Source organism: Lemur catta, chromosome 13 (assembly GCF_020740605.2).
Source record: "Lemur catta isolate mLemCat1 chromosome 13, mLemCat1.pri, whole genome shotgun sequence".
NCBI lineage: Eukaryota > Metazoa > Chordata > Mammalia > Primates > Lemuridae > Lemur > Lemur catta.
This window is the reverse complement of record NC_059140.1, coordinates 8,185,395-8,257,483: the sequence shown is the minus strand read 5'-3', so window position 1 is coordinate 8,257,483 and position 72,089 is coordinate 8,185,395. Positions and strand designations below refer to the sequence as shown.

Genomic DNA, 72,089 nt, shown 5'->3' with positions numbered 1-72,089 from the left:
AAAATTCAAAACAAACCATGATTTATGAAGCCTCTTCAGTTGTATGTAAACAAAGTGGCCCAATAAAGTCAACCAACTTAGTTATGTCAATTATAAAAAGTGAAAAAAAAATAACTAAAGATAAAGTAGCTCCAACAGGATTCTCCAATTAAGAAGAAAAAATAGAATGTACAAATTAACCAAATTTAACCTAATACACTCACTTTGCAATTGCTCACATCTTCAAATTACTTTGTGAGCACCACTTTCATAAAAATCATTCTTATAATCTCTGAGCAGGTTATATAAAGAATGCTTCATGAACTTTTAAAAAAGAAAATTATATATTAGTTATAGCATGAATAAGAGACAATTAAAACCAGAGGATATTCATAGTGAGATTTTGAACCAGAACCCATAAGATTTTAGAAAGATGAATTCAATACAAAGCAAAGAAAATAAACATAGAGAATCTTTGAGTTTTTTACTTTGCTAGTAAATTATCAACACTTTTGAAATTATCTGTTTTGTTCCAATATATTTCCTTTTTCCTCAAAACAGGTACAAACTCACATACACACAATTAATTTCTCTATAATTCTCTTACAACTGAAGTTTATCTTTAGAGTGATATACTTTTATCTTTCACTCCATGTAAATACAAATGTATGTATGTTTATTGCAGACCAGAATGGCCACATGTTCAAAGAAAAATGTAGAATGAAATTTTGCAATAGTCATTCAGGTCTCAGAAATGTATGAATTTTGAATATACTACAATATAATATTTTTTATAGTATTATTTTAATTTAAAAAAACTTTGGGGGTACAAATGTACATATTTTGAGACCACAATCTGGGCATTAAGCATAATCATTGCTACTATGTACCCATTTCTCCACTTTCACATCAGTATTTGCTGTTTTGGGACTTTTTGGTAAAAGCGTTATTCTCGCTGGAGTTAAGTGATATACCATTGTGGTTTTTATTTGCACTTTTTTGGTGATTAGAGATGCTGAACAATTTTTTTTAATGTTTGTTGGATATTTATCTTCTTTTGAAAAATTTGTGTTTGTATCTTTTGCCCACTTTTGAATAAGGTTGTATGATTTTTTCTTGTTGATTTTCTTGAATTCTATACAGATTCTTGTTATCAGCCCTTTGTTGGATGTATAGCATGCAACATTTTCTCCAATTCTATAGGTTGTCTCTTAATTTTAATGATATTTTCCTTGGCTGTGTGGAACCTTTTTAATTTGATCAGGTATCATTTTTTTATTTTTGTTGTTTCTGTGATTGCTTTTGGGGTCTTCCTCATAAATTCTTTGCCTAGGCTTATATCCATAGGAGATTTTCCAAAATTTTCTTCTAAAATTCTTGTGATTTTTGTGCCTTTGGTTTAAGTCTATTATAAATCATGAGTTGACTGACCTCTTTGAGTGATGAGGGGTCAGATCCTGTAGACAACCTACAGAATGGGAAAAAATTTTCGCATACTACACATCAGATAAAAGACTGATAACAAGAATCTATTTAGAACTCAGGAAAATCAGTAAGAAAAAATCAAACAACCCTATCAAAAAGTGGGCAAATGACATGAATAGAAATTTTTCAAAAGAAGATATAAGAATGCCTAACAAACATATGAAAAAATGCTCAACATCCCTAATCATCAGGGAAATGCAAATCAAAACCACAATGAGATATCACTTAACTCCAGTGAGAATGGCCTTTATCAAAAAGTCCCAAAACAATACATGTTGGCGTGGATGCGGAGAGACAGGAACACTCATACACTGCTGGTGGGACTGCAAACTAGTGCAACCCCTGTAGAAAGCATTATGGAGATACCTTAAACAGATACAAGTAGACCTACCATTCGACCCAGCAATCCCATTATTGGGCATCTACCCAAAGGAACAAAAATCATTCTACAAAAAAGACACCTGTACTCAAATGTTTATAGCAGCACAGTTCACAATTGCAAAGATGTGGAAACAACTCAAATGCCCATCAATTCATGAGTGGATTAGTAAATGGTGGTATATATATATATATATATATATATATATATATACACCATGGAGTATTACTCAGCTATAAGAAATAACGGTGATATAGAATCTCTTTTGTTCTCTTAGAGAAAGTTGGAACCCATCCTATTAAGTGAAGTATCCCAAGAATGGAAAAATAAGCACCACATGTACTCACCAGCAAACTGGTTTCCCTGATCATCACCTAAGTGCACATTTGGGAATAACACCAATTGGGTATCGGACAGAGGTGGGGGCTGAGGGGAAGGGATGGGTGTATACCTACATGATGAGTGCGATGCGCATTGTCTGGGGAATGGTCACGCTTGAAGTTCTGACTGGGGGGGTAGGGGGAGGGGATGGGTGCATACCTACGTGATGAGTGCTATGAGCACTGTCTAGGGAATGGACACGCTTGAAGCTCAGACTCAGGGGGATGAGGGGGCATGGGCAATATATATAACCTGGACTCTTGTACCCCCATAATGAGCTGAAATAAAAAAAAAATTAAAATTAAAATTAAAAAAAAAAAGAGAAAAAAGAGAATCATTCTGTAACACAGTCCTAATTAAGGTGTGAATGTCACATCTGTGCTGTCAAGCAATGATTGGATAAAAACTGCTACCAGTAAATTATTCAAATTAGGTACAGAGTTCCAGAAAAATGAGAAAAAAAGTAGCATGGCATGTACTCTCGCCACAGACATGTCAGAAACTCAATTTCCATTTATTTCATGAGGAGAAAAAAAAAACTACCAAGATTGAATTGGGGAGAGAACTGATCAACCCTGGAACAAGATACACTGAAACAGATTAAAATGTAACATATGGTGTGTGTGTGTGTGTGTGTGTGTGTGTGTGTGTGTGTGTGTTTGTGTAGTGTTGTGTGCTTGCCACTGAGGACCAGAAAAGCTGCCTGCTTGAACTAAAGGAAACGCTATGAGTCTAAATGTCTAAATAAAAGTAATGTCCTATGGAGCCCCAGAATCCTCCCCAGCTGGTTGTTCCTTCTCCAACCTCAGGTTTCAGCCTCAGCTCCTTTGAGAGTGGCTGGCCAGCAGAGCCAGCGTGACGGGGATGGGTAGGGGACTCCATGGAGGGTGCCAAGGCCTTTGTTTTGTCAAGGAACACATCCCTACCCATAGCCAGGAGCTGAGTTCTGATTTTGGCTAGGGAGGCAAAGTGGTCACTTCTCACCCCTATGCTTCCTTCTCCATTTGAAGGTGGTCACCACCAGGTGGTGGCCAAAGATCAATATCACCAGGACTGAAACTGGCTGCAATTCCTTTGACTTTGTCTTTTTTTAAATTGACAAATAAAACATTACAGAAAATTTCTATCAAGCTGATTAACATATTCATCACCTCACCAATTTATCTTTTTTTTGTTGCAAGAGCATTAAAATTCCATTTTTGCAATTTTGAAATATGCAACAGATTATTATTAATTGTGATCATGATGCAGTGCAATAGATCACTTATTCCTCTGAATTGAAACTTTGTATTCTTCAATAAACATCTTCCCTTTCTCCATGCCTCCCTTCCTCCTGCCCCAGACTCTTGTAACTACCTTTCTTGTCTCTATTCTCTGTTTCTGCAAGATCTACTTTTTTTTCCACATGTCAGTGGTGAAACTATCTTAATGAAAAGCAAATATTAACCTCCAAATAAAATACAGACTTTCAATAGAAACACAGCTAAGCGCTAACCAGTTCACTCTTTAGACCACTTCCTTCTATATAGTTACTTACAGCTTGTCCTTGTAGTTGCTTTCTGCCTAAAAGTCACATAGACACTGTCACAAAGCACAAACTTCCCTTAACTGTTTCTATAAGATAACATATTCAACGTCAAGTAACTAAAGTTTCCATCTGAGATGTTTTTCAGGTCCCGGATTCCCTTGGGTCTGCTGACACCAGCCAGTCTGAAGACCCCTTCTGGGAACTAACTCAGTGCAAGAATGCGGTATTCATACCTCATGAGTTCATCTTCCGCACCCCCGCGCCAATCAGCAACCTCAGCCTCTCAGCCCCTTACTCACCAAAATTCTTTCAAAAACCCCAGTCCAAGGCCCTTTGGGGAGGCAGATTTGAGGATCTCTCCCATCTCCTTATGTTGGGAGCGGTCTCTGATTACGGGTGAGCACATAGCCAATAGAATCATTGCTGGGAGCCTTGTCAGGGCCCTCTACCAATCACTTCCCGCCACGACTACCTGCAATGGTATATAAGCCCACGGTCCTTCCTGTTCGGGGTCTCTCGCCATGTAACTAGACTAGATGCCTCATTAAACTGCTGTTGGAAGAACTCCAGTTTGTTGCGTCGTCCTTGCAGGCGAGTGCAGCGCGACAAGTGGTGCCGAAACCCGGGAACTTCTCGCACCGGCGGAGACGACCTCTTTGAAGGTGAGTTCAGAACCACAGCAGCTGGGGCGGTTTTATTTTGGACCCCTGCCCTCTTCTGACGCCGGCACCGGGTGCTTGTGACCTACCCCATGGGGAACTCTCCTAGTTGTCACCTGTTGCGGGCCCTGTGGGGTCTTCTGGCCGCCCGGGAGCTTCGTATCCCTGACCGTGTCCTGCGCCATTTTGTGCAGGACGTGGACCGGGTGGCCCCATGGTTTCTCCACTCGGGGTCTTTAACGATTCCGAGTTGGGATAAGCTAGAGCAGGACCTTCGCCGTGCCCGAGAGTCTGGTCCCCTTTGGGAGTGTGTTCTCCCTGTGTGGGCACTGGTGCGCTCCTGTTTAGAGGACGACCGTTGCAGCGGTCTGGTCCGGGAAGGTCAGCAAGTACTCAGTGATTATCAAGATAGTATGTCTGAGAGAGGCAAAGTGGGTCCGGCTCGGCCGGTGCGGCCGAGGGAAAGGCCGAAAAAGAAACGTAAGTCGGCGGGTAAACAGGAACGGCGGGGACGCCCGCCGCCTGAAAGGGACATGGAGGAGGTGGCTCTCAAAATGGCCTCCCTCCACATGTCGGCTTCCTCTTCTTCCTCTTCTTCCTCTCGTCCTTCTTCTTCCTGTTCTTCTTCATCGTCTCGCTCTTCTTCCCGTTCGCGTTCTCGCGAGGCGGAGGAGGGGCTGTCTCCGCAGGAGAAGGCGGAGCTGGAGGAGGCGGCGGCTAGATATGAGGCGGAGCGTAATCGCCCGCCCCCGTACGCTACTGCCCCTCCTTTTCCCGTTGCGGGATCCGCCCCTCTAAATATGGAGGGCGGAACCTCGTTTGTGCCTCCCCGAGCTAGAAAGAAGATACAGAGGGAGTTTGCTTTCCCCGTCTTTGAGGACGCTAATCAACATCGCTTTCATGAACACCTAGATTACAAGCAACTAAAAGCTTTGGCTGAAGCTGTCAAGGCTTATGGGTGCAATGCCGCTTACACCCGTGGCCTACTGGAACGGCTAAGTGCGCATGCCATGACCCCCAGTGATTGGGCTGGTACCGCGCGGGCCTGTCTATCCATGGGGCAATATTTAGATTGGAAATCCATATATCAAGAAGCCTGTATTAATCAAGCTCGGCAGAATGCGCAGCAGGGCCAGCCTGCCTGGGATGCCGATATGCTCTTAGGACAGGGTCGTTGGCAGAATAATCAGCTTAATTTTCCCATTCAGGTCTATGGTCAGATTAATCAATTGGCTATAAGAGCCTGGCAACAACTGCCTAATCGCGGGGAAGTTGCAGGTAATTTAACCAAGGTCATCCAAGGCCCTGCAGAACCGTTTTCTGACTTTGTGGCTCGGATGGTGGAATGCGCTGCAAGGATTTTCGGCGATGCCGACTCGGCTATGCCATTAGTGGAACAGTTGGTTTTCGAGCAGTGCACGAGAGAGTGTCGTCATGCTATTGCCCCTTGGAAGGGAAAGGGCCTCAGTGCATGGTTAAAAGCTTGCAGAGAAATTGGAGGCCCTCCCACCAATGCGGGCTTGGCGGCTGCCATCCTCGCCGCTAAGGACACTTCCGAAGTGACTTGTTTTAAGTGTGGCCAACAAGGACACATTCGGAGACAGTGCAAAAGCCAAAATACCCGCTCTATGGGACCTCCACGCTTTCGGTCGGAGTCCCGGCCTTCCATACTGGAAATCTGCCATCGGTGTGGTAAGGGCCGTCATCGAGCCTCCGAGTGTCGGTCAGTCAAGGACCTTCACGGACGCTGGCTACAGCCTTTAACCTCCACACCTGGTGCTCGTTCTAAAACATTTAACCAGCCAAAAAATGGGAGGAGGGGCCCTCGACCCCAGGGCCCACAAATGTATGGGGTCTTCCAGCAGCCACCGGTCCAACAGCCACTGGTGCCCCCGCAGATGCAGCTGCCGTCCCTGGTGCCCCCAGGGTCCGGAGAGCCACTGCGGGTTCCGCAGGACTGGACCTCTGTGCCACCACCCACTCAGTATTAACCCCCGGGATGGGATGTCAGCCCATCCCTTCTGATTTTCGCGGTCCTCTCCCGTCGGGATCGGTGGGGTTAGTGCTAGGTCGTTCCTCCTCTACACTGCGAGGCTTAGTTATTTACCCAGGAGTTATAGATTCAGATTTCACAGGCACTGTTCAGATTTTAGCCTCGGCCCACAGAGGTGTAGTATCTATCTGCCCTGGTGACAGGATTGCTCAGCTGTTAGTATTACCCAGTCTTCATTCTCATTTTCCCAGTGCTCCCTGTCCTCGGGGGGAGGGGAGCTTTGGTTCCTCGGGGGGTGTAGGGGCATATGTAACCCTTGAGTTGGGAGAGAGACCAACACTTACATTACAAGTTCAGGGCAAGTCCTTTTTAGGTATCTTGGATACCGGGGCAGATTCCAGTGTTATGTCCAGTCGATGGTGGCCATCCTCCTGGCCCACCGTTCCCTCTACACATAGTCTGCAAGGCCTCGGATATGCCTCTGCCCCGGCCATGAGTGCATCCCGTCTCAAATGGTGGGACTCCGAGGGTAATGAGGGTTCATTTCAGCCATATGTTATGCCTATACCTGTCAACCTATGGGGACGGGAAGTGTTAAAGCAAATGTCTTTTCGGTTGACTAATGAGTTCTCTCCACAGAGTCAACAGATGATGCGTGCTATGGGCTGCGTTCCTGGAAAAGGACTGGGCCCCCGGCTACAGGGCCGAGCGGAGCCCACTATACCTGAGCCGCGACCTCCACGACAAGGGCTGGGTTTTTCTTAGGGGTCACTGAGGAGCAAGCTATACCCATACCGTGGCTAACAGCAGAGCCGGTCTGGGTGCCTCAGTGGCCCCTGCCTTCAGTCAAACTTACTGCCGCTCGAGAGTTAGTCTCTGAGCAGCTCCGCATGGGCCATTTGGAGCCATCTCGCTCTCCCTGGAATACACCAATCTTTGTTATCAAAAAGAAATCTGGCAAGTGGCGGCTCTTACACGATCTCCGTGCAATCAATCGCCAGATGCAGCTGATGGGGTCAGTGCAGCGCGGCCTCCCGCTTCTGTCCGCTTTGCCTAAGCATTGGCAACTTCTTATTGTTGATATTAAGGACTGTTTCTTTTCCATTCCGCTACACCCCAATGATCGGGAGCGTTTCGCTTTTACGCTTCCATCCCTTAATCATCAGGAGCCTGATCAGCGATACCAGTGGAGGGTCCTGCCTCAGGGGATGGCTAACAGTCCTACCATGTGTCAGCTGTATGTGGCGGCAGCAGTTTTCCCTGTGAGGCAGGCCTTTCCCTGTGTCCAGATTCTCCATTATATGGATGATCTTTTGCTTTGCCACTCTGACACCTCAGTGATGCACAAAGCCTATGCCGCCTTGTGTGACAGCTTATCTTCTTTTGGCCTAACTTTTGCCCCAGAAAAGGTCCAGGAAGGCGATGTAGGCACCTTCTTGGGGGCTCGTATCGGTCCCTCTTCTATTCGACCCCAAAAGATTGAAATTCGAAAAGATTCTCTGCACACTCTAAATGATTTTCAAAAATTACTTGGCGACATCAATTGGATTCGCCCCTTCTTACATCTCCCAACCTCTGAGCTGTGCCCGCCCTCTGTTTCAAATATTGGAGGGTGACCCTGATATACTGTCCCCCCGTTCGTTCACCTTTGAGGCTCGGCAGGCTCTCGCTAAGGTCGAGGAAGCTCTTCAGCAAGCTCAGTTGGTCCGCATCCAACCGGACCGCCCCTTTTCCTTGTGCCTCTTGCCCTCTCCCGTGGCGCCCACGGCAGTACTCTGGCAGGACGGGCCTTTGCTGTGGATTCATTCACATGCTTCTCCGCGGCGTGCTATAGAACATTATCCTACGCAGGTTGCGGATTTGGCCTTATCTGGGCTTTCGTTGTCCCTTTCCCACTTCGGTATTTACCCTACAGTTATTCATTGCCCATACACCAAGTCCCAGACTCAAGTCCTTTGCTCTTCCTTAGATTCTTGGGCAGTACTCTGTTGTATCTTCCCAGGAGACATAGATAACCATTACCCTAAACATCCCCTTCTTCAGTTTGCACTTTGCAATCAGCTTATCTTTCCTCATCTGACTTCCCCTGAGCCTCTAATTGGGGCTACCATTGTTTATACTGACGGGTCATCCACAGGCACCGGTAGCTATGTAATCAATGATCAGGTGTTTACGGCCCGCTTCGCTTACTCTTCTCCCCAGCACGTTGAATGTGCTATCGTTGAATTGGTTCTCCGAACCGTGCCAGAGCCCCTTAATATAATGTCTGATTCTGCTTATGTTGTTCAGGCTGTCCGTCACTTGGAAACAGCCCATTCTCTTAACTCTCGCAGCATGGTGTTCTCCTTATTCTGTGCTATCCGTGCTGCCATCCATTCGCGCTGGTCCCCATTTTTTATAATGCACATTCGGGCCCATTCCCTTTTGCCGGGCCCCATGGCGCGCGGCAATGCTCTGGCGGATCATGCCACTCACGCTTATTGGGTTGGCTCTCCGTTGGAGGCAGCTCGCCAGTTTCATTCTCTATACCATACTCCTTCACTGACGTTACGTCTCAAATTTGGCCTCTCGCGGACAGCCGCACGCGATATTGTGCTGCAGTGTGCGGCCTGTGCACCTTTTCGTCCAGCACCTCATGTAGGTGTCAATCCTCGTGGTCTTCGGCCACTCCACTTGTGGCAAATGGACGTCACTCATTACTCCTCCTTTGGCACTCTTTCTTATGTCCATGTTTCTGTTGATACCTGCTCTGGCATAATTCATGCCACTCCCTTGACAGGTGAAAAGGTAAGTCATGTCATCACCCATTGCTTAGAGGCTTGGGCTGCCTGGGGTAAACCTCAGGTTATCAAAACTGACAATGGCCCTGCCTATACCTCACAAGCTTTTCGTCAATTCTGCACACGCCTAGGCGTGGAGCACCGCACGGGCCTTCCCTATAACCCCCAGGCCCAGGGTATCATAGAGCGTGCCCATGGCACCTTAAAGGCCTATCTCAAAAAACAAAAGGGGGAGACGGGGACGAGCCCTTTGGGCTTACGTACCCCTAAGCCTGTGCTCTCTCTCACCTTGTTCACTTTAAATTTTCTTTTGCTGGATGATCAGGGGCGCTCTGCTGCGGACCGCCACGCCAACCCCGGTTCCCCTTTATCAGAGCAGGTCTTGTGGAAGGATGTCCTGCTTAACAAATGGAAAGGCCCGTATCCGGTTGTGAGCCGGTCCAGGGGAGCTGTCTGTGTTTTCCCGCAGGACACTCCTGATCCAGTGTGGGTCCCGGCACGCTTAACGCGGCGAGTGCAGCGGTTGGCGGATGTGGAGGATGCAGATGATGGGGCGTCCGCTGCCGGGGATGCTGCTGCTCCTGACCTTTCTGCTGCTGGCCACATCGGTGACGACGGACCGGCGCTGGGCCATCCTGTCGGTGTTCCCGAGACCGATGCCGGTGACCCATGATGCCCAGATCTTCCCCCGGCTGTTCGCTACTAATGCCTCTTTGGGCCTTGCCAATCTTACATGGAACTCCTCCTCAACATTTGAGACGTCGGTCCACGCTATTCAGCAGCGTAATCTGTCTTTCCCCTCCACACCTGTTTGCCTCTGGCCCCCTTTTATCTGGATCACTGCTACTTCCTCTGGTCCTGGTGTTCTCAATTGCTCCACGGCAAACTGCTCCTATGCCCGTTGCTGGAATGCCTCCAGCCAGTCCATGGCAATTGTTGCCCGTATGCCTCGGCATATTCCTTGGCCGGTGGAGGCTCCTAGCTTCTTGACCCTTCTCCGACAGCGAAGAGATTTTGGCGTTACTGCAGCTGTAATTTCTACATTGGCAGTGACTGCCGCACTGGCAGCCGCTACGGCTGCAGCGGTAGGCTCTGTTCAGACAGCACAGACGCTGAACAACCTATCGGCATCTGTGGCTACAGCTCTGGACACACAATCCGCCGTCAATGCGCATCTGAAGGGTGGTATCATGATACTGAACCAACGTGTGGACTTGGTCCAGGAGCAAATAGATGCCTTATGGCAGCTGGCACAGCTGGGCTGCGAATGGCGTTTCACAGGACTATGCATTACCGCGGTACCGTTTGATAATGCTTCCGCCGCGGCCAACAAGTCTCGTCAATTATCTGCTATGTTGACAGGACACTGGTCTAGTCAATTTACCGCCTTGACCCGGCAGTTAACTCCACACGCCCGGACTTGACAGTGACCAATGGTCTCTTTCCTACATTTCAGTCAATAGTCCGAGGACTTCGGGACTGGGCTGGCCTGGGGTCCCTAGGGTTCATGGGGATCCTGGGAGCAGGTTTCGTGATCTGGGGGTTCCTGCGCGTTCGTGCACAGCGCCGCAGGGACCGAGTGGTGGTTACCCAAGCCCTAGCCGCCCTCGAGTGTGGTCCATCCCCTGGCATCTGGCTACAAATGTTACGCTCCGAAGGTCAAGACCGCCTCCCCTCTCGCACAGCGTGATGTGGCCCATGCACTCTGAGGGATTTCCCCATTGCACCAGATTGTGGCGTGTCACCCCCTTACCAGCCGTTGCACCTCCCAGAGTCTCTGCTCATTGCACGGGAGACGGTGGCCTTTGCACCTGCTTCAGGGACTCCACCCCCTGGATCCGGACCTTGAGGTTGGAGTCCCCAAAGCTTGTGTTGCAAAACAAAAGGGGGAGCTGTTGGGAGCGGTCTCTGATTACGGGTGAGCACATAGCCAATAGAATCATTGCTGGGAGCCTTGTCAGGGCCCTCTACCAATCACTTCCCGCCACGACTACCTGCAATGGTATATAAGCCCACGGTCCTTCCTGTTCGGGGTCTCTCGCCATGTAACTAGACTAGATGCCTCATTAAACTGCTGTTGGAAGAACTCCAGTTTGTTGCGTCGTCCTTGCAGGCGAGTGCGGCGCGACATCCTTAGTTGGTGTCCATCCAATTATTAAACTCTTTCTCTGCAACAACTGCTGTTTTGGTGTATTGGTTTGTTACTGCACAAAGGGCAAGAACCTGTTGGGTCTGTAAGAGTGAGATTATATATTTGTCTTTCTATGCCTGGCTTATTTCACTTATATACTTTACTTCTATCCAGGTTTTCACAAATGACAGAATTCTATTTAAGTCTTAATAGTATTCCATTGTGTATGTAAACCACATTTTCTTTATCCATTTATCTGTTGATGGATACTTAGGTTGCTTCCATATCTTGGCTATTGTGAATAATGTTGAAATGAACTTGGAAGTGCAAATATCTCTTCAACATAATTATTTACATTTCTCAGGATATATACCCAAAAGTGAAATTGTGATAGCATAAGGTACTTTTATATATTTTTAATTTTTTGAAGAAATCCCATACCATTTTCCAGAATGGTTGTACTACTTCAGATTCCCACCAACAGTATACAGGCGTTCTCTTTTGTCCACATTCTTGCCAACACTTGTGTTTTGGATGAGTCATTCTAACAAGCCTGAGGTTATATCATTGACACTGTTGTCCTTTTATCTCAATTAAATAATCAGGATTTTGTATTTAAGCCCTGTAAATGGCCTCAAACTCTCTGGTTAAAAACCATTTCTCATGTATTAGTAAAATTTCAAGCTACCTAATCAGAACTGACAGAGCCCAGTGTGAGATGACACGGAGTGGGGAGAGCAGTGAGCAAGCTGTAGCCATAGCACAGGCAGAGAAGGAGAAGGGCTGTAATGATATAGAGCTGATGGTGAAACTGAAGTGACAGAGAGGGACTGGATGGACTTAGGAAACGAAGCAAGATGAATTCCTCTTCCTAAATTCACAGAGAGTCAGTTGTGCAGCCTGGGAACAGGTGTCTTTTCTCCAGATGTAGAAGCAAGGCCACTTCTTCATCTGGATGTTGCAGTCTCTTACGCAGAGATACAATCTCACTCCAGTAAGACCACTTAGTAGCTGCACCCCCAACCTCCAAGGAGGGGGAGAAGCTAAAGTTTAAGTTGATTACCCATAGCCAATGATTTAATCAATCATGCCTACCTAATGAGACTTCCATAAATACCAGAAAGGACCGAATTCCTAGAGTTTCTGGAAAGCTGGATACGTGGAGGTTCCTGGAAGGTGGGGCACTCACACCAAGAGTGAGCACTGGAGCTTCAGGTACAAAGAGCGTCAGAATGGAATTGAATTATAGAATACCCAGCTGGCGTCTGCTGTAGAATTGGCCATCGATGGGGAGAAATCCTTACACATTTTGGTAACCAAAGGTCACAGAAGCATACTGTAATTGTTGAGTAAGGGAAAAGAAAAACTTTGTATTTTTTCTTATATCTATCTCTCTGAGCTAACAAAGTAAAACATAAAATGTGTGTGTGTGTGTATGTTAATGACAATAAAAGTTGTTCAAGAGTTGTAAAGGTGGTATATACAAAGGATAAGTAAAACGGTTTTCATAAATTCATCCCAAGAAATGTGGAGAAATAGTACACACACACACACACACACACACACACACACACACACACTGGAATACATATACCTTGTTCCATTCATACCCAGGCCATTGTGTTTGTGAATATCTTCCTGGACAATTCTAACATCCTTTAAAACTATTTGACAAACTTAAGGTTATTGATTTGAAATCCTTCTTCCTTTTTTTAATGTAGGCATTTACTACTATAGATCGCCCTCTCACCATTATTCTTGCTGCATCCCATTTTTTTTATGAGGAAATGTTTTTATTCATCTCAAAATATTTTCTAATTTTCTTCATGATTTTTTTCTTTGACACATTGGTTACTTAGGATTTCATGCTTAATGTTTGCATATTATTGAGTTCATCAAATTTCTAGCTGTCTTTAATTTTTTTTTTTTTTTTTGAGACAGAGTTGCCTGGGCTAGAGTGCCAAAGTGTCAGCCTAGCTCACAGCAACCTCAAACTCCTGGGCTCAAGCAATCCTCATGCCTCAGCCTCCCAAGTAGCTGGAACTACAGGCATGTGCCACCATGTCCGGCTAATTTTTTCTATATATTTTTTGTTGTCCACTAATTTCTTTCTATTATTTTTTTAGTAGAGATATGGTCTTGCTCTTGCTCAGGGTCGTCTCAAACTCCTGGGCTCAAACAATTCTCCAGCCTCAGCCTTCCAGAGTGGTAGGATTACAGGTGTGAGCCACGGCACCTGGCCTGTTTTTAATTTTTAAATTCCTTTTATTGTGTTCAGAGAATCTTCTTTGCATTTGTAAAATTATTTTAATTTTATTATCGTTTTTATAAGGACTAGAATATAGTCTATCCTGGAAAACGTTCCATGTGTACTTAAGAATATATATTCTGTTCTTTTGGGATGGAGCATACTGCACATGTCTGTTAGATTTTGTTAGTATGCAGATTAGTTCAAGCCTTTTATTTCCTTGTTGATCTTCTGACCTTTTTTCTATCCATTATTAAAAGTGCAATATTTAAGTCTCCAACTCTGATTGTTGAAGGATTTATTTTTCCCTTCAGATTTGTCAGTTTTGGGCCCATGTATATTTTGCTCTTTTGTTAGGTGAATTTATATTTTTAATTGTTACATATTAACATATTATACATAGCATATATGTGAGTTTCTGATAGGCTTTAAGCCATTTTATTTAGATCCAGCTGCACTAAGAGTGAAAAGTAAATTTAGAACCATCACCCCATAATACCTCCCCTGACAAATCACACTATTATGTACCATGGAACTCAATTAAAAAGCTATAACTTGATTCAGTGTAAAATTTAATCTTGGCTTTAACTGCTTCTTTATTTTTTGATGCAAAAATATGAAACAAACACAACGGAGTATTTCAGTGCTGTAGCTTTATGCAAATAACTTCATCTGTCTTTCTTACACATGCTATGGAGTTTTTCCTGATATACAAACTGATTCAGGTTCAATTTACTCTTTTTCTCTGTACTGAAAGCTTCAGAAATACAGTTTTAAATGCCAAGACAATTTAGTTTAACCCTTCAAAATTTAAAAAAATGTAATCATTTCCCCTACCTACTCTTTCTTACTTTGCCCACATTCTTGGTTCTGATTCTCTGTGCAATGTTGGTATATAAGGTAGGTGATGCATAATTTGTGCAAAATAACTCCAGCCAAGCTAAGGCTTCAGAAACTATACATCAAAAAGCAGTGAGGTATTTTGTCAGAATATATCATCATTTTATCTCAGCATATCTGTTTAAACAGCCCAATTATGCCGGGAGTTTGCAACTCTCCCAACAAATCAGGTCCCAGGCAGGAACACTGCAAGAGATTGGAAATAAAGGAGACAGAGACAAAGCATAGATTAAAGTGATGGGGAAATCAGGGGTCCTCCAGCACTCCAATGAGCCAGGAGGCCAGGAGTGAAGTCCCACATCAGTATTTATTCTTTCAGCTAACAACTATTATCAGTCACCGGTTTACATGTACATATCATAAGGTTCAAGGTATCTCAAAGAATCACAAGATCCCTACTCTAGTCTTCAAATGGTTACAAAATTTTTCAAGATTAAAATCACTTGCCCCAAAGTAACAATAAACTAACTAAGCATACACAAGTTAAAGATAAAATCCTGAGTCAGCAGTAAAGCATATAATCTAAATGGGAACAAAGAGATCAGTACTTCTTTCTACTTTATCTAGTGCGGGCAGTTAGCTACGCTCCCCGCAAAAGGGGTTTTGTCTTTCTTTGGATCAGGTCTCTAAGTTGACCACGCCAGTTTGCAGGGATTTAGCTACGCTCCCAGCAAAGAGGTTTTTTCTTCCGATCGGGTATCTCAGGCAGGGGTCATCGCAAACGATGAAAAAATAGTAGGAAACAGAAATAATAATAATAATACACAGAGCCAAAGATATACTTTATAAAGTAAAGGTTTATGAAAATAGATAAAAGCAGGGTATCCGGATGGGGATATTTCCTCCTGCTAGAAATATCTCCAAAACTGAATATCCACACAGGTATTATATAGGGTAGGTACAGGCTCCCGTTGCCCAGGGCAACGGAATTCGCATACTAACAGCCAGTTTGCTTTAGGGTCAAAGTCTTCTAAAAGGCTACTACAGATCCTTTAACTAACTCTAACTAGGGGAAAAATGAGTTGTAAAATCTTCTTGGGGCAAACTTCTAAGTTTTCTGATAAGGCTATTACTTTAGCAAAAAATAGAGACATCTTGGCTCCAGTGATTGTGTTCTTGGAGACAGAGATGATTTCAGAAGTCAACATGAGCTGTGCTTTGTGTTAATTACTTTAACCGCATGGCTCCTTTTGGGCCAGGCTTGGGCATTAGTATATCTCTCTGATCAGCTCTCATCTCTGGGGGTCCTTGCCAGCTCCTGCAACCCATGGCTCTAGGAAGAGGCCTGCCTTGTCTTTCAAAACAGGTGAGAACCATAGGCCCAGTTTACAGCTGTCTCTTTGAAGTGTAGCTTTTACTGACCAAGGAGATGCCCTCCTGAGATGAGGCAGCTTTTGAACTAACACATTTCTTTTTTCTTTAAGGCAAAGCCTTATGTGACTTCTGAAATCAAATCTTGTCTCCAGAAATACAGGGGGCATTTCTATAACTCACTATTCTTAGGCTTAACATCTCCCCCTTTTTTATTTCTTGAAAAAAGTTGATGGAGTTGGACAGGCATCACAGCGAGGCATTGGTCTCCGGATTCTTGTCTTCTTCGGAGTTTTCTCCAGACTATAAATAAACACAAGCAAAGGATTAAAATAATGCCAAAGGTTACAATAGTGGAACTCCCATAGATCTTAAGATGATAAAGTGGATCAGCTGACTCTAAACCAGAAGAGATGTCATTAATAATGTCAGCTTCTGAGAGCAATTTAAGTTTGTGACTGAAGGTACTTAATATTTCTTGTTGTAAGTTTCCAATCTCTTCAGTCAGATTTCCTTGATTAAGTAGATGTTTTTTGATGTTTTCCCAAGGAAACCGAGTTTGATTATATATATGAGGTGTAACACAAAATTGAGTGATATTCCAATTGCAACGGAGTCTAAGTTGTTTTTGTGGACTTATAACCTGGTCTCCCAACAAGGTGACTGGTTGTTGTAAGTCAGCCACTTGAGTAGCTAATTTAGTGTCAATTTGATTTTGGGTAGACCATAATTGATTTGAATCATGGTGCCAATTTTGAACAAATTCAGTGGTCTGAACAGTCTGATGCAGAGCCACATCTGCAGTGGTCACAGAAGCAGTGACAGCGATGATTCCCAAAATAGCTGCTATTAAGAGACCAATAAATCTTTTTGTACGTTTAAGAACGTGGTTAAGTAGTTTGTCGAAAAGGAACATTGCTAGTGTTTCTTGCCAGACTCTATTCATTTTAACAGGTAACCGCAGTCCTGTTCTGGCTTTGAGAATATAAAGTGTTTTCTTATAAGGATTGAACTTTATAGAATTGTTAATACAGGTATAATAAGAACAGTTGTTATAGGTCACTAGGAAAGAAGGTTCGTCATAAACAGCATGTTCAATCATAAATAAGTAAGGCAGTCTAACACAAACTTGAATATAATGAGTAGAATTTAAATTAAAAGTCCATTCTCGGCTATTGTTTGTATCTAAAGTGTGTGTGCTAATCCAGGCCTGCAAAGGGTGCAAAGCAGCTGATATTTTCCACAATTGATCATGAATAGGGCCACCTAAAATATGAGGAGCTGGAGAGCTCATACCATCATTGAGCCATGTAATATGACTTTTAAGGTCAGTGTCTTTTACAGACATCGAGGTGGCAGTTTTATTCCAATGAAGCTTTTTAAAATTGTGAGAGGAGGCAGGATGTCCATAGGGACTCCAGTCTAGGACAACACCATAAGATGTGGACCCAGCAAGAATGCGCCCCGTGTGAGCTCTACAATTTTCCCATTGTACCCAGGTTTTAGGGTCAGAAATTATTACTTTTTTACAAATGGGTACATCTGTGGGTGCAATTTTAGAATGCCCAAAAGTGATGTGTCTGGTTGCCAGACACTCTTACCGCCATGCTCACCACGCAGATCATGGCAAGAAAAACATTTACAGACGTTTTAGGTACAGATGTCCGGTTCAATATCCTGTCTGCTTCTTCGTATGTTCTCTTTAGCTGTCCCCACGTCATGATCTGTGTCTGACGTGTCTTCTGCTTTTTCCCCTTGAGTTTCCACTCTGGGTTTGATTCTTCTGCTTGGAATTCAGACTGTTTGTCCGTCATCTGTCAAAACACAAGCAAAATCTCGACCCCACACCTTCACCCATCCTTCTTTCCATATATTTTCTACATCATCTTTCCACCAGATAGGCTGGTGAGGGAAAGAGTCTGATTGTCGACTCCCATTCCAATGCTTTTCTATTGCTGTTAATTTATCTTCCTTTCAAATATTCAAAAAATTTAAGGTAAATAAGGCTTGATTTATTCTATCTTTGGGAGACTGTCTACCTCCCCCTTTTTGTTTTAATAACATGTTCTTTAAAATTTAATGTGTACATTCTATAATACCTTGTCCTTGAGGATTATAAGGAATGCCAGTAATGTGCTTGATGTCCCATTTAATACAAAAAGCTGCAAAAGAATGACTAGTGTAAGCAGGGCCATTGTCAGTTTTAATGGTGGCTGGGACTCCCATGTAGACAAAACAGGAATGTAAATGTGAGAGTACATGTTTAACAGTTTCTCTAGAGGATGGAGTAGCCATAATAAGACCGGAATAAGTATCTACAGTAACATGTACAACACCTAACTTGTCAAATCAGGAATATGTGTAATATCCATTTGCCATAATTCATTTGGTGAGAGACCTCAAGGATTAACTCTTGCAGAAAATTTAGGCTGATTGATTAATTGACAAATGGGACAATGAGAAATAATATGTTTGGCTTGATTATTGGTTATGTGAAATTTTTTAATTAAACCTTTAGTATTAATATGAGTCAGTTGATGAAATTTAGTTGCTTCTTGAACAGAACCAACGAGCAATTGATGTATTTTTTCATTGCCAGCCACTAATGGGCCTGGAAGGTTAGTATGAGATCTGATATGGGTAATAAAAAGTGGAAACCGGCGATTTCGTATAATCAATTGAAGTTGCTGAAATAGTTTGGAAATTTTATCAGTTTTTGTAATAGTAACTGTTTTTAAGGCTAGAACTGTTTGTACAACATATTGTGAACCAGAAACAATATTTAAGGGTGAAGTAATATCTAGTAAAAGCTGAGTAACAGCCTGCAATTCTACTTTTTGTGCTGAAGTGTAAGGGGTGGTCCATACCTTAGTTAAAGGACCAGAATAACCTGCCTGACCATTGCTACTGCCATCAGTAAAAAAGGTAGGAGCATGAGGTATAGGCATGGACTTTACTATCTTAGACAATATCCGTTGAGTCAATTTTAAAAATTGGAGCAACTTATTTTTTGGATAGTGATTATCAATAATTCCTATAAAATCAGATATACCTGATTGCCAATCTAGGTTTTGCTGATAAGCCATTTGAATTTGAGAATTAGTAAGAGGAACAATGATTTTTTCAGGATCTAGGCCACTTAGATGTTTTAATCTTTGAAGACCTTTAAATATAATTTGACCGATTTTGTCCAAATATGTCGAAAGACGTTTTTGTTGTTTATGTGGGAGAAAAATCCATTCAATTATACCCTCTTCTTGAATTAAGGTAGCAGAGGGAGAATGTTCTGATGGATAAACAACTAAATCTACTCCCTTTTTAAGATTTACTCTAGAAAGTTGAGCTTTGTGAATATGAGATTGAATCCATGCCAATTCCTCCTGAGCTGCCTGAGTTAGTTGGCGAGGACTGTTAAGATCAGAGTCATCCTTTAGTATAGCAAACAAATTATTTAAAGCATAAGCAGGAATCCCTAACATAGGTCTAGGCCAATTTATGTCTCCTAACAACTTTTGAAAATCATTTAAAGTTTGCAATTTGTCAATACGTAACTGGACCTTTTGAGGAATTATTTTGTTTCTATCAATGAGAGACCCCAGATAAGTAAAGGGGTAGTCATGTTGGAGTTTATCTTCAGCAATTATTAAACCAAATTGACGCAAAATTTGTCTGGCCTGTTGGTACAGTTGTTCTAATTTTTGTTTTGATGAACATGCAAATAAAATATCATCCATATAATGAATGATATAACTATGAGGAAAACAGTTTCTTAATATATCTAAAGGCTGATTGATAAAATGTTGGCACAGGGTTGGGCTGTTAAGCATGCCCTGAGGCAAGACTTTCCATTGGTATCGCTTAGTCGGCTGTTGGTTGTTTAATGCAGGTATGGTAAAGGCAAATTTCTCTCTATCAGATATTTGTAAAGGAATTGTAAAAAAGCAGTCTTTTAGATCTACTATTATAATATGCCAATCTTTAGGGATCATAGTCGGAGAGGGAAGTCCTGGCTGTAGTGTTCCCATTGGCTGTATAATTGCATTGATTTTTCTTAGATCAGTTAACATTCGCCATTTGCCAGATTTCTTTTTAATAACAAATACAGGAGAATTCCACGGACTGGTGGATTCCTCTATATGTCCTGCTTGTAATTGTTCTTCTACTGATATTTGAAGAGCACCCAATTTTTCTTGGTTTAGCGGCCACTGCTCTGTCCATATAGGCTTTTGTGATATCCAATTTAAAGCCAGAGCATAATGGTGCTTTTCAGTAGCAGTGGCCGCTATCCAAAATTTGGATAGCCTAAACCATGCCGAGAAGTATGTGCCTTTGGTGCCTCGAAAGTTTTAGCCCCTTGGCTCCTTCTACCCAAACCAAAACAAGGGTTATAATTTATATTTAGCATAATTTGTTTAGCAGGAGCAGATATATTAGGTATATTGATGTATGCTCCCCATTGCTGTAACAAATCTCTTCCCCACAAATTAATAGCGATGTTAGCCACATAAGGTTTTAAAGTGGCTGTCTGTTTATCAGGGCCTGAACAATTTAAAATTTGTTGACTTTGAAATATATCAGTCATTGTTCCTATTCTGGTAAGAACAGTAGGAACTTGTTGTAAAGGCCAAGCCTTTGGCCAAAAACTTTTAGAAATAATTGTAATATCAGCTCCAGTATCTACAAGTCCAACAAAAGGTTTGCCATTTAACTTAATTTTTAATTGAGGTCTCTGGTCATTAATAAAAGTTTGCCAATATACTTTAGTTCCAGTACTCCCAAAACCTCCTTGCCTTAGAACATCAGATTTTCTAATCTGTATATAAGGTAATAATAGAAGTTGTGCAATACGGTCTCCAGCCTGAATAAGATAATCAAAATTGGAACTCATCATAACTGAAATTTCTCCTGAGTAATCTGAGTCAACTATACCCAAATGCACTGAAATTCCTTTTAATGTAAGAGAGTTCTGGTTATGGATAAAAGCTCTGGAAAGTTGTTTACAAATTCTTTTTTAAATGTCCTTTATGGCCATAATTGAGACATTTTACGACAGTTTTTTGCTTTTCAGGAATGCTTTTCTCACCGCTAGCCTCAGCTAACATTTGTATTTTAAAAGCCTCTGACTTAAATTTTGGCAAAATTTTTTTTTTAAAAATTTTTTGATCGGTGGATGTAAAGGCCGATAACACTTTGAATTAACATTATTAAAAGCCAATATATGTAACATCAAATTTTTTAAGTCAGGCAGACTAACCGTTTTTTGCACAATATCTTGCAATCTAGCAATAAAATCTACATAAGTTTCATTAACATTTTCTTTAATTTTGCAAAACAAAGCATAGACTGTTTAAGAGAAACTATCTTTTCTTATGCTCTAATACAGCACTCTTGAATTTGAGTAATAACCTGACCATGTTTTCTAAGATTTTAGTTTGCTCTTTAAAAGTTTCTCTAACAGCCTCTCTCAAGGGCAGATCGTCCTTCTGGGAATCATTTGCATTAGAAAGTAGTGGTTCCCAAGCTTAAAGCGGCTGACTTGGGCCGTATAGAGAGCTCTTGCTTAAAGTGAAAGTTCACCTTTAGGATTTTTTTTTCTTTTTTCTTCTTTTTTTCTCTTTTTTTTTTTCTTTTTTAACTAAGCTTATTTTAGGACGGATATCGTCCGTCTCGCTAAAAGAGAATTCTGAGTTAGAATGAAATGGCTGTAGAGCTTGAGAAATCAAAGAGCAGAATTTTTAAATATATAGAGGAATCATTTTTCCTTTATGGAGCGCTTTATGTAATGTTTTCAGCGCCAGTTGCTTTTACTGCAGCTTGAACTCACCCGGAGGTGGGAACCAATAACAGTGCTTGGAAATTAAATGTAACAATTCCTCGAGATTTTACTTTTTGGCAACTAATTTACCACTCTTTAATAAGCTCTCAACAATTCCATATACTCAGAAAAGATAGTCTTCCTCATTATTTTAATCCAGACAGAATAATAATTTACTTTGCCCTGGAGATGTTCACTTACCTCTCTTCAGGTAAGACACGCGCGCGACTTTCAGTCCACTCCAGGTCCCTTGCAATGCAATTCGGGAATTCCTTCGCTCGAGCAAAGCCTTTTGCCTTTAAGACCCTATCAGAACATCCTGCGGACTACGCCAGTTTGCGGGGAGTTAGCTACGCTCCCAGCAAAGAGGTTTTTTTCTTCCGATCGGGTATCTCAGGCAGGGGTCATCGCAAACGATGAAAAAATAGTAGGAAACAGAAATAATAATAATAATACACAGAGCCAAAGATATACTTTATAAAGTAAAGGTTTATGAAAATAGATAAAAGCAGGGTATCCAGATGGGGATATTTCCTCCTACTAGAAATATCTCCAAAACTGAATATCCACACAGGTACTATATAGGGTAGGTACAGGCTCCCGTTGCCCAGGGCAACGGAATTCGCATACTAACAGCCAGTTTGCTTTAGGGTCAAAGTCTTCTAAAAGGCTACTACAGATCTTTAACTAACTCTAACTAGGGGAACAATGAGTTGTAAAATCTTCTTGGGGCAAACTTCTAAGTTTTCTGATAAGGCTATTACTTTAGCAAAAAACAGAGACATCTTGGCTCCGGTGATTGTGTTCTTGGAGACAGAGATGATTTCAGAAGTCAACATGAGCTGTGCTTTGTGTTAATTACTTTAACCGCATGGCTCCTTTTGGGCCAGGCTTGGGCATTAGCATATCTCTCTGATCAGCTCTCATCTCTGGGGGTCCTTGCCAGCTCCTGCAACCCATGGCTCTAGGAAGAGGCCTGCCTTGTCTTTCAAAACAGGTGAGAACCATAGGCCCAGTTTACAGCTGTCTCTTTGAAGTGCAGCTTTTACTGACCAAGGAGATGCCCTCCTGAGATGAGGCAGCTTTTGAACTAACACATTTCTTTTTTCTTTAAGGCAAAGCCTTATGTGACTTCTGAAATCAAATCTTGTCTCCAGAAATACAGGGGGCATTTCTATAACTCACTATTCTTAGGCTCAACAATCTAGTTCCTTATTAACGGAGACATAAAGTCAGGAGACAGATAGGAACATTGCTTCAGGTTTAGAATAGCAAACTGCTCTTATCTGCTGGACTGACATCCTTTGATCATTCTCTCCGCCTTTGGACCCTAAGCCTGGATCCGTTTGCAGACATCCAGGCTGTGGCCCTCAGGCTTCGAGGAGGGGTCCATTTGCAGACATCCCTGATCAGTGGAATGTCCCCCTCAAGGTCGAGCAGCTTTTGCTCAGTGAACTGACATGTCCACAGGTTGCTCTTTGGCAAAGTCCTGTCGCACTCCTGGGGTTCTCATGTCTTGACCCTAACCCTCAACCCAATTAGCTAAGTGATCCTGTGAAATATGTGTTCACAGAAAAGTCATTCCCTAAGCTAAGAGATACAGATAATAAAAGTTAATAAAAACAGCAGAAAAGATACAATATTTTCTGTTATTTGTTTTCTATAGTCAACAGCTTTAGTAAAATAAATTTAGAAACTTACAAAAAAAATTCAAAAAGAGTACTATCTGAAAAGAGTTTGGTAAAGAACATTCCAGGCATGATTGCTATTATTTTGAATATAATATCCAGTTATTTTCTACAAGTTATATTGGCCCACTGTCACACAACTTACTGATACATGGAAAAATGGCAACTGTCATGGTTTACACATATTTTACAGGATGTCTATTACTTCTTAAAACCCGACAGAATGAAATCCTAACAGATATGGAGTTTGATTTCTGAACACTTTTCCAGTAAGATTTGTAAGGGTGGAGGAAAAACAAAAGGGTTTTGTGGATTTTTTTTTTTTTTTTTTTTTGGTATTCATTAAATCTTCAAAGGGTGTCCTAGCTAGATCTCCAGCCTGCTAGGGTGCAATAATGAAAGCATTGGGGGGTTTTGTTTGTTTGTTCAGAGTAAAGGAAATCATTTAACAACAGAATTGATATGGCATGAATGTTTCAAGCATGCCTTCACTTTGAAAGCCTAGAATACTTAAGAATTCTAAAGATAGGTATATCGCTACTGGAACAGAATTTCTTTAAACATTCCAAAGACTGTAGGACATTTTGACTAGTACTTTTTCCTAAAACTAAAGTTTAATAAAGTAACTGACTTAAAAACTATAACAAGAGGACAAATATTTAGCCAGAGATGTAAGTTCCTCCGGAAAAAGAATATTTGCCTTATCTCGTTGAAATTTTTCTGTGGGTATCTTAATGATTTCAGATAGAATTTAAAATTCGTTTTAAAAATAGAGACAAACAAAAGATTAGTTAGACAAAAACTAATAAAAGTGTGCTTAAATTTACTGACAGAATCACGGGTACATCATACAATAATTAGACTCTACCAGTTTTAAGTAAATAAAAATGTAATTACAAAGCCAGTTTCTTCCCTTAGGGAAACAAAGAGCCACTTTTGACAAATTGTTCCTCACAGTGTTCATAGCCCCACCCCTAACCGCCTACCAGGAAGCGCGTGTCCCGGAGCCCCTGTGAGCGGGAGCGAGTGGTCACTGGCCTCCCACACCCGCGGGCCCACCCGTCACCCCTGCGGGTCCCCAGCCAGAGGGACGCGGCGGGAGCCGGGGCCGCCGGCAGCCAGGTCTGGGCAGGCGCGGGGCAGAGGGACCGGGACATCGGGCGAGCTCGGATCCGGAGCGGTCCCTGCGGCGGCCACGGCCGTGGCGCTGGCTTCCCGCTCTAGAAAGTTTTTGGCCACCGCTGCCCGGGAGGCTCCGCAGCAGCCGCGGAGAGACCGCGGCGGGGAGGCGGCGGCGGCTTCCGCCCCTGCAGCCCAGGTGACCGGCTGCCTTCCTCCTGCTACCCACCCCACCCCACCCCCCACCAAGCAGATTCCGCAGCGCTCCCTCCTCCCGCGGGTGCCCGGGCCGGCGTGGGGTGCGGCACCGCCTCGGAGCCCCGGGACACGGAGCTGCGCGTCCTGCGGAGAGCCGCTTGCGAGGAAGGACCCAGTGGCACAAGGGAAGGGCCGGGAAACTGCGGGCAGAGGCGTCGGAGACCCGAACAGGCGCCTGGTGGGGAGGAGTCGCCGGGTGTGAGCGGCACCGTGGGGCCAGTGCCGGCGTTCCTGTTCCTCTCCCTCCGCAAAGATCGCAGCCAGAGCCAGCGCAGCGATTTGTGCGGCATCTGGCGCTGGGCTACCGCCTAAGAAGGAGCGCACAGCTGGGAAACCAGCCTGGGAGTGGCGTCCACAGCCCCGCCCTGCCAGCTTGGGCCAAAGCCAGAGGGTGGGCTTTCGAGGGTGGGTGTGCGTGCGTCAGCTGAAGCCCGGCCCCTGTCCCCCCTCCCAGAGGCTGGCAAGACGGGGTGACACCCTCTGGTGCCGCCATTGCCTTCACCCTGCTCTCATGACCTGGTGGGCCCAGGGGTCTGCCCCGGGGATGCACGTGCAAGGCCAGGCGGAGGTGAGAGGGCGCATTTCCCAGGGGTGTGGGGCCCGCTGGCGGTCAAGGTCCAGCCAGACAGGGAGTTCTTCTGGGAGGGGCCGTGGGGCCCGGGGAGGGTCTGCTGGGCTCACACTGCACAGGCGCCGCTGTCCCCGAGGTGCTGCCCCTGCGCCCCAGCCAAACCAGGCGAGCGCTCCGTGGCCACCCTCAGGCACACGCACTGCCAGGCTCCAGGCCGCCAGGCAGAGAAGAGTGGCCTGGAGGGCAGCTGCCAGGAGCCCGCTCCTCCCGGGGGACAGCAAGCTCCCAGCCTGGGGGAGGGGGCCGCAGGCACCTCCATCCCCACCTGGCAGCAGCGCGCTGGGAGGCCATGGCAGGCGAGCGAGGGGGCTGGGGGAGAGCGGGCGGCCCCGCGGGCCTGAGAGATTTACGCGGGAATGAGCGGGGAGTGGAGCCGCCTCTGGTGAGGTTGGGGGTCTGCCCGGGCCTCCGGGCTCCAGGCTGCCGGCTGCCCGCCCCGGCTCTGGGTGCCTTCCTGGAACCTCAGTTTCCTCACCTGTCTGAGAGGCCCTATAATGTCAGGGTTGTATCAATAATTAGACTGATAATCCCGTAAGCCCTCTGCCTGCCTGGCCTCCAGGTATCTCTCCCCTCTCTCCCTTTTTTTCTTCTTCTGACTTTGTTAAGAAACGGATGAAAGTCTCCAAGTGCAGCAACAGGTGGGGAGGCAGGAAGGCTGCTGGACTTTCGCCCTTGGCTTCAGGGGCCCTTCCTGGTGCCCCTCTCTTCTTAGGCTCTTTGAAACCTCATATCTGACTACACATCCTGTACCCTAGAGAGCTGCAAAGAATTTCGTGCTTGTGGAAAACCAGCATGCTTTGTTCCCTAACCCCAGGCCCCGATCTCTCCCCAAAACCCTAATCCCTTGGGTTGGCCAGCTTCAGACACAAGTCTGAATTTGCTGCTTGTTCTCTGGGGTTGACCCAAGGCCCTTAGGATGGAGCATTGCTCCTCCTCCATCCCACCCCTGTGCCTCAACTCTAGTGACCCAGAACTGGGAGCAAAGTTCCCCAGGCAGGACACGTGGTCCTCCCCAGCACCCTAGCCTTGCCATGGCCTGAGGGACATCGGTCCCCAGGAAAGAGACCCAGTGCAGGGAATGTCTTTCTCCCCCGTACTCTCACATGCTGCAGCTATTTAACCTGGTGTTGTGGGCTTTCTGGGCCCCCGGGCCTTCAGGCTGGGATTTTTGCCTTGTGCCACAGTGGGGGAAACTGAGGCACAGGGACAGTACTAAATGGCACAATCAGAAAGGCTCTGTGATTAGGAAATGCTTCCCAGGCCCAGTAAGACCCCTCCAGGACGCAGCACTCCTTGGGCTCCCCCAGTGAGCTGTTCTTGGCATGAGGCACCTGGTTGGGGTCAGCCCTCGTGGGGTGGGGGTGGAATGTTGGCGGGAGCAGATGCTGTGGGTCCCAAAGGGGGAAAAGGGACATTTTCCCTTCACTTGCACCCTCTCCTGCATTGCTGGTCTCCATCCTTAGGAGGTGAGGGAGACGGGAGGACAAGGCTAAAGACACAGGTGAGACCAGATTCCAGCCACTCAGGGATGGCTGGGGTGGGGCCTGCTTCCCACCCACCACACTCTGCCCTCAACAGCCACCAAGGCCTGGAGGATGACCTCCCTGGGATCACACAGTATACCCTCAGGGCAGAGGAAGTTCTGTGCCATTGTGAGGTAGAGGTGTCTCTGGATGCCTGGGCCTGGACTCTGGGTGGCAGGCTGGGGCCTCCCCATGCTGCAGATGGGGAGACTGAGGCACAGAACTCTGGGGGGGTCCCAGGAACAGTGAGGAGGCCAGGGCTAGCCTGTGGGGACTTTGTGATGGCCCTGGATGTGATGGCCACCACAGGTGAGTACAACAGGGCACGAGGGCTCAGGTGGCTTCTGTGAGACAGATGGACCAAGGGGTTAAGGACACCTGCAGGTGACTGCCCCAGCCCAGTGGGAGGGTACGTAGCTGTGGGACTGTAAAGGGGGAGCTGGCAGCTCCTTTTCTGGCAGATGGACTGTGGGTGTGAGAGAGCAGCCAGGGGACAATGCCTGGGAGTTTGGCCTGTGACAATGGCAGGTGGACTTTGCCCAGCCATGGGGGAGCCAGTCAGGGAGGTGGGGCTTCTGGTTTTGGAGGAACTGAGATATGTGCTCATGCACATTAGGGCCATCATGGGATATACGGGGGGGGACAGTTACAACTTGGGGACCGATGCCGTGTAGACTGAGCCCCTGTGCCCTCTGGGGTGAGCAGGCAAGGGGATGGGGAGGAACCAGCCAGGGAGGTGGAGCTGCGGGAACCAGGGGAGCAGACCCGAGGGGAGGATAGAAATGTTCCAGCTCAGCTGCCCCCTTGGCCCTGCCTCCAACCACAGACTCTGATGCCCTCTGCCTGGGTTTCTGCTTGCCCCTGCCCTCCTGGTGGCCTCAGGCAAGTGTTTAATGTTCCTGCCCTGGGTGGGGTCAGGCTGTGAGTGTCACTGGGGATTTGCCTTCTAGAAGGCACCGTCTGGCAGTGGGCAGTGTTGAGCCCTTGTGATCGCCCAGTCCTGGGAAACAGCCCCTGCCACAGCCTGCTGGGCTCTCTCTGTCCCTCTCTTTGGGCTCTCCCAGGAGGCCGGGAGCTCAGAGCTCTAAGAAGTGCCTTTTCTCAGCATCTGTCCACGCTGCTCCCACCTGTGCCTCGGCATCGCCCCTGAGAGATGAGTGTGTCCCTATGGGTGGCCGTCAGCAAGGTCACCATGGGGAGAGGGAGCTTCCGTCCTCTCTCCTGAGTCTCCAGTACTTGTTTCCTGGGAGGTGACAGTCCAGCCCCCCCAAAAGTCCAGCAGGAAGGCAGCCCCCACCACAGCCCCCAGGAAGGAGAAAAACCAGTTGGGCTGTGAGGGGGTGGTTGTGTCAGCTCTGGAAACCTGGATGGGGAGGAGGTGGGATCTCCAGAACGTCATCCTCATACCCGCCAGGCCCTGAGCTCTGCAGAGGGTGGTGTATGTCTCAGATTCTGCCTGTGAGGCTCCTGGCTCTGCAGGTAGCTGTGTTTCCCCCCTGCTAAAGTGCTCCCAAGGCCTGTCCTGTCTCATCCACCCAGCTGGGCAGCCTGCTGGGTCCTGGTCCTCCGCCTGCAGGGCTTGCCCCAGTGTGCATCCCTGGGTGGATGGGGGCTCCTCTGGGAGACACCTTTATCCCCTGAAGGCCCCCAGGCTAGGGTGGGGCACCCTGGACCTCTCAGCAAGAGCAGAAGGGAGGGGACACATGGCCCAGCTCTGAGGAGGCCTGGGGTGGGGGGTGGGATATGGTGTTGAGGCTTCTGTGAGCTTGATCCAGCCCCAGCAGGAGTCTTTGAAAGGCCAACACTCTTCCTACAGAAGAGGGGAAACAGAATGAGGGTGGGCAGGGGCAGCTTTGGAAGGGGATATCGGGTCAGATGGGCTTCTGCTTCTACCTGTTAATCACCTTCATGTGCACGTCTGCAGGCAGGGCCCTGACTGGACTCAGCCCCAGTGGATGGACAAGAAGCTGCTGGCCATGCTGCCACCCACACCATTTGCTTCTGCTGCCCTGTCACCAGCAACTCCACTCCCGTCACCTCCTGGCTGAAGAACTACAGGAGTTCCCTGGAGAGCATTAGTAGCATCACATCAGGGTATCAAGGTGGGCCTGGTTGCAGGGGCAGGGTCTTTGTCCCTGGGAGGAGGTGGTGGTAGGGGCTGGGGCAGCGCCTGTGGTTCAGTCCTCCCACCTGAGCATCCACCCACAGCTGTGGCACCAGCAGTGGAGCCTGGTTGTGGAGAACATGGAGCTGGATAATAATGGAAAAAAGAAAAAAGGAATTGGCAGGGCATATGAAATTTCTGGCAATGGTGCCTCGAGTAGCAGAGAACTGAGGCCCCTCAACCCAGACCCAGGCTGGTGAGCAATAGAGCTGGGGGCCCAGTGCAGCTCAGTCCAGGGCTCTCTCCTCCCAAACCTCAGGGTCCTGGTTTCTGACCTGCTTGCCCCAGGCTCACTCACACCCACATGCTGCTCGATGTGCCATCCAGCATTAGTAGCTCAGGGAGGAATATGCCCAGGACAGGGATGACGCCCTGTGCCGTCAGAGTGGTAGTGGTAGTGAGCACCTGCTCTCAGGTGCCCATGCAAGGCCTGTCCCTGACACCTCCTCAACCTCAGCCTCCTGTGCCCCTACCCAGAGAGGCAGCTGAGTGTCCTTTCTCTGCCCCCAAACACTTGCCCCCATCTCCCAGCCTCCAGTTTACCTTAATGACTAGATCCTGCTTAGTGCATTGTGCATTTTTAGAAGGTCTTTAAAAAATTCTGGAGCTTTTTCTGTGGAGAGGGAAAAGAAGAAAGGATAAATTAGAAAATAATGGGGCAGTGTGTAAGTTTAATTTCCTTTTATTTGAGAACTGAAAGGATCCAGATTTCCTGAATGAGAGTTTCCATTGTGTTCCCCTGAGCCCTAAGGGCTCTGTAGGACTGGGGAGGCAGCTCTGTGGAGGGAGAATCTGCCAATGATGTTCTGCTTCTGTTACTGTCTTATTTACCTGGTGGCTCCTATGTGATGCTGATGCAATCATTTTGAACGTGACTCTGATGAAGTTGATGTTAAGCCTAACAACAGGTAGCAGTGTAGGTCTCAGGACTACTTCATAGCTGTTGGACATGGTCTCTAGCATAAATTTTTGTCAGAGCCAAAGAGGACATGTTGGGAATCTTAAGCACATATTATTTGATGACTTTTTTCTAGCTTTTAGAATCAATACAGAACATTGTGCTTGTTGTACCAGTTAGTTTCAGTTTTTTATTAATTATGGACATTATATGCAGAGAAGATACATCCACATATATCTTCATCACATATGGCTTTTCTTCCATTTTTTATTGTGATATAGTTGACATACAGCCAATTGTACAAATTTAAAATGTACAGTTTAATACGTTTGACACAATTTGAAATGTAAACACCTATGAAACCAGCCATCACTATGATCAAGACAATAACTATATCCATCACCTTCCAGAGTTTTCTAATGTCCCTCATAATCTCCACCTCTCAGTCCTCCCTCACTGCCCTGCCCTGACAATCACTGACCTGCTTTCTATAGTTACAGATTAGTGTGTCTTTTAAAATAATTTTATAAAATAGAAATAGTATATAGTATATACTCTGTTTGGTCTTATTTCTTTCACTTATCGATAGTATTTTGACATTAATCTGTGTTTTTTCATGCTTTAAAAGTTGATTTTTTTTATTGCTGAGTTGTGTTACATTACATAAATATAATACATTTTATCTATTTACCTGTTAGTGGACATTTGGATTATATCTAGTTTGAGGATATTAAAAATAACTACCTTCTAGATGTTTTATATTTTTAGGTTCCACATTTATAGCTAATGCATTTTGAGTTCATTTCTCTATGTGGTGTGTGGTATGGATTCAAGTTCATTTTATTTGCAAATGTTTATCTAGTTGTTCCAGCACCATGTGTTGAAAATCCAATCCTTCCTCAAATTATTTACCTTTTCACCTTTGTCAAAAATCAGGTCCCCATATATGTGCTGGTTTATTTGTGGATTCTCTATTAGGTTTCATTTGCCAATTTGCTTATCTTTATACCAATATCATACCATCTTGGTTTATTTAGATTTATATTAAATCTTGAAAACATGTAGGCTTAGCCTTTGTTTTCTCTCTACTAGGGTTTCCATAAAACAGTACTATAGACTGGGTGGCCTAAAGAGCAGAAATTTATTTTCTCAAAGTTCTGGAAGCAGAAAGTCCAACATGAGGTGTTTGCAGGTTTGGTTTCTCCTGAGTCCTCTCTCCTTGGCGTTTAGATGGACCCTTCCTGCTGCCTCTTTACGTGGCCTTTATCTGTGCACACGTGTCTGTGTCTCTTCCTCTTCTCATAGGATCAGAGGAACTGGTCCTATTGAATTAGGAAACCAACATTATGACCTCATTTAACCTTAATTACATTTTGCAAATATTGAGTCTTCCAATACTACATTTGTTTCTTACACAAATTGACTTTCAAAGATATTTAATATGAGTGATGCCTAAATCTTCCTCTAGCCCAGACCAACAAGTTCATAGTTTTTTACTTGCACAGATCAAAAAACTTGATTAATCCTGGACTATTATCTTCACCTCACATTCTACACCAAACTTAACAGCAAGTATTTCAGATATACACAGCATGTGACCACTTCTCACTACTTCCACTGGGTCCACCCTGGTCTGGGCCACCCTATCCTCCATGGTGATGCCTGCATCAGCCTCCTCACTGGGCTCCTGCTGGTTTCTCTTCTCTAAATTTTCTTTACTTCCCACTTACTAATGCCATTATCCCAAGTCTGAGAAACATTTTCATCAATTTAACTGAGGTAAACTTGGTGTGCCCACAATATGAGACAGAGGAAGAGGCAATAACTGCACTTCACATGAGAGAGACAAATGTGGTTATCTGGTCATGTGTAGGCCAGCTTGCCCAAGTGACTACTGTGCACACTTTTAATCCTACAGTTCCTGGGGTTCAGTGTGACATAATTGAGCTCCTTTAGCGGAAGGCTCAGCCTCCTGACAAGGTCTAAGTGTTAAATATTCTTTGTACATTCTGTTCTGAGATCTGATCAAAATGATGAGTCACATTTTTTTCTAACACTTTCTTTTCATAATTTCCTCCATTAGGTAGTGTCTTCTCTTTCTCATCAACCTGTAAATAAAAATAGAAATTTCAGGACCACACTCCCCAACTCCTTATGCAAAAAGGGCAGGTAAAGGCCTCAGGCCCCTGTGAAGGACTGCCCCCACAGATCATTCATAAGGAAGTTTGCTGGTCTCTCATAAGCAAGGACATGCACATTGTAACTTTGGGTCTGTAGGCCGTCTGGCTCCTAAAAGTGAAGTCTGTCCAATTCCACATTAATAATGAATTATGAGTTTATCTTCCCAGGTGAAGAACAGACAAGACAAGATCAAACGCATAATTGATGCTTCCTTCCCTCCCCTTTTCTCTTCCAGGACTCACCTTATCTTATGTAAAATGTAGATTTTCCTGAATCTCACAGAATGTAGCCATTTTGCCTCACTGCTGAACACCCTCCTCTTTCTTTTCTTTCTGTATCTCTTATTCCTCTTAAATACTGAAGTTCCCAAATTCCTCATCACAAAAATAGCCACAGGTGTTTCTGTGGCTTGTGTTTTTCCTGGGCACATCCTAAAACGTTGGCTTAATAAACCTCCATTGATTGAGACCTTTGTCTCAGTCACTTATTTTGGCTTGTCTACCTTAAATGTCCTTTACCATATGGTAAGAGAACATTGGCTATCAATTCCTAGAATATAATCTGCTTCTTCCTGTATTTTCAAATGTGAGGCTGGTGTCTCTGAAGGAGTCTCACTCCATAAGTGGCTTTCTCTCTCTCTTTGTCCCTCTCTTTCTCTCTCTCTCTCTCTCTCATCTCTATCTCTATCTCTGTCTCCTTCTTTTTGGTTTTTACTCAAATGCCATGTCCAATGGAGCCAAAATTTTTGTTAGACACTGCATTCTCTTCCTCATGCTCTGAAAACTGAGCAAAGTTTTTATCTACACTTTACATTAATACATTCTTTTCAGCACTGAATCTTTTTTTATTATTTTGTGGTTGTTTTCTGAATAAAGTGCTTTGGAACATCTGTCTATTCATTTGACATTTTAATCAGTAATCATATTCTATGGCCTTTAATTTCCAATGAATATATTCAATTTTGGAATCCCTAGCTAAATATTGTATGTAAAAAATTAAGATGGATTATGCAAAATCTTTGGTGGTTGCAGGCCCCTAGAATTGCAATCACAAACATTACTGAAAATGAGTTTTTATTTGATCTAAAGAAAATAGTAAATTTAGTTAGATATGATAGCAGTAGTGGCATTGGATTTTTTGATTCATTAGAAATAGACACTGAAACACCTACAAACTAAATAATGTGGTCTGTTATATTTGCTTTAAAATGCCACTAGGATAGCTGGAGTTGATCATTGAAAATGATGAGAAAATAAAAATTTTTGAAGCTTTTTGGTTGGTACTATTTGTGATAGGTTTTTATTACATAATTATCTCTACTATTGTGTAAGATGTTTGTATTTCTGTCACAATTTTATACAAAGCATGTAAACATTTCAATAAAAATGCCTAGCATACTGCACATCAGCCCCATTCCATAAGAAAGAAAGGCAATCATCTTCCTGCACGTTGTGGTGATGGATTTTGAGGATCATCATCAGATCTGGATGGGACAAATTCAGGTGAATGAGTAGAAGACAGTGTAGCATTAGAATTAGGAAGAGAGCACTGTAAATGTTCCTGCAAGTATGGACAGTGGTGTTGCCAAAAATCTTTGTGCAAGATTGTCTCTGTGGGTGTTACTAAGAATGTCATTCTTACTTAATGACACCATTACATTTTCCTAACTATCCATGAGTTAGAGCTGTGTGTCTTCTATAAGTTAATGTGGAATGGCCCCTTGCCTAAGAGCACATGCTCTACAGTCACCAGACCATGAGGTTGTCCCTTGTGTGATGTGCCAGACCCAAGCCCATGTGCTGAAGTGATGCCCAGGCACAGACCAGAGAGCAACTGGGCCTTTACCAGCCACTGCTCATGGGCTCCATGTACCTTGTTCCCTAGGCCAGCCCTGAGCTGTCACTTTGTACAGGCCACAGGAGAAGGAGCTGGTGCTGTGTCCACCAGTGCTCTTGCTGGAGGCTCAAGTCCTGGCCACTGGCTTGATATGTGGGGGCCACTAATCCCTGGAGGCCATAGATGTGCTATCAGATTTCAGTCACCTTTCGGAATCCTACATCTTAACACTAACATTCCCCATAACAGAAATCATATGTTTTAAGTGTGTATTCCACGTTTTGTAATGTATTTGCAGAGTTCTGTGACCACAATCTTGGGGTTCCCTCATCTTGGGGCCCCATCATCCTCTGTTCAGTGTATGATTTCTGGAAGAGGGATAGGTCCCCTGCAAGCAGCAGGTGAAAGCAGTGGTCTACCTGTGGACACTTCCTGCTTACAGCCCCCGTTCTCTTTTGGGGCACCATCTCTCCCACTCTTGGGCCTGAAGAGAGATGATACTAGGGACAGGGTGTTACCTTTCCTCTGACAAAAAAGCATGGTTCAGGCCCTTCACCTCTCTGAGGTCACAGGAGTCAGAGCCCTCAGAGTTGCCCTTCAATGTGGCAGCCACTGGCCATGTGGGGCTACCGATCACCTGGAATCTGGCTGGTCTGCACTGAGATGTGCTAAATACTTAAAACATAAAATGAGTTTCAAAGGAACAGTACCAAAAAACAGTACCCCCCCAAAAAAACTTCATTAATAATTTAATATTGATCAAATATAAAAACAATATTTTGGATATAGTGGGTTAAATAAACTATTACAATCAATTTTACTTGTTTCTTTTTTTTAATGTGGCTACTAGAAAATTTTAAATGACACACGTGCCCCACATATTATTTCTATTGGACCTTGCTGCCGTAGAGGAGTGCCTCCATTTTCAAGGCTCAGGCTCCTCCTCAAAAGACCAGAGGCCAAGAAGGTTAGAAAATCTCAAAGTGTAAATTAATTGTTATTATGTTATTTCCATTTGTGAATAACATATATTTGTTGTATGTGTGCATATATAATAAATATAAAATTCATAAAAATATAATTAATACTCAATGTTAAATACAAATGTCCCCCGGGCCAGCGCATGTCCCAGACCGGGGCAATGGCCTAAGGAGAGCTACAGGCAGAAACCTGTTATTCTGGCCTGAGTCAGCCCCGGTCTGATCCTGTTTCCTGTCACTCATGGCCAGAGGGGTGGGGCCCAGAGCCTTATCCAATCAGGGGTGCTGAGGTGAGGACCGTCCAATCAGGTGCACAGCCAGAAAGAAGGAGGCGGCTTCCGGCATCTGGCGCGGCCTTTGTTTCCTGCGCGGGGCGAGGAGCGGAGGTAGCCTCTCCGCTGTTCCATCTGCAGGGCTGTCCGGGTGTCTCTGCCACAGCCTCAGTCCCCCTGTGACCTGCAGGTACTGGGAGATCCATAGAGAGCACACTGGGACACCCCAGCAGCTGGGAAATGGTGAGTGTGCCGGTGGGATGTCCTGTGCGAGGGGAGGGGGCCGGTCGGAGCCGCCGGAAGCGGCTGTGGTGAACCCGGGCCTCCCCGCGTCGGCTCGGAAGTCTGGAGACTGAAGTTGGCCGCTGGCGCGCCTTGGCCCTCGGTTCCCTCTGGCCACGGTGTGGGGCAGCGTGGGCGGCTGGGACCCTGGGCATCCTGTACTGTCCCTTCACGTTTACTTTGGCCGCATCTGGGATCCCTGTCTGTGCAGCTCTGCGCCACAGCCCAGCGTCTCCCCCAGATGGTGCGGGGAGACGGGAGGGTCTTCAGGGGAGAATCTCCACTCGGTGTGCGGGGTTTATGCCTCGGAGGCGTTGAAGTCCGTGAGGTCCCCGTACCTCCTCTCTCCTATTAAAAATTAATCTGAGGGGGTGTGAAAACTTAAAAATGAGCAAATAGCAATTTGTGAATCTAGAAGCCCTCAACCGTGGTTTGTGGTTTTGGGACCCTGAAAGGGCTTGAAGGAAAGACTCTTTATGAGGCAGCAAACTACATTCAGTAATTGATTGGATACAGCTATGTAGTGGCCTTATTTGGACTACCCAGGTGGCTGTGTTCTGGTTATGCACTCAGCTTTACTGGCAGTTTGTGATTGGTTAAACCTGCGTTTTGTTCTCCTCTAAGTTGTAATTTAGAGGAAATGCATTCGAGTTAGAATTGTGTTTCCTTAGGTAGAAACCCAGGACACTAGAGCCACTTCTGTTTAATTTCTCCCTATTTAATTATTTTAACACCTCCCATGGGGAGTGGTTTTCCCTGCATTTTCCAAAGGCATGGCAAGCAGGTTCTCGAGTCCAAGACTCATATCAAGTTTGCCCAGTCTTCCTGTCCTGGGGGTCTGTTGAAAATCCTAAATTTTGAGTGCCTTTCTCACACTCCCAAATGCCTATTACTGCTTTCCACTTTATAACATTAACAACTGTTTTTCCTTTATTTGTTTTTAAAAGACAGTATTTTAATTGTTGATTATTTTTTCACGGAGTGGTGATGATCTCTTAAGATATTTGTGTTCTGTTTCTAAACACCTCACATGAGAGGAAAGCAGAGAATAATCACCTGATGCTCCCCTATAAAAAAATCTTTGTGATTCTCTTCCTTTTATCTTCCCTAGGCACACACACCTTACTAGACTACCTTTATGTTGAAGTTACCCCTTGGAAACTTTACAGGGTGATGTGTCCTCAGCCATCCTTCTGTCTTTTCCTGGTGCTGCTTTTACGACTGTCTGGGGATGACCCAAAGGCTCATAGCAGTCATGTCTCCTGGAGTGTCTAGTGAATGTCAGCCCTGGTTTATCTCCTCCCAGAGGACAGCCTGAGGTGTGTGGGTGGAACTTCTTGGGGGAACAGCTGTGTGCCCTGGTGCTGAGAGGAGTCTCCTGTTGTCCCCTTCATTTGAAAAGCTAACCCCGTGGGACATTAAGGTTTTCTTTCCCCAACCCGAGCTTCCATTCCATGTAGACGCACTGGTGCTCACCCAATAGGATGCTGGTATTGAGGAGAAGGGGCAGAAATGACTGCTGCCCTCTGGATTCTTTCAGACTTTTGAAGGGAGAAAAAACAAAACTGTGTCAAAGGACAAGGAAAACCCACCCAAGTGAGGCAGTGCAAGAACCTGCAAAGCAATTTCCACTTTCGGCACACAGAGGCACAGAGCAGGGTCTCCTAGAATGGTGGTCACTGCGTCCTTCAGTGAGGAGGATGGGGGTGGGAGGATTTCCCAATTGATAGGACGGTCTGACTTGTCGCTGGAGTCACACATGTCTGTACTGCAGTCAGCACCATCCCTCCCTGGACTTGTCATCTTAAGATTTGTTCATTAACTGCAAAATATATTTTATCAGTGAAGCCTGAAAGATAATATATTTCCAATGAGGCAAGAAAGGGGTGGCTTTCAGGGAAAAAAATCTAGTCGTTTGTTCCATTTGTTAATAATTCTTATTTACTGTTTTTCTTCCCCAGAGTAAATGTTGTAAGGTTTTGTGGTCTGCTCTGTTTTGAGGTGATTTCAAACAGAATCCCAGGGCTTAGCTTTGGTAATGCTACCAGGGAGAAGAAATAGGAAAAATGTCTCTACCATTATTGCTGCAGAAAAATGAATTCATTTCCAGAAGAAATTATGGCATATAAATTGGGGAATTGTAAATACTCACCAAAACATCAGTTTTTCTGTTATTCAGGGTGGGGAATTTTTGACAGTGGACAACTCTGTTCTGTTTCCTGTGATCTGGATGTCAGAGTTTATAGCTAAATTTTTTGTGACAGAACTTGGAATTACTAGAAGTGTGCACATATAATTCGTTGTTTGCTAAATGTTTGTTGTAATGGAAATAATTAAATGACGTGTTTACAGTTTGAAAGGGATGGATATTTTTGGATTTCCTATTGAGATCTGAAATGTAAGTGCCTTACAATTTTCTTCCCTTCTGTAAATATAAACACTGAGTTTGAGTGATTTTGCTGGATTCTTCAAACACTGGCTCTTTCTCATTTAAAACTATGTAAAAAACCTTAACTGGGCAGCAGAGACCTGGGCTCGGAGACTTGAAGCAAAGGTCAATGCTGATCTAGCAAAAGGAGATCATTGAAGGCCCAGATAGTTCTTCCTGGGGAGCCTCCCCTCCAGGTGCCCCAGTCTGTTTACAACAACCAAGAAAGGAGCCCTTTATACTGAGAGAAGCTACAGAGCCCTAGAAACCTGGGCATTCTCAGGCAGATGTGGTCAGGATTGGGATGGAAGCAGGGGTGTGATGCCCTTTCTGAGGGTGTAATTGTTTTTTTCCTGGGCTGTTTTTAGACATTATCTAATAAAATGAATTTTAATTTAGGTTAAATGTAACCTTATTATAAAGAAGTTTTGCAAAATGGTAAAAGCACCAACTATAAGATCTGCCAACATCTCAAAGTTTAGGCAGACAAGGGCTTTTTTTCATAGGGAAGAACAAAGAATAGAAAGAAGGCAAAGAGGAAGAGCAGGGTGGAGTATGTTCAAATCAGATCCTAGGTAAGAGAATATCTCACCCTGAAGTCAGCCTGTTCTTGGGAGGGTCATAAAGGGGGCTTGTGTATGTTGGCTGAGGCTGAGGGCGGGCCAAAGTACAGCAGCCAGGGAGAAGGGGAGAAACTGAAGGAAAGTTTTGTAAACAGTATTTTGTTCTCATCACTGAAAATAAAAGTTTTCAGCAAATTGTTGATAAGGTAAAAATGAAAATTTTTAGAGGCTGTTTGGCTTTAGGATAGGTGAAAAAAACCATCATCTAAGTCATAATGGGAAGGATCTTTGTATACCATTGGCTGCTCTTGCAGAACATAAAAGATGTGGGATTTCTTTACTCAAACCTATTTACCAGGACATTCATCCCACCTTCCCCCGCCACATTTCCTTGTCCTATACATCTCTTTCACTTGGCTAGTCCTGGGTATTTTCCTTTGTAATAAAACAGTAAATAAAATGTTTTGCTGAGTTCTGTGAGTGATTCTTTCAAATTATTGAACTTGAGGAGGCATATGGAAGCCCCATATGGAAGCAGTTGCTCAGAAGTATAGATGGGCCCCAGGGTTTGCTGCTGGTATCTGCAGTCTTGGCAGTATTATGGGACTGTGCCCTAAACTTAAAAAATCTAGTGGCTCCCTGTTGGGTCTGGCACCAGCTGTAGTGCCTTACAGTACACCGTGGCTGGGCTGCTGGCGCAGACAGGGCAGCTGCCCAGGTCCAGCCTCACGCCACCTGGCTCCTGGGCACTGCCACCCCCTGCACCCTGTTGCCCCTGAACCTGGCCCTGCTTCTGTACAGGCCAGACATCTGGCTGCTGCACACAGCCTTGGGGAAGTGCCACAGCTGCCAGGACCCTAGCAGAATCAATGAGACTGTAGATCACCCAATTAACTTACCCACTCTACTGCTAATGAAACTTGAGTTGTTTCAAATTTATTTTTTGTTGCTGTTAACAGTTTCATTCTTGTTTTTGTCCCCAAATGTTCACACTATCTAAATTCATTGACATAATGGAACAAACTGAGGCACAAAATATAATTTTAAAGAGTTTACTTGAACCAGCGTGAGAATTGTTGCCCAGAAAACTCAGACCAAAGTAACCTTGGGTCTGAATTCTGTTTGGTCTTTGTCATAAGCAGATTTTAAAAGGCTGAAAGGGAGGCAAGAAGTAAGCCAATAGGAAGTTGTTTGTCAGAAATTTTCCTCCAGCCTGAGCAAGAGTGAGACCCCGTCTCTACTAAAAATAGAAAGAAATTATCTGGCCAACTAAAAATATATATACAAAAAAAAAATTAGCCGGGCATGGTGGCTCATGCCTGTAGTCCCAGCTACTCGGGAGGCTGAGGCAGTAGGATCGCTTAAGCCCAGGAGTCTGAGGTTGCTGTGAGCTAGGCTGATGCCACGGCACTCACTCTAGCCCGGGCAACAGAGTGAGACTCTGTCTCAAAAAAAAACAACAACAAAAAAAAAAAAGAAATTTTCCTCACAGAAATAACATTGATTAGTGACTGGCTGTACATTGTTGAGCTGTAAGGTATGAGTTGTGGTGTTTAGCATGTGACATTGTTAGTTACCTTATCACTACTTGTGGTGTCAGTGTGGAGTCCACATGGCAGGTTTGTGGTATGATTTCTTAGTTCAAGGATCAAGGTGGGGAGTGGGACATAACTGCTGCCCTATCATTTTGCCTCTCTGGGCCTGATAATTTAAAGGAGGCTTGCATTGCTCAAATACTTTATTTTTTTTCTAATTTCTCCTTTTTGATCACAATCTTTCTTTTTAAAAGCATTGATCAAAGTCTGACTGTCAAGATGTTCCTTGTTGCCAGGGATCTCATTCTCATATAATCCTGTCTGACATTGAGCCAAGGGGAAGAGGAAACATTTTAATGAGGAATTTTAAGAGCACTCAAAAGCCAAATTGGGATTGTCTCACAGAGCGGTAAAAATGAGACTTCAGTCAAGTCATTGATTTTCATAACTACTGTTGCTTGTGTTAATTTTTCTAGCCCTAGCAATACTATGATTTTACTTTTCTTGGAAGAAGTAAAAGAACAATACATAGCATTAATAAGTTGAATGCTACACATATAATATAAATAAGCATAAAAAGGAATTTGTATGCGAGAGCAATAACAAAACACCTATTCCATTAGGGAGCCACCTAAAAAGCATCATGACAAAAATTCAATCCAGGTTCTTTTTTAGAGACTTGTAGCCAGGTGACTTCTTTTCTAATTTTTTCTAGATGAAATTCTACTTCATGGTAACTATTTATGTAGAGACAATAAAAGGTGTTTGCCACCACACATACACCTCCTTGGTCAGGTAATATATAATCTAAAGTAGTGTGATTGCCTAGTACATCCTAAGCCAGTGAATCAATAGCTTTTTGTTGAGCTGTGATGGTAACTATAGTTGCATTAGCAATTTTTTCTAAGGTCATAGAAAGATTTCTAATCATGTATTGATGAGAAGTGACACCCACTAAGGCAAAAGTATCTTCCCAAAGAAAGGCATGGGGCTGTCTTCTTTTTGCCTAGGAAGATAATTAGCCTTTTTTCCCCAATGGAATCTCCATCTAAAATAGATTGAGAGAAAATTTTGTGGGAACTAGTAGAGTGTTACGTTTCTTCAGAGCTGTCTGTCTATAGTTAGAGGACTGACAAAATGTCTGAAGAGACATTGCTCTTTAATTCACCAGCACAGGGATTGTTCAACAATACCAGATATGATTCCATCAGTGTTGGCTGAAATCTTTTATTTGCTCGTGTTTCCAATAAAGAAATTACCCATGTTGGAGGCCATAATCTTTGATGTTTGTATCACCAGGGAGCACCCAGTTCAAAAAATCTTTAATTTAAAATTCTTAGTGAGAAGCTTTTTATAAGGCCTTGGGAATAACGAAGCATACCTTTAAAGAGAGCTAGTTGCAGGCTATTTTATCCAGGTGCATAGACCTTCCTGCTATTATTTTAAAGGGAGAAAGCTGATGTTTCTCAAGGAGGGTAAAACATAAAATAAACAGTACTAACAGAAGAGCCTTAGGCCAGGGAATGTTAAAAGTTTCTGTAAACTTTTCTAGTTGATTTTCTATTACTCCATTTGTATATTCCACCAATCCAGAAAACTGAGAGTGATGCACAGAATGGAAATGCTAAAAAATTGGCCGTAGTTTACAAATAGAGAAATTATTTTACCAGTGAAAGGGGATTTTCAGTCTCTGTGAAGATGACAATAAAATCTCAAAGAAGAAATAGGACAAGACTTAAAATGATCACAATTGATGAACAAATTTGGTCATTTTATTTTTGTCAGTTTACTCAAAGGTGAACCAAAGCCTTTCTATTATCTGTTATTGGTACTTCATGAAAATCTTGTTTAAAAAATAAAACCAAATTTTATCCTCATATTACTGTACTATTTTTAAATGTAGTTTAAATAAAACTTGATAAACAGATTTACTCAACCTCAATCGGCTCTCACCACACAGAATAAGATTTCTACCTCTTGTGAATTTTTCCCATTCTCTTTCTCCAGTCTTCTATATTCATTTTATCTCATTTTTCTTTTATCCTTTTAATTTAATGCTACTTTTAAATAAACTGTAAACTAGGCAAACTTACTTTTTTAGAAAAAAACAATCTTTATGTCTTTTTTAATAACCATTTTCACCACAAAACACATGTTATTTTCTTTATACATTTGGTATGTAGAATTTTTTCTCTCCTTATCTGTAGGTTTAGTTTCCATATGTTAGTGAGATTTTTAACTCTTTGTAATCTTAATTTGTAGTGAAGTCCTCAGAAATAAGCAGTATTTTTGAAACAGGGTTTCTTTCTGTCATCTGAACTGTGGCGTAATCATTGCTCACTGCAACCTCAAACTCCTGGGCTCAAGTGATCCTCCAGGCTCCGCCTCCTGAGTGGCTAGGGTGACAGGTGCATGCCATCATGCTTGGTTAATTTTTGTTATTATTATTTTGTAGAGACAGAGTCTGGCTCTGTTGTCCAGGCTGTTCTCATACTCCTGTGCTTAAGCAATCCTCCAGCCTCAGCCTCCAAAATGTGTAGCATTATAAGTGTAAGCCACCACACCTCGTTGAAATATGCAATTTTAACTGTTAGTTGCATACTAATACTTTATGAATTCTTTCTTTCTTTTCTTTTTTCCTTTCTTTTCTTTCTTTTACGGGGTCTCACTCTGTCACCCAGGTTAGAGTGCAGTGGCATGATCACAGCTCACTGCAACCTCAAATTCCTGGGCTCAAGCAATCCTCCCAGTTCAGCCTGTGGAATAGCTGGGATTACAGGTGTATGCAACCATGCCCAACTAATTTTCTTAAAGAGACAAGCTGTCACCATTTTGGTTTTCTCTTTTAAACAAGATTTTCATGAAGTATTAATAAGAGATAATAAAAAATTTTGGTTAACCGTGAAAAAAATAAAATGACCAAATTTGTTCAATTGTGTCTTTGACCGTGATCATTGTAAGTCTTGTCCTATTTCTTCTTTGATATTTTATTCTCATCTTCACAGAGATTGAAAATCCCCTGTCATTGGTATGTGAGTGAAGGAAAAAAAGGTTTAGAGACTTATACTGATAGATAAACCAACTGGCTTCAAAAATTTCAAGTGACCATGAGAAAAACAGTGATGAAGCAGTCATGGTTTCTACTGTCTAGAAACTTTCAGTCTAGAGCAAATGGATAAATCATTGAATTCAGCATCATGTAGTCAGTATGAAGTGGAGATATACAGGGAACTTTGGCTCCGTTTGAACCACTTTCCAATGTTGTTTTTCTGACTTCTGATGTCACCATACATGGAAAGAAGAATTGTTATTTCTATTGTTGTACTTTGTTTGGAATAAATATTTAGCATTTGATGAATTGTCCTAGAAAATTCTGATGGTCTATGTTAAATTACTTGTTATGTTATGAAATAGGCAAGAGTGTACCTTAAATAATTAAAAACATACAAACGCTGGAAGTAGAATTTATGTTGACCAAGTCTAGAAAAGACAAAAAAATAAAATAAACCAGCAACACAGAGATCAGAGCCTTAGGCCTGCTCCCTGCCACAGCCATGCCCAGATCCACGCTCTTCTAAGCCTTGTCCAGGTCTGTCCCCACCCTGGAATCTCCCCTCACAGAACTGATGAGAGGAGATCAGAGTTTGGGGTGGCTGCTCCTGCCATCTCTCCAGAGCTGGAACTCATAATTTCCCTAAAGCCAAAAGTGGATAAATGGCTGCAAAGGATTGGATATTTTGCTGCTTTAATTTTTATCTTTTTAAAAAAAATCTGTGCTTCTAGAGACATTTAAACCACCAACTTGTTTTCCATTCCATCAGATCTGGTAGAGGTTCCATAGGTTACAAAAAAGTAAATATAAACACAACAATGAAAATCCCTCCATATTACTTTTCCACAGTTCCTTTCCATGTATCTCTCATCCATTTATATCTTTTACTCTGTATAATTTTTATTTCATCAGTGACAAAGAAACAAATTAAAAATCTGTGCTCAACATCTAGATCCTGGTATGAATTATGGGACAATTAGTACCTGACTCCCAGGGTATCATATGGATTAACTCCCACAATTTGAGGTTCCCAGCACAGTGCACTGTAGCATACTTGAGAGCACAAAGTACGCCATCAGTGAAAATTGCATTAATGCATGTGCACATGTTGTTTTCCAAATGACTTCCTCAGATACAGTTGCCTTTCCAGCCTCTAATCTTCATACGGCCAGCAGAAAATGTTGTTTCATGATGGTGATTTGTGGTCCTCTCTTTGACCAGAAGTATTTATGTTGTGATAAGAGTGTCAAGTGTAGGGGACTCTGTACTGTGCCTGCTGTCTCTAGCTGAGTGCCACAGATATCAGGTCTGGGGAAGCAACGTCAGCCTTCACAAGGGAACTTATTTATGAAGCCAATCCATGGATTCATTTTACACCTGTAGAATCATATTAATGAGGCTGGTGCCTGGATACCACATGCTTTCTATGCACATTGAAGTCTGGGAGGCAATGCTCAGCAAAGTGGCTCTTAGTCCAGGCTTCCAGTTATAACCCCATGACCAGTTTGAAGACATACCATCACCTGTGCCCTCCCTGCAGCTTCTGTTCATTGGTCTGGGTGGGTGGGAAAATCATGTGGTTTTAATGAAGTGCCTCAGGTGATTCTAAGGTTAGGCCAGAGTCAAGCATGTGGGCTTCCAGATCTGTTCATTCGAGCCTTTTTCCCCAAAGGGAGGTCACAGTGCCTGTTCTGATTGGGTTTGGTGGGGGTGGGTCAATATGGCCCATATTCCCATTGCTGCAGCAGAAATTGCTGGTGCCTATGGCAGGGGAGGGCACCTGAGGCCAGGAAAGGAGAAACTCACATTTTCATCTTTATGTAGGAGCTCAGTTGTTCCTGAATCTCTACTGTGACAAAGTACAGATGAATGTGGCCTTTTCTGTACTTCATGTTTCTTTTGCCTGTAGGTATCATGGTAGCAAATAAAGAGATTTTTCTGATGCCTTAAAATACATATTCTCAAGATGCACCTGTGATTTGTCCAGATAATCTCACCAGGGAAGGAATCCTAGAGAAGCAGGAAGAGGAAGAAATGGCTGGGTCTCAGGTAAGAGCCTCCCAGGTCAGGGGCTGTGTCCACTTTTACTCCTAGAGTGTCATGTATTTAGGGCTTGCAAACTCTTTTTTCTCTAATTCTGAGGATTCTGCCTCACAGCATTGTCTCAAATTTTTTTTTTCCCTTCTTATGATTTTCAGGGGGCTCTTTATTTTTTTTGTTTTTATTTTGTTTTTTGAGACAGAGTCTTACTCTGTTGCTCGGGCTAGAGTGCCATGGCATCAGCCTAGCTCACAGCAACCTCAAACTCCTGGGCTCACGCAATCCTACTGCCTCAGCCTCCCGAGTAGCTGGGACTACAGGCGTGTGCCACCATGCCCAGCTAATTTTTCTATATATATTTTTAGTTGTCTGGTTAATTTCTTTCTATATTTTTAGTAGAGACGGGGTCTCGCTCTTGCTCAGGCTGGTCTCGAACTCCTGACCTCGAGCGATCCTCCCGCCTCGGCCTCCCAGAGTGGTAGGATTACAGGCGTGAGCCACCGTGCCCAGCCCAGGGGGCTTTTTAAAATCCTTATTTTCTACATACCAGAGCCTTCTCTCCATTCTCTCCATCCAGGCTTTTTACATACTAAGAACATTTCTCACCATGAAATTATGACCTGCAGTGTTGAAAGTGTTCCCTTTTGACAGATCAACATGGGAAAGTGCAGATACCCAAGATTTCTAAGTATAGGGTTGGGTACTCAGATATCAGTAAAGAAGGAAAATATGTGCTGTTGAGGTTCTATCCTGATGCCCCATCATCTCAATGCCAAATACAATTTAAAAATGCACACTGATGGCTGGGCATGGTGCTGCAAGCCTGTAATCCTAGCACTTAGGGAGGCCAAGGCAAGAAGATTTGTTGAGGTCAGGAGTTTGATACCAGCCTGAGCGAGAGTGAGAAATTAGCTGAGTGATCTCTGACAGAGTCCTCCAGTATAAAGTTAATTATTTTTCTTATTTATCATTAATATATATCTTGGGGAATTTTACTGGCTGATGTACATAAATCATCACATTTAATCTGGAAGTTTCCCTTTCCTCTTAGTTTCTGTTTGCTTGTAGCTTGATTTGGGAAATGAAGCTTCTTTGTTTATTTGTCAGACAAACTAGGACAAAATTCAGGCTCTTCCACTTACTGGATGTTTGACAAAATATTCTTTTTGGGCTAGAAGAGGTTGCATTGCTGACCAGTTTGTTACAAATGCAGAAACTCAATTCCCACTCCAGATCTCCTGAGTGAGAATCTGTATTTTAACAGGATCTCCAGTTCTCTGTACTACACATTAAAATTGTAGAAGTATCCTTGTAACTCTTGATCACTTTTCCATATGAGAAACATATAAAGCTTATAATAATGTATTGTGCACTTGACTTTTGCTAAAAGTGTAGATTCAAGTGTTCTCAACTCTCACACAAAGGTAAGTATATAAAATGATGGATATGTTAATAGCTTTATTGTGGTAATAATTTCAATATATATCAAAACAATATGTTGTAAATTATAAGCATACACAATTTTTATTTACCAAGTATATGCCAAAAAACTTGAAAAAATTAATAAAAATTTTAAAAAGCTTATTGTATATGATATATATAGACCGCTCAAAAATATGCCTGTCAATGCCCTTAATTTTATACGTTATCATACAGAAAAGTACAGTATCTACACTTGTCTATCTTTTTGCCATCCTCTGTCCTCCAAGTTAGAGAATACATTATTATTAGTAGTAGTATTGTTATTATTAGGTAATTAATAACATTAGGTAATTATAGTCACTCGTGCATGTCAGAGCCAGTTCTCTTCACTCTCCCATTTCACATTTAGTCAAATTAAGAACAGCTGCTTGGTAATAGCTATAAGAATAGCTACATGGCTACTTGGTAAATATGCATTTTTTTCCAGGGCCTGTTGACATTCAAGGATGTGGTTATAGAGTTCTCTCGGGAGGAGTGGGCATGCCTGGACCCTGCTCAACGGAATTTGTATAGGGACGTGATATTAGAGAACTACAGAAACCTGGTCTCCCTGGGTGAGGATAACTTCAATACAGAATTTCTGTTACACACTAAAGATTTTATATCCTTCCTTTGTAGAATGTTTTCTGGAGTTTCTGCTTGGCAGGAATGAGTTTTAGATCCCTGCTTCCAAGGAAATCTTGGGGGTTCGTTGGTATAGAAAAGAAAATCTTCAGGATGTCATCTTGACATGAAACTGCCCTATCTTGAACTGATCTGTATTCTTCACTCTAGATTAGTGACAATTCAATTTGGTGGCTTAAAACATTGTTGCCCAGACCTTAAAATCCAGTTTTACCACCAATGTTTGATTCAGTGGTACTGGATATTGGAGCTAAGGACCCATAAATTTAAAATGCCTCGTAAATATTCTAATGGTTCTGTCAAGAAACAGTATTTTGAGTTTAATTTTCTAGAAACTTCTGTAAAGTTTTGTCCTCTCTACTGAGCACGATAGTAGATTGGTAATTGGAGAATCCTAGCAAGAGTTATCTTACTTTGTTTTTAATAGGTCTTGCTGCCTCTAAGCCGGATCTTATCATTTGTCTGGAGCAAAGGCAAGAGCCCTGGAATGTAAACAGACCTGAGAGAGTAGCCAAACACCCAGGTAGGTGGGAATGAATGAAGCAGATGAGAGTCCCAAAGGTCTCGGAAGAAGCCAGACCTTAAAATATGGTTTGGGAAACTCTGCTCCAGTGGAAATGGTTTCTGAGAAGCCTGGATTTCTTTCTCTTACTCTCATGTAGGGGCATCTTCTGTCCCATGCTCTGAAATTCTCTAAGGACTCTATTTCTACTCAGTGATCTTTCTTCAATGTTGCAGAGAGAGCCAAAGTTCATGGCTTATAAGGGACTGCATGATCTGAGTGCTCTTCCTTTGCTTTTGGGCACAGGAAAATATCTGTGCATATTTTTGAGGAACTCTATTTTAAACCATTTTTATGTTCCCTTTTAGCATCATGTCTGAAATGTGTCAGTAGTGGTGATATTGATATTTGCTTCTGAAATCCCGGGAAAATCACAGACAAGTGTACATTTTCCGCTTTATGATTTCCTATCATATGGAGGTTTCCATTATTTTGCAGAAATGTATACTCAGTAATTTCATCAGAACAATATGACTCTCTCTAAATATTAAAAAACTAACATTATTTTACTCCAAAATTTTTTAGTGTGAACTGAGATTTATAATTTAAATTATATATTTTCATATTCCTCACCTGTAATATAGTTGATTGTACCTACTCCCTAAATTTCTAAAATATACTATTTTTAGGGCTTATAGTACATTGCTGAACATATATAAAACTCCTAGTTGTGACCTTATGTTTTTAATAATTCATTTTATAAGTTTCTCTTGTTTACTATGAAGCTTACCCTGACTGTATCATTCATATATATACAACTGTGTGTGTGTGTGTGTGTGTGTGTGTATCTGTGTATGAGAGAGAGAGAGAGTTGTCTGGAAAATGTCCAGCCATATAACCATTCTTGTTATAGTAACAAAGGCTGGATACTTTCCAGACAGCCTCTCTCTCTCTCTCTCTCTCTCTCTCTCTCTTTTTCTCCATATATATATGCACACACACATTACATATTAATTTTTATGAATATTTGTATGTAGTGTAATGATTCGATATGTATAAATTGTGAAATGAATAATATAATCAAGTTGATGAACACATCTGTCACCTCACATAGGCTTATTTTGCAGTGAGAACACTTAAGGTCTACTGTCTTAGCAAATTTTAGAGAACAAAATAATATTATTATCTATTGGCATGAAGATATATATTAAATCCTCAAAACTACTCATCTTATAACTGAAAGTCTGTACCCTTTGGACAACATTTCCAATTTTTTCCACCTCCAGCCTCTGGCAACAGCCTTCGTGCTCACTGCTTCTATGGGTTCAACCTTTTTAGAGTTCCCATATAAGTGAGAACATGAAGTATTTGCCTTTGTGTACCTAGTTTATTTCACTTAGCATAATGTCCTCCCGGTTTATCATGTTGTGTAAGTGGCAGGATTTTATTTTTTTATGGGTGAACAATATGGTATTGTGTATGTATACCATATTTCCTTTATCCATTCAGCGTCCACAGACATTTAGGTTGTTTTCATGTCTTGGCAATTGTGAATCGTACTGTAATTATATAGGGGTGCAGATACTTCTTTGAGATTATGACTTTATTTCTTTGGTTATACACAGATGTAGAATTGGTGGATTTTATGATTCTATTTTTTTAACAATTTTTAAAAAGCCTTCATACTGGTTTTCATAATGACTCTACCAGTTTACAACTCAACAGCAGTTTACCGTATTTCTTTTTCTTCATGCCCTTGTAAACACTTGTTATCTCTCTTCTTTTTGATATCAATTATCCTAAGAGGTGTGAGGTAATATCAGTGTTTTAATTTGCATTTGCCTGATGATTGGTGATGTTGAACATCATTTTACATAAGTGTTGGCTATTTTTGTGTACTTTGTGTATTTAGTGTTTTCCCTATTTTTCAGTTGTGTTATTATTATCATTATTGGTTTTGTCTTTAATTTGTGTAAGTTTCTTACATTAATATATCATGGGTATTAAGCTTTTATCAGATATATGGTTTGCAAATGTTTTCTTCTATCTTGTAACTTTCCTTATTGCTTTCTTTGTTGTATAGAAGCTTTTTGGTTTGATGCAGTCTAACTTATTTATATTTGCTTTTCCTGCTGTACTTTCTGTGTCACATTCCAAAAAATCATTACCAAGACCAATATCAGGAAGATATTTCATATGTTTTCTTTTATGATTTTTAAGGATTCATGTATTTCATTTGTATTTATTTTATTGTGAGTTACTTTTTAGGTATGATGTTAGAAAAATGGTGTAATTTCATTCTTTTGCTGGTGGGTATCAAGTTTTTCTAGCATCTAGTATTAAAAAGATCATGCTTTCTGTATTGTGGATTCTTGCCCTGTCAAAGATTCATTGACCTTATATGCTTGGGTTTATTTCTAGGCTTTCTCTTCAATTCCATTGGTTCTTGTGTCTGTTTTTAATGCACTTAGCATCCTGTTTTTGTAACCATATTCTTGAAAAGTAGTTTAACATCTGAAAGCATGCTGTCCCCAGCTTTGTTTTTCTTCCTCAATATTACTTTGACTACCCGAAGTCTCTTCTAGGTTCATATAAATTTTGAATTGTTTTTGTTTCTATTATTTTGAAAAATGCCATTGGAATTTTTATAGAAATCACATTAAGTCTATAGGTTGGTTTGGATAATATGGTACTTTAATATTAATTCTTTCAATACATAAACATGGTATGTTTGTATGTTTCTTTGTGTCTTTTTCATCAATTTCATTTTTTTCAGCATAAAGATCTTTCATCTTTTTGGTTTTGTGCCTAAGACATTTATTATTTTGATTATATTATAGATAAGATTGTTTTCTTTCTTTTTTATCAGATTGTTGTTAGGGTATGGAAGCATAACTCATGTTTCTAGGTTAATTTCTTATTCTGCTAATTTACTGAGGTCATTTATTTAAACAGTGTATTGGTGTAACATTCATGTTTCTCTATGTATGAGATTATGTCTAGATCTATGGTGACTTTTTTATTTCTTTTCAATTTGCTTGTTGTTTTATGCTCCTGGCAAATTGTTGTGCCTAGAACTTCCAGTATTATGGTAAAATAGAAGCATTGAAAGTAGGCAGAATATGGCCTTGCCTTGGTATCTGCAATTTTTATAAACTGGTTTCAGCAGGTAAAGATCTTTTCTTGTTGGTTCCCTAGGCTGATGGGACCCCTTCTGTGTTTGCAGTGGACGGGAGTTGTAGCTTGGTCACAAGGCCGCTGCAGGTCTGTAGTGGGGTCTAGCTTTGGTGAGCTTGTTACCAGGGGCTTGGGTGGTTGTTAAATCCTGTCTTATTTTGGGGCAGACTGAATTGCCTTCATGATTTTGATCTGTAGGGCAGGTACTTGCAGTTAGGTCGGCATAGGGTGGGCCTGATATCAGGTTATGGATCCACGAGTGTGACTCCCACTGAGTATGTGGGAGGGTATCCTCAGGTCACTGTGTGTGTCTCTTGGTGGGCAAGGCTAGCCAAGGACTTGTGGCTAAGAGGGCTGATATTGAGTCACAGAACTGCTTCAGAGACCACAGTAAGGACCAAAGTCTGCAGGCTGCCTTTATGGCCATGAATGGGCATCCTACCTCAGGTCTTTGGATGGGCAGGACCACTCCCATACTGTGGCTGGGAGGAGTTGGAGACGAAGAGTAGCTTCAGAATTCTCAGACCACATTTGGCATGCCAATTTCTGGTCTGTAGGCAAGAACAGGGGTTCTCAACTTTGCCCTCTAGGTGAGGGCCTGCTTTCTCAGATCCAACTTTCCTGGTTTTGGGGTTTAGCAGGGATTCACAGCACTCTCCCTGGCTCCCAAATGTGTCATAATGCACTTTTGCCAATGGATGTCTGCCAAATTTTAGATGCTGAAGGCAGATATACAAGTGAGGGATTTTTTATGATTCCATCTTGCTGATGTCACTGTCCCTATATGTTTTCACTTTCTGAATTGTTTTGTTTCAAATTTGTCTGTAATATGAATTTAAACATTCAAAACAATATGTGTGAATTTTATGTTATGGGAGAAGTAAATTAGATAATTAGTAAGCACCCCAAATTTAGTAAAATGTCCACTTGTAAGTTTAAATTTAATGAAGGTATAAAGGAATCATTAAGATATTCCTCCACTTTCCTCAACCTGTATCTAAATGATAAGATGACTTATTCCCAAATATTTATTTTACATATCATTGATGCTCATTATGCTTAACAAAATTCGTATTTTTTTTTTCATTTAGAAAAGTAAATCATGCACTTTGAGAATTAAAAAAAAGCTTTTTTTTTGTCTCTAAGGGCTGGATTACAACCTTTTTATTTTGTGTAGGAATAGCATTAATATATCAGTAACATAATAAAACTTTATCTTTTGTATCTTTTAAATGGTTATTCAATTAAAATGTTTTCATTAGAGCCTTGTATTAATAATTTCAGTGCATTTTCAATAAAATTTTATCTCCATATCTCCAGTGATTCAAAATTTCCGCTCCATATGGGTGCATAGTCACAGTTGAACATTGGAGTTATTTAGAACAAAGTTTTTTCACTGGTACATCAATGTTGCTTATAGAATTTTATGAGTGTTTCTTTTATTCTTGTTTTGCAATACTGTATTACTATATTTCTTTTGGGGGGTAGGTTCTTTAACATTAGGTTATTGTATTTTTTGTTTTACCTATTATAATTTTGAATAAAAATTTCCAAGTTTATATACACTTTAAGTCAATGTGGGGTTTAATTAAAATGTGAATCAGGCATAGGACTATCAATTTATGTATGTGTTTGGTGATCTCTATAAATATGACTACAACTTTGTTCATGGCTTATCTAGTATATTTCTTTGGCTTATTGACAATGTTTTATCTTGTCTAGGTGAGTAGTCATGAAAATATTTTTAATTTCACCATGTGTTTGCTGATGAATATGTATTTTATTTGCTTGAGATTTTTGCTTGAGATTGTTTTGAAGGTATTTTTTGGAAAACTTTATAACTGTATCTCCTTTAATTATCATTTTAAAAAAATTAATTATGATAAAAATGCATAATCCAAAATTTACCATCTTAAATATTTTTAATTGTAAAGCTCAGTAGTGTTAAGTATATTCACATTGTTATGCAAAAGACCTCTAGATCTTTTACGTCTTATGAAACTAAAATTTAATACCCATTAAAGAACAAGTGCCCATTTCACCCTATTTCTAGCTCTGGACAAAAACACTATTCTAACACCATTCTACTATCTGCTTTTATGAGTTTGGCTACTTTAGATATCTCACATGAGTGGATTCATATGCTGTCTGTCACTTTGTTACTGGCTTATTTCAGTTGACATGATATTCTCAAAGTTTGTCCTTGTCGTAACCTGTGACTAGATTTTCACTTTTTTAAGGTGAATAATATTCCATTTTGTGCATATGCCACATTTTCTTTAACTTTCATCAGTTGAAGGGCATCTGGGTTGCCACTAACTTTTTGCTTTTGTGAATAATGCCACAATGAACATGGGTGTAGAAATACCAATTCCAGGTCTTGTGTTGCATACTTTGGATACATACCCATAAGTGGGAATGCTGGCTCATTTGACAATTTCATTTTTACTGTTTTGAGGAGCCTCCCTACTGATTTTCATAGTATGTGCATAATTTTTCCCCTCAAAGGTACCGATTTCTCCACATCCTCAACAGCTTTATTTTTTTGTTTGCTTGTTTTATTGTGGCCAATTTACTATGTGTGAGGTAATATCTTTCTGTGATTTTTTTTTTTGTTTTTCTAAAGGTTAATAAGTTTGAGCATCCTTTCAAATTCTTGTTGCCCAGTTTTATATTTTCTTTGGAGAAATGTGGGTTCAATCCTTTGTCTGTTTTTTAATCAAGTTATTCACTATCTGTTGTTTTTATGTTTAAGAGTTATTTATATATTCTGAATATTAATTCATCAAAATGTGATTTGAAAATATTTTCACCCATTTCTTACAGTGCATTTTAACTACACTAAATGTTTCTTTTGATGTGCAGAAGTTCTAGAGTTTGATGTAATCCCAGTTTTATGTTATTTTCTTGGTTGCTTGTTCACTTGGATGTCAAATTCAGGAAAACAATGCAAAACCAATATCATGATCTTTCCCCTATAGCTTCTTCAAAGAGTTTTATAGTTATATTTCTTATGTTTAAGTATTTAAGACATTTTTATATGGTACGTGGGAAACGTTCAGCTTTTTTCCGTATAAATGTCTAGTTTTCAACACCATTTGTTGAAATTGCTCTACTTTCCCATTGTGTGGTCATGGCAATCTTGTGAGAGATAATTTGATCATATATTCATAGGGTTTATTTTGGGGCTGTCTATTCTGTTCCATTTTCTGTTTATCTGTCTTTCTTTCAGTACCACATTTTTATTTCTGCAGATTTGTTTTGAAATTAGGAAGTATAGTTCTTCTTTGTTCTTTTCTTAATGGGTTTTGGCTATTCATAGTCCCTGAAAAGTATTTTAGGATTTTTTTTTTAATATTTCTTTAAAAAAAAATTGCCATTGAGAAATTTTGAGGAATGTGAGCCAAAGCTTACATGTTCATTTCTTGCATTTCTTGTCTTTGGTGACATCCTTGGCTTGAGATTCTTTGCTGCAGTCCTTAACTAGTAAACAACTGCAACCAAGCTGTTTATGGAGTTTCTCTTCTTTCTCAATTTTACAGAGGCCTACCAGTTCTGCTAGTTTCTTGTTGTCATCCTTAATTAGGTTGATTTGGTGTTCTGAACAAAGGGATTTCACCAACTTGACATACATAGGTTCAGTATAGTTAGATACAAGCATCATTTGTGTCAAGCACACAAAGATAGGCTTGACATTTGTCTAAGCCTTTGGCAGGTTATTGAATTTGACATGCAAGCAAAGCCATCACAGACAGAAAGATCATTTTGTTCTTGTTCATGTTCTTTTAAGATTAAAGCTAAGTTGTTTATTTAAGATTTTTCCTTTTTTTCTTTCTTTTTTTTGAGACAGAGTCTTTTTCTGTTGCCCAGGCTAGAGTGCCGTGGCCTCAGCCTAGCTCACAGCCACCTCAAACTCCTGGGCTCAAGCAATCCTTCTGCCTCAGCCTCCCCAGTAGCTGGGACTACAAGCATATGCCACCCTGCCTGGCTAATTTTTTCTATATATTTTTAGTTGTCCAGCCAATTTCTTTCTATTTTCAGTAGAGATGGGGTCTCACTCTTGCTCAGGCTGGTGTCAAACTCCTGAGCTCAAACGATCCACCCGCCTTGGCCTCCCAGAGTACTAGGAGTACAGGGGTGAGCCACTGCACCCGGCCCCCTTTTTTCTTAATGTAGGAGTATATCACCGTAAACTTCTGTCTTAGAACTTCTTTTGTTGCATCCAAGAAGTTCTGGTTTGTTGTGTATCCAATTTCATTTGTCTCAAGGTATTTTTTATATTCTTCTTGGTTTCTTCTTTCACCCATTTGTCGTTCAGGGACATGTTGTTTAATATCCGCATATATGAGTTTTCTGAATGTTTTCCTGTTATTAATTTTCTACTTTATACCACTGTGATCAGAAAAATGATATAATTTTGATTTTATTAAATTTGAAAAGACTTTTTTTGGCCTAACATGTGATCTGTTTTGGGGAATCTTCCATGTGTGTCGAGTTGATTGTATATTCTCATATTGTTAGATGGAATGTTGTATGTATGCCTGTTAGATTTATTTGGTGTTGAAGATCCTATTGTTGTATTATTTCTGTCTATTTCTTCCTATAGTTCTGTTATTGTTAACTGTATATATTTAGGTCATGCAGTGTTGGGTGCATAAGTATTTTTAATTCTTAATATCCTTCTGACAAATTAACCTCTTTATTATATATTAAATTCCTTTAATTCTTGTTACATATCTTACTTGGAAAATTTTGTCTAATATATGTCTGTTTTGTCTAATATAAGTATAATTACCCCTGCACTCTTTTGTTTATGATTATCATAAAATATTTTTTCATCCTTTCACTTTTACCCTGTGTTTGTTCTTAAAACAAAAATGAGACTCTTGTAAGCAGCAATAGTTGGAGTTTTTCTTCATTCAGTCATTCTGTGTTTGTTTTATTCAATTTTCTGCTGTTGTAACAGAATAAAATACTGAGTAAATTATAATGAATAAAAGTTTATTTGGCTCATGATTCTGGAGGCAGGGAAGGCCAAGAACATGGCACTGGCATCTGGTGAATGAATATCTGTTTGTTGTGATTATAATATGAATGAAGACATATGAGGGAGAGTTGGTTATGCCAGTGAGACCTCCCTTTTGTAATAAACCCACTATCAATCTTCTATGATAAGGCCATTAATCCATTCATGAGGGCACAGTCCTCATGGTCTAATCACTCCTTAAAGGTCCTGCCCCTTTATTCCATAACAATGACAATTAAATTCTAACTTAAAATTTGGAAGCAATATATAGTCAAGGGCAGTGTCATTTTATTGGATAATTTAATCTATTTATATAATTATTGATAGGCAAGTACTTACTGTTGTGATTTTGTTGTTTTATGTCCATTTTAGGGTTTCTTTCTTTCTTCTTCTTCTGTACTGCCTTCTGTTTTGTTGACTTTTGTTTTGTTGTAATATTCTTTGATTACTTTCTCTTTTTATTTTGTGTTATCTACTATAATATATTTTTCCTAGTGGTTATTATGAGACTTTCATTTTAAAAAGTCTTATAACAGTCTAGGTTAAGGTAACAATTTCTATGCATAAAAAAAATCAACAACTTTCTTCCTGTCCACACATTTTATGCTACCTATGTTATACTTTACAACTTATTATATTGTATATCCATTAAGAAATTATTGTAACTGCACTCATTTTAATAATTTTGTAGCTTTTATACTAGAGTTGAAAGTGATTTATTTACCATTAGAGTATTGGAATATTGTCAGTTTCATTATGTTTTTAGTATTTCCAGTGAGATATTTATCTTTATATTGTCAGTTATTATTCCATCATTTTGACTTGAAGAATTCCCTTTAGCATTTTTTGGTTAGGCAGATCTAGTGGTGATGAATTACCTCAAGTTACAATGTTTTTCAAGATTCACATTCAGGTCAAAGCTGGTTGTTTTACATCCAGGGTCACAGATAATGTGCTTCTCCCTGAATATCCCTGGTTGGATGGAATTTTGTTCCAGACTGTGGATGAGAGATAAGGAAGTTGGGTTTGAGACTGATTTAGGGGTGACACATAAGACGAAGGTCATCAGGCTTCTCACCTCAGACACTGGTGGGTATGAATCTTTCTGGGTATCTCGTCAGATGGTGCAAATGGCAAGACCAAAACAAAATGTACTGTAGCTAGGTCTACAGTGGGATGTAGCTACTTTTTGTTCTGTAGATGGGACTTTGTTCAGCAAGCCTGTCATATGGGCAGGGTCCTGTTGTCTCAAAGTGGTCTTACTTTGTCTTGGGATCCACCAGGACATCACAAACTCAGACCTTGATCCTAAAGCTCCAGGAAAAGCAGTTTTGTTTGGGTATGCCTGCCACATTATACTATAAAAGATACAGCATGGGGGCCTTCTAGTCTATCATCTTGCTTATGTTCCTTTCCAGTATAGTTCATTTTTTGAAATGTTGTATTTCAAATTTGTCATTGGTATTTTGGTAGAAAAATTGCATTAAATCTGTAGATTGCTTTGAATAGTATTGCCATTTTAATAATATTTTTCCAGTCTATGTATACAAGTTATTTTTACATTTATTTGTGTTTATTTTACTTTTTATTAATGTTTTATGGTTTTTAGTTTAGAGATCTTTTACCTTTTTACTGAAGTTTATTGCTAGGTGTCTTAAGTTTTTTAGCTATTATAGAGGCAGAAGAGGCATTTGACACAATGTAAAATTTCTTTATGATAAACACTCTCAAGAAATTAGGTACAGAATATATATTCCTTAACAAAATAAAGACGATGTATGACAAATCAATGCTAACATTATACTAAACAGGGAGGGCTAAACACTTTTTCTCTAAAATGTGGAACAAGGTAAGGATAACCACTTTAATCACTTCTCTTTAACATAGTACTGAAAACTCTAGCAGAGCCATAGGAAGAGAAAGAATGAAAGGCATCTAAATTTGAAAGCAGGAAGTCAAATTGTCCCCATTTGTAGACAAAATAATTTTATCTAAAAAAAAAACCTTAAAGACCATATCAAGAAAGTGATAGAAGTAATAAATTCAGAAGAGGTGCAGAATTAAAAATCAACATACAAAAATCAGTATCATTTATGTAAGCTAATAGTGACCTATCTGAAATTTTAAAATTCCATTTACAGTATCTACAAAAAAGCTAAGTCCATTTTGAGATCATGTTTGCATATAGTGCACGATAAGGTCCAGCTTCATATTTCTGTGTAGAGTTCCAGTGTTCCTAACTCAATTTGTTGAAGAGACTGCCTTTCTTCATTGTGAGGGCTAGGAATCCCTGCTGAAGTTAAGTTGGCTGTATATGTGAGGGTTTATTTCTATTCTGTCTAATCTCTTTAATCATATATTTGTCTTTCTGAAAGTACCACACTCTTTTGGTTGCTGTTGCTTTGACATAAGTTTTGGAATCACAGTATGGTACTTCAAACTTTGTCCTTCTCTTCTAAAGATGTTTGACTGTTTGTGGTCCCTTGAGAGTCCATTGGAATTTTAGAATATTTTAATAATTCTGAAAAGTTTTCCACTAATATTTTGAGAGAGATTACATTGATTCTGAAGATCACTATAGGTAGTATTGACATCTTAACAATATTAAGTCTTTTACTAATAACCTCTGAACCAGAATGTGTTCAAGAGATTTTTGTTTAATTTCTACCTATTTGTGGACATGGTAGTGTTTTTCTGTTTTTGGCTTTTTTTTTCAGTTTTAAACTTTATGTTTTATGCTATTATAGTCATAAATGATACTTTGTGTATTTCCATCCACTTAAATTTCTTACAGCTTGTTTTGTGGCATAACAAGTTGTCTATTTGGGTTAATGTGTCATGTATGATTAAGAGTACTGTGTATTCTGTTGTTGGGTGGAGACTTCTGTATATGACTGTTAGGGCTAATTGTTCAATATTATTGTTTAAGTTCTCTATTTTCTTACTGGTCTTCTGTCTGTTTTTTCTTTGCATTATTTAATATGGGATATTGAAGTCTGCTATTATTGTGTTGCTGTCTAATTCTAGCTTCACTTCTGTAAATAGTTGCTTTATACATTTGGGATGCTGATGTTGGGTGCATATATCTTAATACTTGTGAGAGCTGCCTAGTTGATGAACACTTTTGTCATCATACAATGACTTTCTTGCAATTTGTGGCAAATGTTTTTTATAATGAAGTCTCAAAATATCACTTAGGGTAGAGTACAGTGAGTACAGTGGTATGATTACAGCTCACTGTAATCTCCAATTGCTGAGATCTAGCAATCCTCTTACCTCAGTCTCCTGAATAGCTGGGACTACAGGCATGTGCCAACGTAAATGGCTATATTTTATTTTTGTAGAGATGTGGTCTCACTATGTTGTTCAGGCTTGTCTCAGTCTTTTGGTGTCAAGTAATCCTCCCACCTCAGTCTCCTAAAGCACTAGGATTACAGGTGTGAGCCACTGTGCCTGGTCTTGTGAAAATTTTTAATGTAATGTATTTTGTTTGTGACAGTATTTGACATTTCAATCAATAATTTTTTTCTATGCTTTCATTTTCAGCCCATGTGTTTATAGAATTAAAGTCATATTTTCTGTAGAAAGCATAGAATTAGTATGGTTTCTTGAATTTATTCAGCTAAGTTGTCTTTTGATAGATTTTATTTATATATAGTTACTGAAAGGGAATGACTTACTATTATTGCATGTTTATTTGTTTTTGTAGGTCTTGTAGCAATTTTGTTTCTGTTTTTCTCTCAGTGGTTTTCTTTGTGTTTTATTGATTTTTATAGTGATGTGGTTTAATTTATTTCTCATTTCTGTTGTGTATCTACGTACTCATTGTGATTATCATAGATATTACATACAACATCTTGAAGTTACAACAATCTGTTCTAAGCTGATAACTTCCATTTTATTCAAAAGCCCTGCTGGGCCGGGCGTGGTGGCTCAGGCCTGTAATCCTAGCACTCTGGGAAGCTGAGGAAGGCAGATTCTTTGAGCTCAGGAGTTCAAGACCAGCCTGAGCAAGAGCGAGACCCCGTCTCTACTAAAAAGAAAAAAAAAAAAAATAGAAATTAGCTGGACAACTAAAAATATATAGAAAAAATTAGCCAGACATGGTGGCGCATGCCTGTAGTCCCAGCTACTTGGGAGGCTGAGGCAGAAGGATTGCTTGAGCCCAGGAGTTTGAGGTTGGTGTGAGCTAGGCTGATGCCACGGCACTCTAGTTCGGGCAACAGAGTGAGACTGTGTCTCAAAAAAAAAAAAAGCCCTGCTGCTTTACGTCCCCCATTGTACTTTATTGATGTCTCAAATATCTTTTTGCATTGTATATCCAATAATACAAGTTTATAGTTATTTTCAAGTGTTTGTGTTTTAAAATCTGTATTAGAATTAAAAGCATTATATGTACCCTTATTATGATAATAAAAAATACTGTATTTGTTTGTGTAATTACCTTTACCAGAGAACATTACATTTTCACATGATTTTTGTTGCTATCTACTGTCATTTTATTTTTCAGTGTGAAGAACTGATGCTCTTTAACATTTCTTGTAGGACAGGTCTACTGGATATGAATTTCTTAAGCTTTTGTTAATCTTGGAAATTCTTTATTTCTAATTCATTTTAAGGATCATTTTTGACAGAAATAGTGTTCTTGGTTGGCAGATATCATTTTCCAGCACTTTGAGTATATCATTCTACATCTGTCTAGCCTATAAGATTTTTTACTGCAACATTTGTAGATCATTTCATAGGAGTGCTCTTTCATTTGGCAAATCATTTTTTCTTGTTGATTTCAAGATTCTCTTTATGACTTTGACATTTCTAACATGTTTTTCTGTGGTTCTCTTTGTTTTAAACCTAATTACAGTTAGCTGAGCTTCTTTAAATTTTGTGCAGTTTTCTCCCTCAAATTTATAAATTTCTCAGCCTGTATTTTTTTAAGTACTCTTCCTTTTTTTTTCTCTCAGTCTAGAGCTCCCATTATCAGTATAATGGCCTACTTGATGTTATTCGGTAAGTCCTTTAGGCTGTTTTTAGCTTTCCTCATTTTATTTTCCTTTTTGCTCTCCTTGTTCTATAATTTTAAATGACCCGTGTTCACACTTTCTGCCTTTTTCTTCTGCTACATCAGGTCTGCTATTGACCTCTAGTGAATCTTCATTCAATTATCTTACTTTTCTCTTACCTCTCTGTTAGTAATAGAATTCTTCTTTTTCTTTTTTTTTCTTTCTTTTCTTTTCTTTCTTTCTTTCTTTCTTTTTTTTTTTTTTTTTTTTTTTTGACAGAGTCTCACTCTCTTGCCCAGGCTAGAATGCCAAGGCATTAGTCTAGCTCACAGCAACCTCAAACTTCTGAGATCAAGCAATTCTCCTGCCTTAGACTCCAAAATAGTTGGGATTATAGGCATGTGCTACCACTTCTGGCTTATTTTTCTAGTTTTGGTAGAGGCAGGGTCTCACTCTTGCTCAGTCTGTTCTGGAACTCCTGAGCTCAAGCAATCCTCTCACCTCAGCCTCCTAGAGTGCTAGGAGTACAGGGATAAGCCACGATTCCTGGCCAGAATATTTGTTATGTATTGTTTTCTTCCTTTTTTTGTTTTGTTGCCTGTGTTCTCATTTAGCTAGTTGACCATCTTTAAAATAGATTTATTAAATTCTTTTAAAACTAATTTTTAGATCTTCACTGCATAGAGTCTCTTGAAAATTCATTTTTGACTTTCTATTGGGCCATGTTTCTTTGATGTCTTGTGATTTTTGTTAATATTTCTGTCATTTAAAAAACAGCTACCTATCCCATCCTTCACGTAATATCTTTGGACAAGGAATAACTGACACAGCTTAACCATATTAGACATTCCAGGGGTTTCTCCCACATGTTAGAAGTATGTGTTATTTCTGTACTACTGTTTGTTTTTCTGTTAAAAATGTTCCCTTTGTTTCTTGTTGAACTCATTTAATCTCTTGCTTCCCTTGGCAAATGTCATTAGTGCTACAGTCTCTCTTTTACTGTAACAAACATTCATCTTTGTTCTCAGTGGACCCAACCTGTCATTTAAACTATATTTCCATTCCCTTCAGCACTGCATATTAAAGCATGCAATAACAAGTCTTTAGGTAGTCCTAGAAAAACTGTAGCCTATGGACACAAGTTCCACTCTTTTCTCTGTTTCCTGAGGGAGAAACAAGGAGTGGAAAGTTATTTTTTCTCATTCCTCTGAGCAGTGGTGCACAAATGTAATAAATTTTCTCCTACTTAATTTGACCCTTCTTGGCTTTTCATTCACTGGGGATATTGAATACTCAATTGATACTCTGTTAACATACTTTTGTTAATATCATATAGAGAAACAAGTGTCTCAGGTTTTTAATTCAACTATCATAGTGATGTTCACAGCTTTGTATAATTATACATATTTTTGTTGTAAAGTATTTTAACCCAAATATAGTAATTAAAATTAAAAAAAATTTTGATATCTTTCAGGTTTATTTTCTTATTACATGCAAGTCCTGTGGACAAAACAGTGCATAGAAACTCCAATCGAAAAAGTGATATTGGAGGTATTTGGAAATTGTAGCCTTGAAAATTTATACTTGAAGGAAGACTGGGAAAGTGAGGATGAGTGTGAAGAACAAAACGGTTCTTATAATGGACATAACAAATGTAAGACAACTACTGATAATAAAAACATTACTGGTAAAAGAGGTCAAAATCTTAAAACATTTTGGAAAAAATCTTCCTTCATGCCAGTTACTTCTCCTAAACCACCTGTTTTCATAAGTAAGTATCATCAGTTTTTGGAACATACCTTATCTCTGAAAAGAAATTTGGAAAATATAAATACTGACCTAGTCCATGTTCCAAATAATGATTTGTACCAATTAAAGTATCGAATTGGATTCAATGTACAGTCAAATATCTCTGAAAATCTGAGATTTGAAATTGAAGGGAAGATTTGTAAATATGATCAAGTTCATATGTACTTTGTTAAAAGTTTATTATTCTTTCACCAAAGAATAATACCTTCTTATGCCAAAATCTACAATTTCATTCACTACAAGAAGGTCTTTACCCATTTATTATTGTTTAATCAATATCAGGGTATAGATCTTTGGAGAAGACATCACGCCTATAATAAAACTTTGATGTCTTTTAGCCAGGGTTCTATCCTAAAGGATTTCCAGGATATTTATATTGGAGACAGAAATTATCAATGCCAGAAATCTGGAAAATCCTTTAACCAAGGCTTTATCCCTAGAAAACATCAGAATACTCATATTTCAGGGGAGCATTACAAATGTAAAAAATGTAAGAAAGTGTTTCATCAACAGTCAAATCTTATATTCCATTGTAGTATCTGTACTCAAAAGAGGTCTTCCAAATCTAAATGTCTAGGGGCTTTTACCCACTTACCGAATCATACTCACCAGCAAGGAATCTATTCTGGAATAAATTCATGTGAGAAAGTCTATAGTCAATCATCAAATGTAAAAAAATGTAAGATAATTCATACTGAAAAGAAACTCTACAAATTTAAAGAATACAGCAAAGTGTGCAACCATATTTTACACCTAATGCAACATCAGAGTATTCATACTGAAGAGAAACTGTACAAATGTTATGAATGTGACAAAGCCTTTCATAATAGCTCGCACCTTGCTGAGCACCAGAGAATTCATACTGGAGAAAAATTTCACAAATGTAAGTCATGCAGTAAATCTTTTACATATTCAAATCTTATTACACATGAAAGAATTCATACTGGACAGAAACTCTACAAATGTAATGAATGTGGCAAAGCCTTTAAACGTAGCTCACACCTAACTCAACATCAGAGAATTCATACTGGAATCAAACCCTACAATTGTAAAGAATGTGGCAAAGCCTTTAGTTATAGGTCAAGTCTTACTGAACATCAGAGAATCCACACTGGAGAGAAACCCTACAAATGTAAAGCATGTGACAAAGCCTTTAAACGTAGCTCACACCTAACTCAACATCAGAGAATTCATACTGGAAGCAAACCCTATGATTGTAAAGAATGTGGCAAAGCCTTTAATTATAGGTCAAGTCTTACTGAACATCAGAGAATCCACACTGGAGAGAAACCCTACAAATGTAAAGAATGTGGCAAAGCCTTTAAGCGTAGCTCACACCTAACTCAACATCAGAGAATTCATACTGGAAGCAAACCCTACACTTGTAAAGAATGCGGCCAAGCCTTTAATTATAGGTCGAGTCTTACTGGACATCAGAGAATCCACACTGGAGAGAAAGCCTACAATTGTAAAGAATGTGGCAAAGCCTTTAATTATAGGTCAAGTCTTACCGAACATCAGACAATCCACACTGGACAGAAACCCTACAAATGCAAAGAATGTGGCAAAGCCTTTAAGCGTAGCTCACACCTAACTCAACATCAGAGAATTCATACTGGAAGCAAACCCTACAATTATAAACAATGCGACAAAGCCTTTAATTATAGGTCAAGTCTTACTGAACATCAAAGAATCAACCCTGAAGAGAAACCCTACAAATGTAAAGAATGTGGCAAAGCCTTTAAGCGTAGCTCACATCTAACTGAACATCAGAAAGGCCATAGTGGAGAAAAACTTCACAAATGTTATGCATGCAGTAAATCTTTTACTTATTCTTCAAGTCTTATTAGGCATGAAAGAATTCATTCTACAGGGAAGCCCTATAAATGTAAAGAATGTGGCAAAGCCTTTAATTATACATCAAATCTTACTGAACATCAGAGAATCCACACTGGAGAGAAACCCTACAAATGTAAAGAATGTGGCAAAGCCTTTAAATGTAGTTCACACCTAACTCAACATCAGAGAATTCATACTGGAAGCAAACCCTACGATTGTAAAGAATGTGGCAAAACCTTTAATTATAAGTCAAGTCTTACTGAACATCAGAGAATCCACACTGGAGAGAAGCCCTACAAATGTAAAGAATGTGGCAAAGCCTTTAAGCGTAGCTCACACCTAACTCAACATCAGAGAATTCATACTGGAAGCAAACCCTACACTTGTAAAGAATGTGGCCAAGCCTTTAATTATAGGTCAAGTCTTACTGAACATCAGAGAATCCACCCTGGAGAGAAACCCTACAAATGTAAAGAATGTGGCAAAGCCTTTAAACGTAGCTCGCATCTAACTGAACATCAGAAAGGCCATAGTGGAGAAAAATTTCACAAATGTTATGCATGCAGTAAATCTTTTACTTATTCTTCAAGTCTTATTAGGCATGAAAGAATTCATTCTACAGGGAAGCCCTATAAATGTAAAGAATGTGGCAAAGCCTTTAATTATACGTCAAATCTTACTGAACATCAGAGAATCCACGCTGGAGAGAAACCCTACAAATGTAAAGAATGTGGCAAAGCCTATAAATGTAGTTCACACCTAACTCAACATCAGAGAATTCATACTGGAAGGAAACCCTACGATTGTAAAGAGTGTGGCAAAGCCTTTAATTATACATCAAATCTTACTGAACACCAGAGAATCCACACTGGAGAGAAACCCTACAATTGTAAAGAATGTGGCAAAGCCTTTAAGCGTAGTTCACACCTAACTCAACATCAGAGAATTCATACTGGAAGCAAACCCTATGATTGTAAAGAATGTGGCAAAGCCTTTATTTATAAGTCAAGTCTTACTGAACATCAGAGAATCCACACTGGAGAGAAACCCTACAAATGTAAAGAATGTGGCAAAGCTTTTAAGCGTAGCTCACACCTAACTCAACATCAGAGAATTCATACTGGAAGCAAACCCTACACTTGTAAAGAATGCGGCCAAGCCTTTAATTATAGGTCGAGTCTTACGGGACATCAGAGAATCCACACTGGACAGAAACCCTACAAATATAAAGAATGTGGCAAAGCCATTAAACATTGCTCACATCTAACAACATCAGAGAGTTCATCCTGGAGAAAAATTTCACAAATGTAATGCATGCAGTAAATCTTTTGCTCAGTCTTCAATTTTAGTGGGCATCAAAGAATTCATATCAGAGGGAAACCCTACAAATGTAAAGAATGTGGCAAAGACTTTAACCATAGTTCACATCTTACTCAACGTCAGAAAATCCCTATTGGAGGGAAAACCTATAATTACAAATAATGTGGCAAAGCTGTTAAGTGAAGTTCACATCTTACTGAGTACCAAAGAATTCATACTAGAGAAAACTTTCACAAATGTAAATCGTGCAGTAAATCTTTTACTTTTTCTTCAAGTCTTATTAAGCATCGAAGAATTTATACTGGACAGAAACACTACAGATATAATGAATGTGGCAAGGCCTTTAACTATAGCTGACACCTTACTCAATACCAGAAAATCCATAGTGGAGAGAAACCCTACAAATGTGAAGAACGTGGGAAAGCTTTTAACCGTAGTTCACACGTAACTCAACATCAGAAGATTCATACTGCAGAAAAATTTCAGAAATGTAAAGCATGCAGTAAATCTTTTACTCTTCCTTCAAGTCTTATTGAGCATCTAAGGATTCATACTGGAGGAAAACCATATAAATGTAATGAGTGTGGCAAAGCTTTTACTCATTCCTATGGTCTTATTGTGCACCAGAGAATTCATACCGGAGTAAGCTCCTATATATGTAAAGAATGTGGCCTGTCCTTGAACCAGTCTTCAACCGTTAGACAATGTGACAGAATTCATTCTGGAGAGTAAAACCTACAAATGTAAAGGATGTGACAAAGCCTTTTATCATCATATAAATCTTACTTGACATCAGAGCATTTATAGTGGGTTAACTCTACACATGTAATGAGTAAGGAAAGCATTTTATTTAAAATGCACAATTTACAGGTTACAAGTAAGATTATAGAGAAAGAAACTTTACAGATGCAGTAAATGAGGGAACTGTTTAAAACTCATCCAGTTTTATCAGAGATTCACAGAAGAACTAAAGCAAACACTTCTAAACTTTACACCAAACCAGAGTAATTATAGAGAATAATCCAAAGTCAAAGCAATTACAAAATTGATTCATGTGTTTCGAAAGAGTAAGAACATTGTTATTTGAAGAGGTGTAATTACAGTCAACACTTTATTGTATTCACAGTATTTGAGGTGTTTGAAAGGGATGTGTTATTGATGTAATTCAACCCTCAAATCAGTTGATGCTATGCTTTAATCTCTAATGTTTATATGAAAATATGTGGTATGTTGTTTCAACATCAGAATTGGTAGAAACCATTCTGTATTAGATGGACATAAATTTTCTCCTTAAGTAGAAAAAAGTAGCCAATTAAAATATTGAGATATCTTTATAGTAGAGTAAAGTAGGATCCTTGAGTTCATATGTGTTGGGATATGTATATGCACCTTTTTTATGGGTGGGAATATAAATTTATAATTTACACAGTTGTATTCTCTTTATTGTAACCCATCAAGGCTTACATGAATATTTGTGTGTGCCTTTTTGTGTTTGTGTTATACATCAATAAAAATTGAAATATTACATATTTGCACAAAAACTGTTAGTATCTCCAGATAATAGCATTGTTTTGTTGTTTGTTCAAAAGTGAAACATGATCACTCATGGCATTATCAGAAAATTCTATCTATTAATGCCCTAACCTTTAGGTGACCTCTTGGGCCTTTCTATTTTTGCCTTAATTTGATAAGTCATGTGGTTTTAACTGTGTGTGTGTGTATGTGTGTGTGCGTGCTTTAATTTTTCCCCAACTAATTTCTTTTCTCACAATAATGCTTTCCAAGGTCAGGGCATTTTGCACAGAGAGCTGGGCATAGTATACATTCAGTACATGTGAAACTGGGTCAAATTGGAACAAAATGAAAAGCAGATGTCAGTTTGGCAAGTGATAAAAAGTGAGTATTAATACAGGTAATAATAAAAGGCCACAACTCAGTATCAAACATTATACATTCATTTGAGAAACATTTTCCAACTGGTTCATCAAAAGATGTTAGTTTAAAGCAGTGGTTTGGGGGCTTGGCTGTAACTGTTATCACCTGGAGAAGTTTAAACAGTACTAATGTCTGGGTCCCACTCCAGGAATTTTTATTTTTATTTTTTTATTTTAATTATTGCTTTTTATTTTGTCATTGTCTTATCAGTCTCCCTTATAGGTGTGTTTGTAACATTTTTTCAGTGTGAATATTCACACAATTTTTTTTTGAGAGAGGGCTTCACTTTCTCACCCGGGCTGGAGTGTAGTGATGTCATCATAGCTTACTGTAAACTCAAACTCCTCGGCTAATGCAATCCTCCTGCCTCAGCCTCCCAAATAGCTGGGACTACAAGCCTGTGCCACCATGCTTGGCTCAGTTTTGTATATTTTATAGAGACAGGATCTTGCTCTTGGTCTAGCTCATCTCAAACTCCTGTCTCAGGCTTCAGAAGTGCTAGGATTACAGGTGTGAGCTGTAATTGCTCCTGGTGAATTTTGTATTCTTTTATACATATATTTCACTTTTTATATTTTAAAGTTTTTTAGGCTTTGCAGTTTGTTTATATTTAATATGTATATTTACTTTAATAGTTTTTATTATTTATTCCTTTGTATTATATCAGCATATTACTGGGTTACAAATGCTTTGGTCACATAAATTGCCTTTGCACTACCAGAGTCAAAACTACAAGCATGCCCATTCCCCAGACAGCACGCATTGCATTACCCCATAAAGCTGAAAAGGTGTAAGCATGCAATCCTGCGTAGCCAGGGGCTGTCACGCTGGAGTGCAGCTCTAATGGCTCTGATTCCCCCGACCTTAGGGAGCTGAAGGGCCTGAATCCCCCTTTTCTGCCAGAGGTGAGGGAACACTCCCTCATGCCAACATCTCTTCTCAGGCCCAGTGGTGGAAGAGAGCATGCCAAGACAGAGCAGGGTGCTTTAAGCAGTAAGTGTCCACATATAGACCACTGCTTCCTACCTGCTTTCCAGCCCCTTTAAGAGATCAGACAGTGAACAAAGGACATGAGGCTCCAGGAGGAGAGAACCTTATGTCTTCAAATCTGTCCACAACCTTGACTTCTAACAGTTTAGATGTGGAGGGAATAAATTAAAGGCAAATTTCTTATTTTGCAATCTGGCTTTGGCCCTAATGGTCAGGCTGTGGTTGTCTGTTTCCTCCTGTGGTTGGAGTCCTGTGTGAGTTTAAGCACCAATCACATTCATGTATGTCTACGTGCATTTCTGTGTAACTCAACACCATCCAACAAAAGATCCAACATTAAATAAGAAGAAAATAAAATCAAGACTTATAGGGTGTCTACTATTTGCCAAAATAGTAATCGACCTGTCATTGAACACTGGCACCCTATCTGCACTGGGTGTGTGAGTTAGTTAGCTATTACTTCATAGCAAACCAGTCTAAAACTTACTAGCTCATGACTGAGCTGGTCAGCCATTTAGGCTGGGCTCAGCTGGGTGGGCCATTCTTCTGTTCTCAGCTGGGCTCCTTCAGGCATGTGTGGTCAGCTGCTGGTTGACTAGGCAGCTCTGCTTCTGGGGATGAGCTGGGTGTCAACTGGGACACCTTGGTTCTTCTCTCTGTGGTATCTCATCCTCCAGCAGGGTAACCTGGGCTTGTTCTTCTGGAGATGGCAGGGTTCTAAAAGAAAAAGCAGAAGCAGTCAAGACTGTTTGAGCCTAGGCCCAAGTCTAGCACACTGTCACATTCACAGCTTTCTACTGACCAGAGCGAATGAAGTCATCCACATCCAAGGTTTGGGAAACAGATTCTGCCTCCACATGGGAGCAGCTGTAAAAGTGCATTGCAAAGGGGACAGACACAGGAAGAGATGAAGAACTGCTACCATTTTTCTGTGCATGTCATTATGCCTTTTCTTACAGATGAAGTTTATATATAACTTCTAAGTGAAGGAACTTGTCCAAAGCCCCACAGCTACTAAGCGGCTGGGCTGGGACTTAGGATCAACTCTGCTTGACTTCAGAGCCCATGCACCTCTACAGACCACACTACTCATACAGCTCACCTGGGCCTTTGAGGTTCTGGAGAGTGAATCTGGTGCGGTAGAAGCAAGATTCCTTTGAGATTCTCATTTATCTAGTACTCTTCACCATTGAGAACAATCCCCTCCAGGAATGCTTCTGAAACAACTTGGAAGGACTTAGAATAATTTGTTAAATAGCTGAGGTTAAGTTTAGAAAATCAAGGCACAACATCATTATTTTTTGTTTCTCTAATAGAAATTTGAAAGCTTATGTAATGTACCTTACATGTTGGCCAATTTTCATCCCTTTTTTGGTATTCATTGGCTATTTACAATTCTCACCAAAGTGTAGATTAAACTACTGTGGCTTAAACAACCTCTTAACCTGAAAGCAAGTGACATAAACATAGATCTGCTGAGAAGCCATTTTCTCCTGCTCCAATTCAGCCAAACAGCTGAGAATGTCTTGAAGTTGTCCTTTGAATTTTAACAAGACAGAGCTGTTTTCCAAGACCACAAACAGATCATATGAGTGCCAGGGCTACTAAGTTGTCTCAAAAGGTCAACCAGATAGATGGAAGGTCTGGGGGTGGTGTGCTGAGAGAGCCTGCACTAGCAGGGTCTACAGGTGATACTCATTCCTCAGGTGGGGTGTTGTGAGTCCGATGTTTACAACAGAAGTGACATGTATGTTACTGAAAGTAAATTATAGCACATCACGAATAAAACTATATAAGTGAATCAACAATTTCAATTACTGTTATTTATCATTATCATAAGTAATATCATCATTCTTATCACTATTAGAAGGTAGTTGTAGTTGTTACCGATGATGCTGTTTTTATTGTTTTAGGAAAAAGATAAAAACACCAAGTAAAGCTCTGTCTCCTGCTGCTGCTCCAGGTGCTGGTTTGCTAGTTCGGTGCAGACTCCAGACCTCTTTTGTGAAGTTGCAGCTGAAGAGACTTCAGGCTCCGCTGAGGCGGAGGAAGAGCCTGAGTCAAGACTGAGAGCAGAGGATTGAGGGAAGGTTTGCAAGGAGACGCCCAAGGGAGAAATAGAGCCTGGCAGCTTCCTGCAAATCCAGTGAAAGCTGGAGGAGCCCTCACCCTCATCTGGCAGCCGGCCTGGGCGAGGGGACTTTAGCCGGAGGGCAGGGAGGGTCTCCCAGAGGGAAGGGCCCGGCAGCTCCCAGAGTCAATCCGGGAGAAGGGAAGGAGGAGGCTTCATCTAACCCCTTGGTAAAAGCAGCTGCAGGTGGCGGCCTGGAAACGCCCTAGGATGGTTGGAGGGAAAAGGAGGGGAAAGAGGAGGATGGTGGAAAGGGGGTAGGTGCAACTCGGTGTGGACAGGGCACAGTAGAAGGGAGGAGGGGACAGGGGGCAGAGGGAAGGGCGGGCTCCGTGGCACGCTGGGGCAGAGGACCTGGAACCTGGGCGGAGGCGCGGGCTCGGCTTTTCAGGACAGGCACCGCAGCGGGTCGAGTGCCTACGGAGTGACACTTCGCAAATGTGCAGCCGGAGGCAAGCCTGCAGACACCGGCACCTCTGTCCAGCGCCGGGTCCCGCCCGTCCAACACCAGCCCGCCCTGGCCAGCGTAGCCTGCACCGAGCTTGTCCAGGGAGACACCAAGTGCTTCAAAGCCCGGCTCTCGGAACTTACCGTCCCCTTCCGCGTGACTGAATGTGAATGCCAGGGCTTCTCTCCGGGGCCGCCTGTTCCCGGAGAGCCACGGCGCCGGCCGGGTCAGCAGTCCGCGGGATGGGCACACGCGGGCGGCGGCTCCTCCAGGGCGTGGCTGGCCGGGACAGCCCTGTGAGTGAGCTGGGGTTGCGACCCACCCCGGCCTCTCTTTCCCCGAGGGTTTGGGAAGGGGTTTGCTCTCCTCTGCCCCAAGCCCCTCCCAGGGTCCATGGGGCAGGAGGCAGGGAGAAGCGGAGCACCCTCTCCTGGGACAAGGCCCCGGTCACGAGGGCTGTGGCGGGCAGTGCAGGGCGTGACCTGGGTGGGGTCTCGAAAGTGGCACGGGCTCAGGGCGGAGGCTGAGGGGCCTCTAAAGGACTCAGTAGTGGCGGCACAGACAGACATTGCTCAGCCAAGAGCTCTCTACACCTTACACTGGAGGGCAAGGGGTGCACCAGCCAAGATGACATCAGGCCCCCTGGGACCTGGTGCCAGGGTGACAGTCGGGGACCCCTACAGCCTTCAGGAGGAACCTCGAAAGCTCCCATATCCCCATTTATTCTGAGCCCCTGAGAGAAAGTCCGAGCTCCCTGGAAGCTATGT

The 72,089-nt window shown here is 41.3% G+C and overlaps 1 protein-coding gene across 1 annotated transcript; it reads left to right on the top strand.

Moving 5' to 3' along the window:
- Positions 1–44,719: 44,719 nt before the first annotated feature.
- Positions 44,720–63,236, top strand: LOC123649030 (putative protein ZNF720). Its single transcript, XM_045566971.1, has 6 exons — positions 44,720–44,819; positions 44,987–45,048; positions 46,949–47,111; positions 47,573–47,668; positions 62,325–62,537; positions 63,196–63,236. The coding sequence occupies exons 1-6, from the start codon at positions 44,720–44,722 to the stop codon at positions 63,234–63,236; spliced, it is 675 nt and encodes a 224-aa protein (XP_045422927.1).
- Positions 63,237–72,089: the final 8,853 nt, after the last annotated feature.

What these genes read in the sequence shown, in the direction of transcription:
- LOC123649030 (XM_045566971.1), top strand. Translation starts at nt 44,720, where the DNA reads ATGGCCCATATTCCCATTGCTGCAGCAGAAATTGCTGGTGCCTATGGC. An exon ending in TACAGAATTTCTGTTACACA is followed by an intron (nt 47,112 to 47,572) that starts CTAAAGATTTTA and finishes TGTTTTTAATAG; the next exon opens with GTCTTGCTGCCTCTAAGCCG. An exon ending in GAGAGTAGCCAAACACCCAG is followed by an intron (nt 47,669 to 62,324) that starts GTAGGTGGGAAT and finishes GATATCTTTCAG; the next exon opens with GTTTATTTTCTTATTACATG.